At 40.3% G+C, this 72,089-nt stretch overlaps 1 protein-coding gene and 1 long non-coding RNA gene across 3 annotated transcripts in view; one reads left to right on the top strand and one right to left on the bottom strand.

The window, feature by feature from the left end:
* The window catches only part of LOC311044773, a 4,770-nt gene extending 4,465 nt beyond the window's left edge, over nt 1–305 (bottom strand). Inside the window, exon 1 of the long non-coding RNA XR_014600737.1 lies at nt 1–305. This exon is cut by the window's left edge and continues 15 nt beyond it. This is a non-coding gene — a long non-coding RNA (uncharacterized lncRNA).
* Nucleotides 306–45,149: 44,844 nt separating this feature from the next.
* LOC311044764 (uncharacterized protein) lies at nt 45,150–61,651 on the top strand. 2 transcript variants are annotated; one of them, XR_014600736.1, is made up of 8 exons: nt 45,150–45,326; nt 46,502–46,659; nt 47,631–47,702; nt 48,230–48,379; nt 49,286–49,357; nt 49,888–49,975; nt 56,108–56,229; nt 57,391–57,483. XR_014600736.1 is itself a non-coding variant. In XM_084056538.1 (8 exons), the coding sequence occupies exons 1-8, from the start codon at nt 45,268–45,270 to the stop codon at nt 61,336–61,338; spliced, it is 936 nt and encodes a 311-aa protein (XP_083912664.1). In that variant the 5' UTR covers nt 45,150–45,267; the 3' UTR covers nt 61,339–61,651. The 2 variants fall into 2 exon arrangements, 1 of the variants encoding a protein (XP_083912664.1); XM_084056538.1 differs by lacking the exons at nt 49,286–49,357; nt 49,888–49,975 and adding exons at nt 59,990–60,126; nt 61,201–61,651 and having other exon boundaries at nt 57,391–57,490.
* Nucleotides 61,652–72,089: the final 10,438 nt, after the last annotated feature.

Below are 72,089 nucleotides of genomic sequence, written 5' to 3'. Positions count from 1 at the left end.
TCAAACTGCTGCTGGAAAGGGTCGGAGCAAAACACTTGAACATCCCCTCGTCTGAGAGCTGCACCCTGGACAGCTTCAGTGAGATGTTTCCATCAGGAAGCTTCCCATGGAACAGGGACGTCCTCTTGTTGTACAGCGGGTTCAGAACAGAAAGCACAACTCCATTTTGGAGCATGTGCACATATTCTGGCTTCAGGTCAGGTCTGCTCCACTCCACTGTCCCCATGGCCATATTGATAGATGGTTCAATTTGACAAGGAAGGATCACATCATCTCCCACTATGGCCAGCACATGCAGAGAGGACCCGATCACCTGAGAGGCTCCTTAAAACAAAACAAAATGGTTTTAGCAGTGATAGTGTGATGTCTCCTTAAAACAAAACAAATACGGTTTTAGTGTAGTTAGTGCGAGGTCTCCTTAAAACAAAACACAATGGTTTTAGTATAGTGATAGGGGGAGGTGAGCTAAACTTGATTATAGTTGATATAAACTTGATATCTATCTATATCTATCTAAATCTATATCTATCTATCTATCTATCTATCTATCTATCTATCTAGATAGATAGATAGATAGATAGATAGATAGATAGATAGATAGATATCTATATCTATATATATCTATCTATCTATCTATCTATCTAGATAGATAGATAGATAGATATAGATATATATATATATATATATATATATATATATATATATATATATATATATATATATATATATATATATATATATATATATATATATATATATACACAAAGGGACAAATATACGTTCTTTCATCATTGCACCAGCCAAGCTGAAAGTGTTCAACACAGACGGAATAGCGACCATCTACAGCAGCCCAGAGGAGGCGCCGGAGGCGTTGGAATTACGTGGATCAACTGCAAGTGCAAATGGAATACAAGGGGACCCAGGAGACTCTACCGGGTCCCCACCGGCTGAATGGACCACTGTGAAATAACCATTACTGCGAGGATAACGGACACTGACATAAAAGACGAACAAACGGTTAAATGAGGTGCGCCGTAGTTTGGGAACGAAATGAAGACACGTGAGTGACATTCCCCAGAAATGACATTGCTTCAATCATAAGCGTAGGCCTACTATATTGTTTAAACTCAGTTGCGGTCAGGGCTTGTATTTTCTGTTCTACTTCTCCCCACTACTCCTCTCTCTCTCCTTCTTTCTCTCGCTCTCGCTCTCTCTCGCTCTCCCTCTCTCTCTCTCCCCCTCTCTGGCGCTCCCCCCCCCTGGCGCGCACTTGCGCGTCGGGGGAACGGAGAAAAGTTGGGTGGGGTGGGTGGGAGGGTGTTTTGGAGGAGGGGGGGGGTTAAAGTAGTAGATGTCCCCCCCACTCGTGTGTGTGTGTGTGTGTGTGTGTGTGTGTGTGTGTGTGTGTGTGTGTGTGTGTGTGTGTGTGTGTGTGTGTGTGTGTGTGTGTGTGTGTGTGTGTGTGTGTGTGTCCATAGCCGTGTAGGGCATAGCAGTGGCGGCCATTTTCTGGTTCCACTTCAAAATACTCAATGCATTTTTCAAATCCAAGTAATTTCAGCCTAGAATCAAGCCATCCAGGGTCCTGGTGAATCATGACCATAAAACATTTTTTCTGTGATTTTATTTTATTTTATATGTAATTATATGATATACTATATTTAATAAATACCCTTTGTTTTGCCGTTTTCAAAAACGTTTTTTCACAGAATCAAACGTTTTATGGTCATGATTCATCAGGACCCTGGATGGCTTGATTCTAGGCTTCAATGAATTGATATAAATATTTTTGGATATGTCAATGGGAAAAATGCATTGAGTATTTTGGAGTGGAACCAGAAAATGGCCGCCACTGCTATGCCCTATATGTCTAGACACTAAGCTATTTTATGGTGTGCGGTCATATATGTAATTGTGGGGATACGGATCTAAATAACCATGTAGAGGTGGACAGACAAGTGGATAGCCATATATGGCAAAGTGCATGACCCTAATTACGACCCTGGTCCCCCCGTGATACATTGAGTACCTTTCACTGTTTAGAGACAGAGAAGGTAGTGCTTAAAGGAGTAGTTCACCCAAAAAATTACTTATTTTCTATCAATTGCACAACCCATGAAGCCTTGAATCCATGGATTTATTTGTGTTTTTGTCGCATTCCTAAGCTAATAATTTGATTCCTGTCTCCTACCAGCTAATGTATCCGGTAGGAGACACAAAGTAGATTCTTTGTGTCTCCTACCGGAAATACACCCGGGAATCAAATTATTGGCTTAGGAATGCCACAAAAACAAAAATAAATCCATGTATTCAAGGCTTCATGGGGTGTGCAATTGATAGAAAATAAATCATTTTTTGGGTGAACTCCTCCTTTAAAAGACATAATGTTGGTTTCCGAAGATGATTATGAACATGAACGGATATTTTTTTTTTTTTTTTTTTACTGTATGATATTCTGTTACATGCTTTGCATGTTTAAATTAAATTTGAAAGTACACCATGAGATACTGTAAAGGGAATATTAATAATAATAATAATAATAATAATAATGGTAATATTATTACATTTGTTGATACTATTGATATTATTATTATTAGTTTATTTGTTTCTACATAATTAGACTTGATCCTTCTTATTTATGAATACCCTTAAGGGGAGAACTCTGTTCTTTTTTTCTCTCTCTTTTAATCCTTTAAATCGACTTTTTTAAGAAGTAGCATCTGGAAGAGTGAGTTCAGTTCTTAGTTAATTAATGGGCCGACTGATTATGTTTCTGTTTATTCATTTATGCTTGCTTTACCATTCATTACAAGCACAATTATTATTATTATTAGTATTACTATTATTGTCTCCGCCAGGAGACTTTGTTTTCACTTTCTAAATATGACACACAGATTGGTCAAGCCTCACGTGACACGTGACAATACGGTGAAATAGTGTGATCTGATTGGCTAGTGACGTATAACAGCCTATAAATACATGTGTCACTTTGAAAGAGTCTGTGCCTCTTTCAAAGTGAGGTAAGACAGGAACAATCACGAAATGGCTGAGAAATGGCGGATACTGTAACAATTGGATAGGACACTTACACAGACAGGACAGATAGGACACTTACATAGACAGGACGGATAGGACACTTATACAGACAGGACGGATAGGACACTTATACAGACAGGACGGATAGGACACTTATACAGACAGGACGGATAGGACACTTATACAGACAGGACGGATAGGACACTTATACAGACAGGACGGATAGGACACTTATACAGACAGGACGGATAGGACACTTATACAGACAGGACGGATAGGACACTTATACAGACAGGACGGATAGGACACTTATACAGACGGATAGGACACTTGTGTCATGTTACTATGACACAGTAACATGTTCTATTTTTTGTAAGAATTAGAACATAAGAAGTAGAACATTCCCAACATTCCCAAGTCTGCTGGCGGAGACTTGTGCTCCGAGGAGCACTTTTTCTAGTTCATATTATTACTATTAATTTATTTTTGTTTGTTTAAGGCCACACAGCTTATTTGAGACTGTAATTGAACGCAAGGTTGAAAAATATTACAAAACTAGGCACCATTTATGTCAGGGGTAAAAGGGAGATTGGGAAGAAATAGGGGGGAAGGACACATATTATAAGAAATAGCTAAAGGAAAGAAAGTGTTCATCTTCGTTGATACACATACTTAACCATGCAATGATGAACGCATGGACAGGTAGAGCAAGCTACTCAAGTAAAGGAGTAGAAAACCAGGAAGTCATTTTTAGGTTAGTAGGATTGTGTTTATCCCCCTCTATGTTGCCAATACCCATGTTGTCCTATATAAGCGTGCAGTACAATACCTCATTATAATTTGAATATCATTTCCTTAAATGTCAATGGCCTCAATAATTATGTCAAGAGAAAGAAAATCCTCCAACAACTGAAGAGAGAAAAGGGAGACATATTGTTTTTGCAAGAAACCCATTTAACACATGTAGAACATAAAAGTAAAATAACAAATGCACAAATATTCTCATCATCCTATAACTCAAAAAGAAGAGGAGTTGCCATAATTATTAATTCCCATATACCCTTTGAAAAAATAAAATGTATACAGGATAAAGAAGGAAGATTTGTTATGGTAGTAGGAAAAATAGAAAAAACTGAAGTATCTTTGATTAACGTCTATTATCCACCAGATGAAGGTTCTGACTTTATTACTAAGTTGATAGAGATAATAATAACACAGGGGAAGGGAATAATTATAACCGGTTTAATTTAACTCTTCATAACACGGATTCAACAGCGGGAACACATAGGACAGGAAAAACAGTTAAAACCTTAAAAAGATTATGTGCTGAGACAGGATTAGTAGATGTATGGAGAACACTACACCCAACTAAAGACTATTACTCTGGTAGATATTCCTCCTATAGTAGATTAGATTATTTCTTTATGTTTAAAAAAGATATTTCATTAGTTAAGCAATGCGTTATTGGAACAAGGACATTATCATATCATGCAACTGTGACCTTAAAAGTGGCGCTAAATTGAAAAAAGGGGGAAAATCTATGGAAAATGAACAACTCCCTCCTGCAGGACTTGACATTTATAGAAAAAAATTAAAAAATGTTTTCAAGAATATTTTGAATCAAATGACACAGGGGAAGTAAATGAGATTATGGTATGGGAAGGAGCAAAAGCGGTACTAAGGGGAGAAATAATAGCCTATTCATCAGCAAAGAAAAGAAACCAGGAACAACTTAAAAATTACCTTGAAAGACAAATAAAACTATTGGAAGATAAGCATAAATGTAACCCCAACACGGAGAATACTATACAACTAAAGAGGAAATGCTCAGAGTAAGATAGATTACTGACAGAGGAAATAGAGAGAGCACTTATATTTACAAAACAAAGAAACTATGATGGAGGACCAAATTCAATTAAAATCTTGGCATATAAACTGAAGAAGCAAACTAGCAGATCATATATTACTAAATTAAAAGATGAGACTAATACATTTGTAACTGAGAAAGAGGAGATAGCAGAAACATTCGCAACATTTTATGAAAACCTAAGGACGAATTAGGGAAAAGAGACGCAACAAAAATGGAAACATTTAGGAAAATTCAAACTCAAACAAGTTACGCCCCACCAGAACGTATCTTTAATAAAACCAATAACAACAGCAAGACAAATAAATAAACTTAAAAAAGGTAAGACTCCTGGGGATGATGGTTATACAAATTAATTTTATCAAGAGTTTCGAGAATTAGTGATACCAGTCTTACATAGAGTTTACAATGACCCACTCTCGTGTTCAATCTTCGCTATGTGTATGGAAAGCTTAGCCGAAGCGGTGAGACAGCAAAATCTCATTGAAGGAGTAAGAATAGGACACGAGGAGCACAAATTAGCAATGTGCGCTGATGACGTCATTATGTACATAACATCACCGGAAACATCACTACCGGCATTAAAGGAAACAATAAAAGAATATAGTGAATTTTCGGGATATAAAATAAATGAAACGAAATGTGAATCAATAACAATTGGCAATGAATTAACACAGACAGCGAAAAACTATTTTAAATTGAAATGGAACCAGGAGCAAATAAATTGCTTAAGCATTTTCATCCATAAATATCCATCTTTTGTAGAATAGACACAATCAAAATGATGATTCTCCCACAATTCCTGTTCCTGTTTCAGGCATTACCAATCAAAATCCCTACAACATCTTTTAAACTATGGAACGGCTTAATCTCAAATTTCATATGGAACTATAAAAGAAAACGAATACAATTTTGTAAACTAACTAAAGCAAAGGACTGTGGAGGCTTAGACGTACCTAATTTACAGAACTATTTTAATGCAACACAAATAAACACAATAATGGACCCCATTATAATTCAAGGACCCCAATGGAAACAAGCCCGCAAGGACTTTTTTGGCCGGACCTTTTAGACAAAAGTATTATAAATGTAACTGTGTTGTTTTACATTCTTTTTGCCTAATACACATTTCAATCAATCAATCAATCAATCAATCAATCAATCAATCAATCAATCAATCAATCAATCAATCAATAATGACATGGTCAGACGACAGAGCAGAAGCAAAGTCGGTAGGGATTGAGAAAGAAATGATACCAATATAAACATTACCCTATATTGAAACAAAGGATTTCCCACAAATCAAAAGGCTAAACACATGGGTATACAACACATTAAAATCATGGGGAAACGTAAGCAAACATCTGAAAATAAATAACGACCTAGTATATATTCGAGAAATGGCATGGGACCCCCAATTTGAACCAAATAAAAAAGACAATATATTGCAAGAATGGGCTTCAAAAGGATTAAAAATGCTGACAAACAATACAATAAACCCATGTCAATTATTAATATCCAAATACAGGATACCACAAAGGAACTTTTATAAATACTTGCAAGTAAGGACATATTTTTTCCAAGTTTTTAAGAACGCAAGGCACTAAAGAAATCCACCCTTTAATTGCTTTCCTGATTAAAAACCACCAGACAGTACCTAAAAATATATATATAAAATCCTCCAGAATAACACAAACACAAATGATAGTATACAATTAAAATGGAATGCCGAAATTGGAGACCAAATGAATGAAATGGAGTGGAAACAAATATGCAGAGAAATTCATAAAACAACTAACTCCAAATATTGGAAAGAATTTGCATTTCTTGTGTTAGAATTAACACAAGAAATGGATAAATACATATACAGAATCCTTCGAACCGCAGCCCTTAAACAGGTAACTAGGAACTGGCTAACGCTTTCAAGTCCACGGCCTAAAAAATGGAAAGAAACAGTACAGGAAATATGTGAAATGGAGAGAATAACGTTTCGAATTAGAAACAATGAGCCTGAGTTTAATAGAAGATGGAGTAAATGGACAAATTATGGAGCTACTTGACTAAGTTTGGAGAATGAGTGAGACCCAGTTCGGGCTGTGATTCTTTCATTTAAATTATATTTAAAAAAAAAAGACAAAAAAAATGAAAAAGGCAGTCAGCTCCTCGAGAACTGACATAAAAGCGAGACAGCAAAACGGGTTGGCAACATAGAGGACCCCCCCCCCCCCCCCCCCCCCCCCGTTTGTTTTATTTTTAATTAGTTAAGTTAGCATTATTAAACATCACCAGTATTATCATTATTATAATTTAACAGGTATTAGTATAGACCCCATAACAGACGACGTCACACTGATAATAACCAGTATGCGTGCAACCAGTATGCGCGCAATGAAACCCATTCTATCAGGTCTCGCTAGGACGCGCCTCACTAGCCAACACACAAGAGGGGATCGGGGTGTGCTGAAACCAGCGCACCCCGAAACAACAGGTTGGGAATTGATTGCGTGAAACAATCACCTGTGCGTCCAGTCTCAATGTTGGTAAACAAATAATTGGTCTATTAGGATAATTTGCATTGATTGATGTGTAATTACTTATTGATGTTTATTTATAGGTATTACTTTCTGATTATTGTATTTTATTTTTAACACTGGGTGTATAGATATAAAAAAAGAAAAAAAAGAAAAACGTGTGCAAAAAGATATATAAATGGAATGCAAATATAACATGTAAACATGAATATCTTGCAATAAAACTTTTAAAATATTTATATATAATATTATAAATGAAAGCTCAATATGCAGAGATGGCAAACACGCTGAGTAATGTAATTATAATTTTCAGGCCTGTTGAAAACTCTCAAGCAGTGGTTCTCAAACAGTTTCAAGGACCCCAAATTCATGTAGGCTATTTAGCCTTGGACTGAAAATATTTTGTGCCAGCGACCCCCACAAGAGAAGATTTGTTTTTAATTTTCCAAATTTCAATAATTTTGATTTTTAATTTTTATATTTGCATTTCATATCTTTTTGCACACGTTTTTTCTTTTTTCAGCGTGTTTGCCATCTCTGCATATTGAGCTTTCATTTATAATATTATATATAAATATTTTAAAAGTTTTATTGCAAGATATTCATGTTTACATGTTATATTTGCATTCCATTTATATATCTTTTTGCACACGTTTTTCTTTTTTTCTTTTTTTATATCTATACACCCAGTGTTAAAAATAAAATACAATAATCAGAAAGTAATACCTATAAATAAACATCAATAAGTAATTACACATCGATCAATGCAAATTATCCTAATAGTAATACCTGTTAAATTATAATAATGATAATACTGGTGATGTTTAATAATGCTAACTTAACTAATTAAAAATAAAAAAAACGGGGAGGGGGGGAGGTGTCCTCTATGTTGCCAACCCGTTTTGCTGTCTCTGCTTTTATGTCAGTTCTCGAGGAGCTGACTGCCTTTTTCATTTTTTTTGTCTTTTTAAAAAAATATAATTTAAATGAAAGAATCACAGCCCGAACTTCCGATGTGGAATCGGTGCTGGGTCTCACTCATTCTCCAAACTTAGTCAAGTGGCTCCATAATTTGTCCATTTACTCCATATTCTATTAAACTCAGGCTCATTGTTTCTAATTCAAAACGTTATTCTCTCCATTTCACATATTTCCTGTACTGTTTCTTTCCATTTTTTAGGCCGTGGACTTGAAGGCGTTAGCCAGTTCCTAGTTACCTGTTTAAGGGCTACGGTTCGAAGGATTCTGTATATGTATTTATCCATTTCTTGTGTTAATTCTAACGGTAATTTTCCCAAAATAATGTTTACAGGGTTGAGTGTTCTTTTGAAATTGAAAATCTTAGTGATATCTTCTGTAATTGACTTCCAGAACGGGTTTAGAATGGGGCAGAAGAAGAAAATGTGCCAGTGATTTGCCCTTATCTCGCCACATTTTCTCCAACATGCCGATGTAGCAGATTTATTAATTTTGGAAAGGACGTTTGGTGTAATAAAAATATCTAGTGTATAGTTTCCATGCAAATTCTTTCCAATATTTGGAGTTAGTTGTTTTATGAATTTCTCTGCATATTTGTTTCCACTCCATTTCATTCATTTGGTCTCCTATTTCGGCATTCCATTTTAATTGTATACTATCATTTGTGTTTGTGTTATTCTGGAGGATTTTATATATATTTTTTAGGTACTGTCTGGTGGTTTTTAATCAGGAAAGCAATTAAAGGGGGTACACCATGAATTATTATTATTATTATTATTATTATTATTATTATTATTATTATTATTATTATTATTATTATTATTATTATTATTATTATTATTTTTGGGCTCCCCAGTGTCTCTTGTACCCCAAAAAATATATATTTTTAACATTCAGTCATTCATTCTCATTTCAGAGATTTTCAGAATGGGTGTGTCTGAACAGGCCATCTCAGAATGGCATGGTTGCTTACATCACAAACCATTTCTGCCCATGTATTTTGACAGACAGAATTGCTCAGTAGCACCCCTCTGCCCAACAGGATGTTTTGGTATTGCAGCTGAAAGTGCTTTATAAGCCAGAGAGAAGTTAGTTGGAATGAGTATATCTGAGTGTTGATTTAGGCTCAAACCTTTTGAAAATGCTTTGAGGGACATACACCATATGATATTAAATATCAAATATTTTTTTTAAATTCATGGTGTGTTCCCTTTAAGGGGTGCATTTCTTTAGTGCCTTGCGTTCTTAAAAACTTGGAAAAATATGTCCTTACTTGCAAGTATTTATAAAAGTTCCTTTGTGGTATCCTGTATTTGGATATTAATAATTGACATGAGTTTATTGTATTGTTTGTCAGCATTTTTAATCCTTCTGAAGCCCATTCTTGCAATATATTGTCTGTTTTATTTGGTTCAAATTGGGGGTCCCATGCCATTTCTCGAATATATACTAGGGTGTTATTTATTTTCAGATGTTTGCTTACGTTTCCCCATGATTTTAATGTGTTGTATACCCATTTGTTTAGCCTTTTGATTTGTGGGAAATCCTTTTTATCAATATAGGGTAATGTTTTTATAGATATTGGTATCATTTCTTTCTCAATCCCTACCGACTTTGCTTCTGCTCTGTCGTCTGACCATGTCATTATTGTGTTTATTTGTGTTGCATTAAAATAGTTCTGTAAATTAGGTACGTCTAAGCGTCCACAGTCCTTTGCTTTAGAATAATTGCGAATACAATTTTGTAAACTAACTAAAGTTTAGTTAGTTTACAAAATTGTATTTGTTTTCTTTTATAGTTCCATATGAAATTTGAGATTAAGCCGTTCCATTGTTTAAAAGATGTTATAGGGATTTTGATTGGTAATGCCTGAAACAGGAACAGGAATTGTGGGAGAATTGTCATTTTGATTGTGTCTATTCTACAAAAGATGGATTCTGGTATCATTTCCCACGTGTTCAATTGACGCTTATCTTATCTTCTAACAGTTGATAATTAGCCTCGTACATTTTGTCCAAGTCTTTATGGATGAAAATGCCTAAGCATTTTATTTGCTCCTGGTTCCATTTCAGTTTAAAATTGTTTTTCGCTGTCTGTGTTAATTCATTGCCAATTGTTATTGATTCACAATAACAATTGGCTCCAAATATTTGGAAAATATACATTTGTATAAAATAGGTTTAAACTTTTCCTCATTTAGCTGGGAACCCAATGGTACCCCCTGAAGGACCCCCGAGGGTCTTCTAGACACCACTCTGAGGACCACTGCTCCAAAGATGACAATTACAAAAAATTATATAAATTATTATAAATGATACAAATAATCTTGTAATTTAAAACCCATATTACAACTGTTGAATTGAAGAAAACAGCAGAGCCATTTATTTTTGCGCAAACATATCAGCATTCAAATGTGCCTAAGAGTGCTCTTTAGTGCATACTGTAGATTCTGTTCTTAAATCGCAGGTAAGAAAACATCAGAATCTTCATGTAAACTGCATAGGTGGGTCTTAAGAAGACATTTCTTCTGGCTTGGTTGGTGAATGCGTTGTTGTTTTCTGTGTGTTGATTTTGAGTTCTCTATGTAACTTTGTTATAATTTAACATTTAGATGGAGGCTTCACAGGGTTCATGCCCTGTGTGTATTATTTGCAATTTTATATTATTTTTCCCGCGACGGAGGGCGTGTGTGTGCGTGCATGCATGTGTGTGCGATACTGTGTGTGCCTTTAAGCTGAAGTAGCCTATGTCTATTAACTTTAGACTGATACATTTAATTTGCTCACATTCTAAGCATCAGATACACATTCAGTTTCATTAAGAAAAATATGAAAACACTTAACACAGGACCACAGGATTTTTGTGTTATCCTTTTAGCACCATTTGTATAATCATGCACTGTACCTTTTTGCCAACGGTTAATAAAGTATTCAATCAATCAAAAACTATTCGTTAAATAAAATATTTAAACAGATATCTTCCGTTCACTCCCTGTAGGCCTGCACAACATGCTGCAGCCGCTCCCTTCCGGCCTAAACTCAGTTGTAAAAGTTGTAGGTTACTGTATAACTTACCTGTGACAGATGTGTTGTAACAGCTGGTCCAAAACAGCAAGAACATTTTGAGATAAATCCACATCCATGAGTTCACAGCACTGATACTGACTTGGAAGGAAAAAGACGTGATCGTCATGATGAACTGCTCGTTTGTCGTATTGAGGAACGCAAAGATTTGATCAAACTGGTAACGGTTAACTGTGTGATGGTTATCTGCGTCACACTTAACTGTGTGAATTTCAAATGTGCGTGTGTGGCTGAGCATCTTAACCAAGGAAGTGGATGCTCTAGCAGAGGGTCTATGTGTCAAACAGCCACACACACATACCTATAATTGTATCTCAGCACACATTTTCATAGCAAGTACACATACACTATCATATCATGGCAATTAGACCCTCCAGAAAAAATTGATTATGCGATCGCATAATTTACCGCATAATCAGCAAAGTTGCGCATAATTATGATGTTTTCGCAACTTTCCGTATATTTCAATGTTTCGCATATTGATGTCCAAGAAGCAAGCCCCATTAAGTAATTATTTTGGTGTTCCACCACCACCTCCAAAGAGACGCCAGATTGAACCGCCACCTGAACCGCCACCTGAACCGCCACCTGAACCGCCACCTGAACCGCACACAAAACGTGTGTTTGCGGAAAAGTGGCTGGACTATGTCGGCTGGCTCCAAACCGATGATGAACGCACCATGACGTGGTGCAAAATATGCCGTGAACATCCCAATCTGGCGGATAAAAGCAGCGCCTTTTATACAGGGACAAAGAATTTCAGTCAACCAGCTTTTGATAAGCATGAAAAAAGCAAAGAGCACATCAACATAGTGCAAACAATTGATAACAGGAGCAGCCAGGATCGGAGTCGCCCTCTTGACAGTTGGCAGGACAAAAAAAAATCTTCCTCAAGTTCCAGCAAGATAAGTTGAGTATTAGTGAATGCAAAGATGAGCTCATGGTAGCTATTGGGCAGTTGACACTTCTGTTTGACAGTGATGGCAAGTACAGGAAAGAGACTGTTTCAAATACTGATACTGACAGGGACAAGATTATTCTACTGAGAGGTTTAATTCAGGAGTTTGAAACTAGATATGACTTGGCCTCAGGAAATTAAAGACCTCCACTGTTTTGGCAACACAACACTTAGTAGCATCCTTCAGAATTATAAGGGCAGCATGTCTGTTGACAGAGACTCCACTCTAAGAGAATGGATGCGTTTAAAGCAATCAGCAAAACGTTTAGGCGATTGAGACTGTTTTGTCATTAATAATAATTAGCTTGAATTTATATACTCGAATAATGTCCTATATTGAAACCACAGTTCACACCCACATGTCTGATACTGTACATGTGTCCATTTCCTTCTGCTGCTGTGTGTTATTAAAAGTGTTGCATAGCGAGTGCTGACGGTGCCATGTCATTATTCAGACAGCCCGTAACCCCCAGGTTATGGGACACACCCCCAGGCACGCACGCACGCGCGCGCGCGCACGCACACACACACACACACACACACACACACACACACACACACACACACACACACACACACACACACACACACACACACACACACACACAACACACACACACACACACACACACACACACACACACACACACACACACACACACACACATTTGAAATATTTATTTATGTCCACATAAACAGAAGTACAAGATGTACAAAGGACATAAACACTGCCAGTGCAGTCAGATAAAGGGAAAAACAACCAGTCACAAAGTGCATGTAAAGCAGAGCATTGTTACATACAAAACAAAAGGTGGCATATTTGTCGAGATATGATCTACTGGTCGACAAATTTCAACATAAAGTTGATAATGCAATTGAACACTTCTGTAACTGCTCACTTCTCTCTTATTTTCTTTCTTTTATTTTTTGTAATCAGTTTCCTCCCACAACGTAAAAGGCAAGTAGTGTCAAAATATGAGATAGTTTCATAAGACATGTGCAGTACAATACTGGTTTGTAAAAATTACTATAGGGGTCTTGCCCTATATATAATCATGCCGGGGCCCTTTAATTTGTATTTATTTTATTGTATTTATTTGTGATTGACAGATGAGCTTTCACTACTTCATTATTATTATTTCTTTAATTACAAATATGAGGGCCAATGTAATTCATATTCCCAGGCTGACTTTTGTTTCCAGTCCACCCATGACAGGAAGTTGGTGATAAAATTGACCACTTCTGTAACTTTGTCATACTTCTCTTTTTTTAAATATTTTGTCTTCAGTTTTCTCCCATGAAGTGAAAAAAGCTGTTTCATAAGCCCGTGCAGTACCATACTGTATGGTTTGCAAAACAGACCTACAATTTATAATTTAAGCATTTAGCAGATGCTCTTAATCCAGAGCGATTTACAATAAACAAGGTAAACACGTACAGTACATCAAATGCATAGAGACAGTGTAGTGCCTCAGTAATAGGATCAGATTCATAGGGCAACCAAGAACCTAGCATCAGTCTACACAGTAAAATATAAAAAAATAAATGATTATGCATTGAAAATATACAAACTATAGAAAATATCATTTTTTTTGTTTAATATTTTTATTTGGGAAAATTGTAAGTACATAGTTACAGAGGTACATAGGTACATTTGTATTCGCTTTTTTTCGTTGCTTGGAGGAATGGAGAAAACAAATCTTTTCCAGCTTGAGAAAAGACATGACGTCCTTTAGCCAGATAGAGATGGATGGGGCCTTAGAAGATTTCCATTGCAGTAAAATACGTCGTCTTGCCAGGAGAGATGTACAGGTTATTATGTCTATTTGTGTAGAATTAGTCTGGAGGGGGACGCTTGAGACCCCGAATATTGCTATGAGAGGGTTTATCTGTATTCAAAGCCTAGAACCTTTGACAGGATGGCAAAATAATCACTCCAGAATTTATAAAGTATGGGACAAAGAAAAAACATGTGACTCAGATTGCATGGGGAAGCGTGACACCTTTCGCATTGATCAGTAATGGATGGGTATGGGTATATCTCAGATAGACGGGATCTAGAATAATGAACTCTGTGAAGTACTTTGAACTGTAGGAAATTACATTTTAACCTTTGCATTAGACTGCATGGTCGTCAAGGTTAGGTCAAGTGCTACAGGCTAAAGTGGAGTCTGAGGTGTCTTCAGATTACGCTGGAACATTGGGAGTGAGTCTGTAGTTCTAACTGCAAAGGGGAGTTTGTTCCACAGTTAGGAAGTCTGCGACGTACTATGGAGTGTTGTCCCGGATGTTTTAGGGAAGGTTCTGACAGTTTCCCTGTGTCCCCTACACACAGACATGCACACACATGATGTTGAGTTTACGTGTTTACAGTTTACATGTGTTTCAAATGTCATGCCTGTATCCACTTTGTAATGATTTTTCACATAATTCCCCCTACTATCAGTTATCTTTATGCATTTGGAATGACACGCCGGTTTGTTTATACAAGCCACCTGTCTGGCGCCTTGCCAATAAATGTTTCGCAGGGTCCAATAAAATCGGTGTTGTTAAATTGGTGGGTCGACGTCACAAACGTATTATTCGGACTGGCGAGGCGCATCATTGCACGCCCTTTCAGAGGACCCCAACAGGTGACTTCACCAACACATTATGGAAGAAAACAAAGTGGACACTGGATTTGAAAAGTGCACCTCAACCATCCCAAAGAACCACTGAAGATGTATAGGACTTCCGTAATTGTGCTGAGGTGCTATATAGCACCACAACTATCCCAAATAAGAACCCTGAGGTGCTATATAGCACCACAAGAATCCCAAAGAACCATGACCATGGCCTTCATGGCCTCCATGAAATTCCTTTCCCGCCTGTTTCTGTTCCGGTTCAGTTTCCCATTGCATTCATTTGATTGCCATTGAAAATGTTTGGAGCGGCGGAGTCTGGTGCAACGCTCAGGTCCTGGACCTGGTGAGACGAAGGAGGAGCCCGGCCAGGAGGCCATCCACAGAGCTTAGTCCCTCCACGTGCCAGAGCCTCTCCTCTCCCCCAGTCCCGGCAGAGTAGTTCCGGAGAAGCGGACTGAGTGGGTCTGTCTTACCCTAAGGACTGACCGTGGGTAGCTACTGGGACGTAAGTCGGGGCTTGATCAACCCCGGCTGGGTCACCTGGGCGAGGGTGTTGCGAGACCCGAAACACCCGTTGATCCCAGGCTACAACACATATGATATGTCCCAGGTGCATCCAGGTGCATCCATGTGATGTTTTTGCCAGACCCAAGGGGTCGGGCTTACATGAGGCTTTGTATCTGTTTTCTCCATACATGGGCATGGTCACTTTGTCCCCCGGCCCCAGCCAAAAAAAGTCTGTCCCCCTTTCGTCATAGAAGGGACATAGTCATGCGAAACCCGGCCATTCAGATTTCAACCACTAGGGGTCTGGCAGTACCAGGTTTCTTGGTTCCCTTGTTTCGTTATAGATTGGCTCAGCAGCAGACGTTTGTTCTGCTTTTAATTTGCATTTTGCAGATGCTGGGCACTTATTTTACAACACTTAATGGACCTCGACTCTCTGCTAATTATAGCAATTCTAGAAATAACTCAACAGATCGGTTTTCCATTCAGCCCTTCTCTACCTCCGTTGTTTTGGAAGCTCTGCTTAGAATTAATCATAAGACTAGAGAGGATAAATTTGACCCCTTCTTTTTATTGACAGCAGCACCTCTTATCGTACCACACATTACACATATCTTCAATCTCTCTATCATAACAAGTTGTTTCCCCCATGCCTGGAAACTTGCTCATATCCTGCCACACAAAGGTGGAGATAAACAAGATCTAAATAATAAAACATTTAGTGTTCTTTTTTGTGTTTTTTCTCTGGTATCTCTGCTCCATGGACCTCGTGTCACGTATCAACTAGCCTCGGAAACCCATGGCTTTTTTTTGGAGGATGTTTTTTATCACACTTCTGACTGACTAACATACAAACCACCTCTGAGTGAGAGGGATCGAAACCTAAAGCTAAAGGAAACAGAATGTGTGTGTGTGTGTGTGTGTGTGTGTGTGTGTGTGTGTGTGTGTGTGTGTGTGTGTGTGTGTGTGTGTGTGTGTGTGTGTGTGTGTGTGTGTGTGTGTGTGTGTGTGTGTGTGTTTTGATTGATTGATGTACTTTATTTAGTAAGACATGAGAACAGTACATGGCAGTACATAACAGTACATGGAAGTACAAATTCGCAATACAAGGTCTACTAAACTGGATAGCTCATTAAGCACGTAGCTTGTTTAAGATGAGATCCCCATGCACACAAATCATGTTGACATATAAGAGACAGACAGATATACACACTACTATACAGAATGTCATACAATCAGTGTGTGTGTGTGTGTGTGTGTGTGTGTGTGTGTGTGTGTGTGTGTGTGTGTGTGTGTGTGCGTGTGCGTGCGTGTGTGTGATTGTGTGTGTGTGTGTGCAAAGGGGCGGGCTGGGACTTTCTGTAAGAGTCGGTCCAACATGGCAGTGGCATTGCAGAGGCTGAAGGGCATAACTGAGAATTCACACTGAGAATACACTGGCAGACCCCCATCTGAAAAAGGCTTGTTTCAGGGAACAAGAGAAGACTATAAGCTCACAACATATCACATCGCGATGCGTTGTGAGCTTCTACTGTAGGTCGGCCATTTTCGAATCACCAAAATATAAAATAAGGTTAAAGTTGTTAAACTGATTGTGATGCTATATTAACTCATTTAGATGGAGACCCTCAGGAACCCCCTCATGGACCTCTGGGGGTCCCCAGACCCGACTTTGAGAACCACACTAGTCTAGGAGACCACTATCTGATCTGAGAGGCCTCTATGAGCAGTGAGCACACATCTATTTATATAGTCTTATATGTAAGAAGTATTTTGAAATCAAATCTGTATTGTATAGAGCACCGAAGTCTGCCGTAATTTTCACATCCTAGGTTTGTCTACCCATTCTGAATCCCCATGGACGTATTTAATATTGCGTCAAATAAGAACTGTGTTCCAAAAATAAACAAATGACCCTGGCAGTTTTACTCTTATGGATATGAAGCATCAACTGACGGTGAGAAAACGATAATGTTACTTCCGCCGAATTAGTTACATTTTCACCAGAAACAGACTGTATCAAATATAAGTGACTGACTATCATAAACGATACAGAACCTCCTCCCTGACAATATCGCCGAGACAGTTTCTTTATTTTTGGACCACAATTCTTATATGAGACGATTCTATGATGAGCCAATGTTATTCTCCATAGCGAAATTACTTTACAAACCTGGGGATGAACGAGTGACGTCAGGACCTCTGTATTGTATATGAACTAACATTAAAATAATAAGTGTGTTCATTTGGTTTTGTTTGGGTGAGAACTCTGGCTGCAGCATTTTGTCTTTTAAGTTAGTATTTAGTCTCTGTAGTCCAGTAAAGAGGACATTACAGTAATCTAACATGACAGTGATCTAGATAATGCTGACGTTGTGATTTAGACCCGGGCTGGGATCGAACCCTAGTCTCGCACTCGGCAAACCGTGCCAATGGCCGGGACTTGTCTTGGGCACTACACTCGGTTTGTGTGCTGTGCCTCTGCTTCTGCAGAGGGTAGTTATTTTTTCAGCTTTTTATCTCACTTCTGACTGACTGACGTAGACTAGGACTCTGGGTGAGCATGCATCGAAACCTAAAGCTAAGAGACACCGGATGTGGGGTTGGGGGCTTAGTTGTGTGGGTGGTAAGGAGGGTCAAGATTTTTATCACACTTCTGACTGACTAACGTACAAACCACTTCTGAGTGAGAGGAATTGAAACCCTAAAGTTAAAGGAAACAGAATGTGTGTGTGTGTGTGTGTGTGTGTGTGTGTGTGTGTGTGTGTGTGTGTGTGTGTGTGTGTGTGTGTGTGTGTGTGTGCGTGCGCGTGCGCGCGCGCGTGTGTGATTGTGTGATTGTGTGTATGTGTGTGCAAAGGGGACTTGTCTGGGGCACTACACTTGGTTTGTGTGTTGTACCTCTGCTTTGGCAGAGGGTAGTTTTTTTCTGTTTTTTATCTCACTTCTGACTGACTGACTGACTGACTGACGTAGACTAGAACTCTGGGTGAGCATGCATCGAAACCTAAAGCTAAGAGACATTGGATATGGGGGGGGGGGGGTGGGGGGTGGTTGTGTGGTTGGTAGGGAGGGTCAAGATTCTCGTAAACCAAAATGTTTCCTGGTCCACTCCTCTCTTTTCACTTTTATTTTAAAAATTGTTTTGGACAGATGAGGGTCAGATGTTCTGACAGAATGACAATCAGAATTGTCTCAAGCTTATCACATGTGGTGATTGAATTTAATGAATGTGAATCTGAAGGATCCAAACCTTTTAAGATCAATACATTTTATCATGGATAAGTAGAAATAAAGATTAAAGCTTATCCACAAGTTTCCTAGGCTGTGTGGGCATCACTTCCTGTTGATATCATCATTGGATATCATTGGATTTCATTGGATTTCATTGGATCAAATCGACAGGAAGTGATGCCCACACAGCCTAGGAAACTTGTGCATAGACTTGTGTTTAACACGTAGCACTGAGCTTGGATCCACAGAATGGTTGGATTTAACTGATTTATTTGTATTGATTTATAGCTTTATGCTGATGCCTCTCTCCTAGACATTGTAAACGTGTCATACTCATAGCTCTCTTTTCACAACTAGCTCAGCTGTCAGAGGCCTGAAACTAACGTAGATCACAAGTATATAGAGAGAGAGAATAATAATAATATAGAGAATATAACTTTGCTAGTCTAGATGATTAAGGTATAGAGTTTGCAACTACCTGAAATTCAAATAAGGGACACCCCATGTTTTGCATCGAAGGCCTAAGGCCAACTAGTCAACTGTGATTAATAATAAAGTTACTAAACTCATGAGCTGATCATGTTAACCCCCCTCCCCCTCTTATTTGCATTTGATCAGACTGGGTCAGAGGAGGACCAGTCACAGAATGTTGCACCAGAGAGTGAGAGAGGACTCCCAGGAGAAAAGGTAATTAATGGGTTGATATATGCCTTAGAGAAGGACCAGGCTGTAGCACAGGGGAGTGAGATGGACCTCACAAGAGAAGAGGTAATTCAACAAATGAAGGATCATATATAATATGCATTAAGAATGGCTCTGAACCGATGTTTAGAGATCTTTTCATATGCGTTGATGTCTTGACCTGTTCATGACTGGAGCTGGAGCACTGGACAGTGACACTGACACAGAACTCTTAGGAGAAGAGGTAATTCAACAAATTGAGGATCATAGAATATGCTTTATGAATTGCTCTGGACCTTTTGAGAGGTTCCATAATGCTTAAAAACAAGTAGAATCAAGTATCTTTTGTTTTGTGCTTTTTCTCTCCATTCTATTTTAGGGCACTCATTACATTACATTACATTACAGTCATTTAGCAGACGCTTTTATCCAAAGCGACTTACAATAAGTGTATTCAACATAGGTAGGGAACGAAAACTAGTAATCACCAGAAGTTTTAAGTACATTTCCTGCAAAAACAAGCAACCAAGAGTATACCTAGCGCTAAGGTAAAAGTGCAATATATCAGCTACCTACTTTCTACTTTCTTCACTGGCCTTCACTCCAGTGAAGGCCAGCAATTTGACCTTTCAAATGACAGTTAATCAGCCCCACCTACAATTCTCAAAAAAACAGAATGGGAACCAAGCAAAGAAGCTTCCGTTCTTCATGGTACATAGATTACCCTCGGCTGGAATATGATGTGGCATTAGATAAGGCATTCTACCACCCATGCAGGATGGCTTACCATCTAAAACTACTGACATTTTCAAAGTGCCAAGAAACTGCCTACATGACCCAGGGTGTAAACTGCTGGAATAAAGCCACAACTAAATTAGCTTCACATGAGAAAACATATGCTCACAAAGAAGCAGTGCAAAAACTGAAAAGCTACGCTGTCAATCAGTCTCACGTCAGTTAAAGTTGCACAGAGGGCAAAAGCCTCACAGAAAGCCTTGTTAACCATCATTGCATCTCTGCGTTTCTTAGCCAGACAAGGCCTTACAAGTAGAGGGCACACTGACCAGGAAAGTAACAGTTGCTCCATCTCCGTGCCACAGACTCTAAAGAGTTGTCAGAGTGGCTTAAAAAGAAGTATACTTTTTAGGCTGTGACATTGAAAATTAGATCCTAGGCATTATGAGCAATGTAGATGAAACTTCAGACATCTCCAACAAGAAACAAGTGTCCATTGTGCTACAACATGTAGATGAAAACTTTGATGTGTATGAAGATTTCTTGGGGTTGTTCACAACTGACAAAGGTGATGCCGGAACTCTTACCAGTATAATCAAGGATGTCCTTCTCAGACTTGGCTTGTCATTGGATGACTGCAGAGGCCAGTGCTATGATGGTGCCAGTGCAATGTCTGGGATGCACTTGGGATGCACGCTTTTTATGTGCACTGCACTGCACATTCCCTCAATTTAGTCCTACAAGAGGCCACAAGGTCAAGGTCAGTGCCCATTGATTTGGTCCATGAAATTTCTAAATTTGTCAGAGACTCCCCTAAACGTCTAGCAATGTTTACTAACATTCAGGATAAAGAACATAGAATTGCACTCAAACCACTGTGCCCAACAAGATGGACAATGCGAACTTCAGCAATTAGTTCCATTCTCGAAAACTACAGTGAGTTATGCCAAGCACTTCAGATGATGGCTGAGAATGAGACTGGACAAGCTGGAAGCAAGGCAGCAGGACTTGTCAAACAGCTTCATGAGTTCAAAACTGTTTTCGGACTGAAAGCAAGCCTGAAGGTCTTTGCACTTTCTGAAGAAATCAGTAGGTGTTTGCAGAGCTCCAAAGTAACAGTCCCAGAATCAAAAACAATGACCAACACATTGACAAGGGCATTCTCTAACCTGAGAACTGACAAAGAATTCCTTGCTCTCTGGAAAGAAAGCAATGCCATGGCCCAGAAACTGGATCTAGAAGAAGCACACTTGCCCCAACCCAGGATGGTGCCAAGGGCAAGAGGCTTAGAGGTTAGGGAAGAACATATCCAGCCTGAACCTTCAACAGTAGAGGAAATGTACAAAGTGAAGCATTGGAATCCTCTGATTGATGTGCTGACTGAAGCCATGGATTAGAGCCCTGCAGGCCCGCCAAAACAGGCCGGGCTAGGGCCGTTTCTGTATTTGAACATCGGGCCTAGGGCCAGGCTCGGGCTCACCGAACATTTTGCGCGGATAATTTCACTCTGGTAACATAATCCGCCTCTCGCGAAACTCTGGTATAGTTCATGGTTGTGCAGCAGCGCTAGCAGCCTGGAGGCACGCTGCTAGTAGTAGTTACGTGACAACAACACACACACACACATGTTGCACACACATCAGAAGCCTATACTTTTTCTTCACTGCGCTCGTGACTCAAAATGAGGAGTTTTTGTTTGTGTGTTACGCACTGGATTGGAACTATTTTTGCAATATTATTCTTCACAGTTTACCTCAAAGAAAGGTAGGCCATAATCTTTTTTTGTTGTTGTTTCTGGCTGGGTGAGGATCATGACGCTGCTGTCTTAACTTCTTGTGGGTTTGTTTTTATCATCATTATATTAGCGAGAGTGCCGCTGGCTGCGTGCGGCGCGCACCAGTTCATGCTCGAAAATAATGAATTAATAATAATAAATAAATAAAGAGGTCTCGGGCTTCGGACACGGGCTCGGGCTGTAAAATTGCGCCACCTACGGGCCACGGGCCGGGCTGAAACACCACGGGCCCGGGCCGGGCCAGGGCCCACATATTCGGCCCGTGCAGGGCTCTACCATGGATAGATGGTTTGCAAAACTTGGGACCTCAGTGGCAGCATCTTTGGAGCAGCTTCTGTTCAAAAGTGCAAAACGGGAGGAATACACTGAACAGTTGGCCATTGTGGAACAGCATTACAGCACAGATGTTAACATGGAGCGATTGAAAATCCAACTTTGCATGTTTCCAGACATAAAGACATAACTGGGAAGGTCGATGTCCAGACCATTGTTGAAGTAGTGAGGGGGGTAGGAGGTACTGCCTCAACTATACGATACGATACGATACGATACGATACGATACGATACGATACGATAATACTTTATTGTTTAGTTCACACTGAAATTTGTCTTGCGACACAGCAGCCACACAGCAGACATGTAGAGACAAGAGCAATATCCACCACTCAGCCTACTCCTGGCCTAAAACTCCGGATTAAGCCTCAAAGTCATCTGATGGACGAAGGACCTCTTCAAATTATGCTCAGTGAGATAAAGACCCTCCTGAAAATACTGATGGTCTTGCCAAGTTCCTCAGCAGGGGCAGAGAGGAGTTTCTCAGGCTTGAGAAGACTGAAGACGTACCTTCGAAGTACCATGTCACGACCAAGGCTAAATCACCTGCTTGTCCTGCACACACACCATCAGAGAACAGACAGCCTTGATGTTAAAATAATTGCCAAAGAGTTTGTCTCTCGAACAAGTCAAAGGAAAAATGCATTTGGACCATTCACTGAATAGAATGTAATGAAAAGAAATGACTGAAATCAAAATAGCATTTTTTTATTGAGCATAAATAATAAATTGGCAATTTGGGATATTTAATTTCTGTCTGTTTATTTTAACTCAGTAAAAAATGTGGTGTTATGAATCAAGATGATGCTATGAATAGTATTACAACATTAAGTAAGGTTGCTAAAAAGGTATAAAAAATATGAAAAAGTATGTATTATATATGTTTTTACAATTTGGCCTATACTTCATTCCTGTCTGTTTATTTTAACCCAGTTAAAAATTGTGGTGTTATAAATTAATATGATCATCATGCCCATGCATGTTATAAATAGTATTAAAAGGTTGTTAAAAGGGGATAAAACATTTAAAAAGTGTGATATATTTTGTTTAAAAACACAATGTGAAATTCATTGTAGCTTACAATTTAATTCACTGGGAGTTTATTTTTGTTTTGTAAAAAGCTAAACCAGCAGAATTTAATACGGGAAAAACATGATCTGCGGAAACCACTGCAGCGAGTGTGTGTTCCAGCCCGGTTAGTATAGGGAGACGGACAGTCCGGTCCGTCTCTCTCTATCGTCCGGGCTAGACTCTAGGGAAGCCAAAAAGTAAACAAAGTACAAGTCACTGAGTCTGTGTGTTAAGTAAAGTGACAGCTATGGATTTATATGCCTACTTAACGACGAATGAGGAATGGCTACCAAGTACCGACTGGACTGCTAAAATTACAGTTGTGTGTCTGGGATGATGTCGGCCTGTGACAAGAACAAAGGTGAGTTATGAATATTGAATAGAACTGACTGGCTGGAAACGTGGCCAAAGTGAAATCGTGCAAACACCCGACTTAATGTTTTGAGGGCAAAAATAATAATACATCACAAAAAACAAAGAAAAAAACGAACACAATGTTTCTCTATTATTTCTCTATTATTACCCACTTAAACCCTACATACTTCATTGACCGAGGTCCCCCAGGGGTCTATACTTGGAGTTGGTCCCCTCCTTTTATCCATCTACACCAAGCTGAAAATATCCAGAGAATGTTACAATGAGCTTGCAGATCAGCTATTTTCGTCAGATCTTAGATCTTCTGTGCATAACTGTAATCCCAGGTTTCCCAAAGGTGAAATACAGAACCTGTTTCCTGTTCCGGTTCAGTTTCCCATAGCATTTGATGCTCTGCCGCAAGCTTTATGTTGATTATTGAAATGTCTTTTGTTGCTTCTTGTTTTTTTGTTGCTGTGTACCTTGCATCATGTGTAAAGCACTTTGTGATACTGGTTTGAAAGGTGCTATATAAATAAAGTTATTACTATTATTATTATCTTTAAAAAATGGTTATAATAAGGCTTCAAAACTAATATCTGCAATAAATAGGATGTACCCAGATTTTTGAAAGAGGTGGCCCCCTCTAAACCGTTCAAAAACACTAACACATATTCAAAGAAGCATACAGTGAAGTGTTATGATCAGGACATTAATTTCATTAGGGCCATGGCCGCTGTAGCCCCTAAGTTTGTCCTTCTGCCCCTCAAACAAGTCCATGAGGCCACAGTGGCTTTAATGCCCCACCCACACTGCCCCAGCTGATTGTATCATTTCTCCTCTGCCTCTTTCCTCAGAGTTTTTAAAATACTAGTGTCTTTTGTTGAGAATCTGAATGTTTAACTTTAACCCATCATCAAATCTCAAGACTCTCACTAATTATTTTGTGAAATATAACAGTATATTTATTTATTTATTTCACTTAGTTAAAACATATGAAAATAATAATAATCTTTTGTGGACTTATTTTTATTTTATTTGATGGCCTTGACCCTGCCCTGGCATTTGGCTTCTGTGCCCTCAAAATAATTGACAACACCAAAGGCCACATGTCCTTGCTCCTAAAACCGACGGAATTCCAGCCCTGGTTATGTTATATGGCCCCATACAGGGGGGGGGCGCTTGAACTTGCTCATGCAATATGACTCGAGTCATCTTCAAAGTTAATGTTTTTAATGTTTCTCTTCCTTCAGCTTCTGTAGGACTTTTCTGTCGCTGTAATTGACATGAATATCCAAACCCTTTGACTATGCTACTATATAAGAAATGCCAAGTTGGAAACATAATATTGTGCTATTTAAAAAATAATAATCTTATGATTAATACAATATTTTTTCATATTGTGCTACATTAAACACCTTGATCATACCATTGTGACTCTGATATCTACATGAAGTACACAAGTACATGAGAGTAATGTCAACACTTTGCATTTGTGGTTGGAAAGTTATCTCTCTGTTCTAAACATGTAGGATGTGTGAAAGGCGTGTGCTCCCTGTAGCTACTTGAGCAGTGAGGTTTTAACACCTTTGTGTTCTCAGAAGAGACAAAGCAAAGGGACTCTGTGTACCCGCTACCCGGACATTGTGGTAGAACACGTGCACACAGGGGCAGCAGTGGTTCAGGAGGCAGAGTGGTCGCTTGGGGAACAGAAGGGTCCTGGTTCGACCCAGCTCTCCCTGGGTTAGTGTTGAAGTGTCCTTGAGCAATACACTGAACCCCAAACTGCTCCTGGTGAGCAGGTTGGTGCGGCTGGTGCCTGCATGGTTTCCTCTGCTGTTGATGTGTCACTGCAGGGACCACAACACAATGTGTTCTCTGCAATAACTTCTCTTAGGGTGTATTTTCACACCTTTTTTTCTTTTTCTTTTTGTTTCAGTGAAAACGATGCATGTTGCAGTCTCCACCTAACCACAAAGAGCTAAATAATGTTTTAAACCTTTATCTGCCTCATCTCCTATAAGTGCTTATCAGGGTGGGGGGTCGCCAGTTCATATATGATTATTTTGGGGGGGTTGCAGCATGAAAAGGTTGAGAACCACCGTGTTATTCTATAAGCCATAACTAGCTATTTTCTATAATAGGCTAATCCCATTGCAAATGATCAGTGTTTTATAAATCCTGGGCTGTTTATCTGTATATCTTCAGTCATATCTACTATGCAGTGTGTTGGTTTCCTTTAAATGCAAATAGACAGCTGTGTGTAGAGTGTGTGTTCATTCAAACTATGGGCACCATGTAGGTTGGCTCTGGCTGTGGCTGGTATGCATTAGTGTGTGACGGGGAGCTGAGGCAGACTCAGGCCCAAAGACTCCTACCCAGTGGTGTGTTCTACCATCAGATGCTGTGTACGGCGTACACCTTGAGATTATTTTTCGTCGCCATCGTATACCTTCAAAAACTGTTCAAAACAGCGTATCTGATACGCTGTGATACGCTGTGATACGCTAACTGCCCAAGGCAGGGGGGGGGCAGCAAGAATGTGGGCTAACTCTGAGTTGATGGCTTATCAAGTGTGAAGCTATTGTTCTTGAGGTGATAAGTAATGGCTGCGGAATTCACACATTAACAACGACGCAAATACTAATGAAGTACTTTAATCAGGCAGTGATTAGAGTGCTTCATTAGTATTCGCGTATGTGCGTCATAGCACAGCATAAAAGGCAATGAAATGTTGGTTTTAGTTCAGTCTGCTTCTGACTCCTGGAAACGAAGATGGCACCACGTCCACGACCACCGCCAAAAAAGAAGCAGTTCTTTCAAAGCGATCTGTTTAAGAGTTTCGCTGCAGCCCCGGCTTGTAAGCGTCCTCTTACCCCATCTGATGCGTCTCCAGAACAGCCTCCGTCTGCTGCACCAGAGGCAGAGACACGACCACTGTCCCGGACAGAATCGCTCTCTCTGCTCTCATCTGCTGACACTACACTCAATAAGGAAAACCAGCCTGTCGATTCCAGCGTTGCTCTTGTTTTCACATTCAATATTTTTGTGGGCCACACGCGCGCGAAGCGCGCAGAACATTTTCACATTCAATATTTTTGTGGGCGCGCGTGCACATTTTTTACATTTTGTGGGAGGCAGGGAATAATCATAGTATACCTTAAAAAAAAAGTAGAACACAACAATGCTCCTACCTGTTGTTTACTGTACATTGTGTACTATAAGGTCAGCCTTATGCAGTCTGTCATGTTTCTACCGAACTGGAAACTACAAAATAAGCGTTCATCGCCCTTTAACTACGTAAACAAACAACAACCCCTGACCTTTGACCCTCAATCGGGCAAAGAAAAAGTCCAGAGAAAAAAGCTTTGACAGGAAAAGAAAAGGAAGAAACCTTTAGAAGGATCACAAGAGGACAGACAGACAGACAGACAGACAGACAGACAGACAGACAGACAGACAGACAGACAGACAGACAGACAGACAGACAGACAGACAGACAGACAGAGTTAGTGTGGAAGTGTCCTTGAGCAGGACACTGAACCCCTAATTGCTCCCGCTGAGCAGGTTGGTGCCTTGCATGGTTTCTTATCCATCGTGTATGAATGTGTGTGTGAATGCACAATCTACTGTATGTAAAGCGCTTTGGAAAAAAGCGCTATATAAATGCACCATTTACCATTTACCATTTACAGACAGACAGACAGACAGACAGACAGACAGACAGACAGACAGACATGTAATAATAAAGTATACATAATGATATAAATAGTTATAAAACAAAGAGACAACAAAGGACGAGTGAAGTCAACAGGACGGAAATAGTTCATAACATGGTCTGATGCAGGTCACTTGAGGACACAGGCACGGTCGAACATGCACACACACACACACACACACACACACACACACACACACACACACACACACACACACACACACACACACACACACACACACACACACACACACACACATTCTGTTTCCTTTAACTGTAGGTTTCCTCTCACTGAGGTGGTTTGTGCGTTAGTCAGTCAGAAGTGTGATAAAAAACATCCTCCATTCTGTTGACACGTGACACGAGGTCCATGAAGCAGAGATACCAGAGAAAAACCACAAGAAAGAAAACTCTAAATGCAATGAACACACAAACGGCACACATACACAATTCCAGTAAGTCAGAGATATGTGTGTGTGTGTGTGTGTGTGTGTGTGTGTGTGTGTGTGTGTGTGTGTGTGTGTGTGTGTGTGTGTGTGTGTGTGTGTGTGCGTGCGTGCGTGAGTCAGACTACGCAGGCATGTGGGGATGTGGTTTTGCGTGCGTGCAGGCAATCGATACACACTGATAATGAAGTCATCATGCTGAGAATGTGTTTTAGGAGATCCTGTTTATGACACTGAGTGACAGTGCACGTGTGTGTGTGTGTGTGTGTGTGTGTGTGTGTGTGTGTGTGTGTGTGTGTGTGTGTGTGTGTGTGCGTGTGCGTGTGCGTGTGCGTGTGTGCGTGCGTGCGCGCGTGCAAGTGCGTACACTATGTGTCAACATTTTATTTAGCTTGCTAAATGACTGTAAAATTCATATTTTATTAATCACTCATAGCTCATATCACTCATATACCCTATAACCCTAACTAAAGCTGTGTCTTCTGACTAGAGATTAACCTATATTTATCATAGTAGGCCTACTGTTTAAAGATGTTGAAGATAACAGGTTTAGATATAAATGTTCCACCATCATCTCTTCATCAGGATGTGGTTTCTCTGCAACAGGAAACCAGGGCTGTGAACACTTTGGCTGCATTTTATTTATAAACACATGCAGGTGCAAACCCAATGCACTTCACATTAAAATACCATTATAGTAACAAACTACACCAAACTCAATGCACTTCACGTTGAAATACAACTATAGTAGAAAATACACCAAATTCTGACAAAACAGAGATTGTCCTTTTTGGCCCTCGTAAATCTAGTAAACTAGGGTGACCATGCGTCCTCTTTTACCCGGACATTTGGGGTCCTAAAGAAAATTGTGCTTCCCAAGCCCTCATCGCCCCTCCTCCCCCCTCCTCGAGGAGAGAGAGAGAGAGAGAGAGAGAGAGAGAGAGAGAGAGAGAGAGAGAGAGAGAGAAAACAAACATATTATCATTCAGACAGAATGCATGAGAAACTAGATAAGTGTTCCCGCCAGGCCAGAGCTGTGTTGCGACCTGTTATAGCGCCACCATGAGGACGATTTGTGGCATTTCGTGCAAAACGGGCCCCTCCTTAAAACTTTGAAAGCCAATTGTAGCCTTTCAGAATGTAATCTGAAAATGTGACAGTTACATATTATTGAATCACACCACAGAGGTGTACCAATTGGGGCATGTATGTCTACAGTATTGAGCCATGAGCTCTATCGATAATTAAAATCATCAGAACTCACTGAATTGTCAACCGATTTGCAAGCAGTTTGGTTTGTTACAAATGGCAGACATGTAGTTATGATACAGGATGCTTGGTTAAATCAGATTTTTTTAAAAGGCTGGTTTGCCTACCAAAATACAGAAGTAGATAGTAATAGTAATAGCACAGGGACTGACCACCTCATCTGCTCTCCCCTAACACCGGCTCACTCATCATCCTCATCCTCCTTGACCTCACATCAATCATCCCACACTCATCACACACCTCAAATCACAGACATCACTGACACTGGCCTCTCCTGGTTCATAACCTCCCTCTCTGAGTCTGACACCAACACAGGCTTGGAATGATCTCCACACTAAAGTCAAACTGCCCTCCCTCACTGAATTCACTTGGGGTCTTCAAAAGGCCAGTACTTGTAAAAGAGACTCTGCCTCAATGTATTCTTACTGGTGAAATAAAGGTTAAATAGCCTATATAATTAATTTCCATAATTAACTGCCAATAAGGCACAGACCCATGGTGTCCCCCAGGGCTCTGTGCTTGACCCCTCCTCTACGCACGACAGATCCTCCAAGAGACGCACAGTTCCACCTCCCCTCCAAAACCCTCGCTGCTACCTGCTCCACATTCACCACCTGTCTGACCCATATTGAAACACTGGATGCAAACAAACTTCCTAAAACTCAACTGCAATAAATCTGAAGTTCAACTCATCATTGGTCCAGATTCCCTCACCCACTCTGTACAAAGCTTTTCTCTCCATCGTCACCCCTCCACCCTAGTAGGTCGGTAACCTTGGAGGCATCCTTGACCCCACCCTCTCTTTCCTGTCCCATGTCAACAAGATCGCATAAAACTGCCTTTTGACTCAGTCCCAAAATGTCACTCACTGCTACCACCTCTGAGGTGGCAGGACAGAAAATGAAACTATGGAGTGGCAAAAAATAAAATAAATGAGACCACTCTTTTTTTTTTTGAAAAGTAGCAAAAATAATGGATAGCTTGTATATCCATTATTTTTGCCATTTTGCAAAAAAGAAAGAAAGAAAATGTTTGTTAACATATTTGTAAAGGAAATGTTTTTTAGCTTAGTTTCAGTCTTTTTAAACAAATACAAATTCAAAGAATGCCACGAATTATAGAGCTGAAACTAAAAGTTCACTTTGAACGAGTATCTTTCTCTTCTTCGACAGTGGCTTGCGTCGTGCAGATAGGATCCTGGCAGCAGCGGCTACTGCCAAGATGCTGTGTTGCTTACCGTAGTAGCCTATAGTACTTCTTCTAGTGTTTAATTGGTTTTAATTTTTATTCTATCAAACTATACTAAACACCTCGCCGCTCCTCTGTTCCACAGCCCGCTGTTGTTACACACACATTGGTGACCCATCCATCCAATCATGTGTCTCCACAAGTGCGTTTTTTCCCCCCTAGTTATTGACAGCTTATACAAAATGCTGTAAAGGCTTTCTATTTTTTATGGTCTTTGACGTGAAATTTTGACCTTTTTCTGAGCATTAAGTTGAAGCAAATAATGTTCAATAACTTCATAAATCCCAACAAATGTGACAGATTACTATCAAAGATTCATTTCAACATGGTGACAGCGGTTAAAGTTATGACTCATCTATAATTGCTGTTTAGAAAATGGTATTTCTCAAATAATAAAACCAAGGAGAAGCCACTGAGGGCAGAAACACACATAAGGAGTCACATAATTCTACAGATCACAGTCAGCTCTGCAGCACAACTTTGGTGTAACAGCTGGTGGTGATGTTGCTGATGTTGATGCAGAGCCGTCAACTTGATGGAGATACAGCGCCCCCCTGTGGCTCAACCTTTCAACTTTCACATGTATTAGAAAACATGAAATGACCATAACAGTAGGCCACACACACACACACACACACACACACACACACACACACACACACACACACACACACACACACACACACACACACACACACACACACACACACACACACACACACACACACACACACACACACACACACACACACAGACCAGACTATTACCAGACTTGTAACAGAGTATTTCTTCATTGTGGTATTGATACTTTTACTCAAGTAAAACATTTGAGTATACTTCTTCCACCACTGCAAACATGGTGAGTTGTTTGTAGGAAAAGGGGAGACAGAACAAGTTACAGTGGGTGTAAATGTATTGTGTACGTGTAATATTAATATTAGTCTATTTGGTGTTTGATAGAGATGAGCAGGTTGATTCATACTGTGACTCATGTCTTTTTCTAAGTAATATATAGAAATACAAGACATAATGTACAAATAATTGTAGGGAAGTAAAGTACAATTTGCCTCTGAGATGTAGTAGAAGTAAAAGTATAGACAATTGGAAATACTCCAGTAAAGTAAAAGTACTTCAAAATTGTTACTTAAGTACAGTACTTGAGTAAATGTACTTAGTTACTTTACACCACTGCCTGGCATACAGTGGGATGAGACACAAGTAAAACCACTGTTCGGGGTTAGGGTTAGACATGCTGATTAAACAGACATACATGCATTATGAATTATGATGATTTTAATAGAGACCTCCTGCTTCAACAGACACACTGTAGTACATGCATTATAAGTTATGATAATTACCTCCTGCTTCAATAGACATACATGCATTATGAGTTAGTAGATTTTAATAGTGGAGAGACTTCAATAGTCTACATGCATTTAGGACGCACAACTGTCCCTACAGAACACGCTATCCTCGATGAGCGGCAGCGGCAAATGAGGTAGATCTGCATTTATAGATGTATGGTTTTTCCATCCAAATCTGGCATCACCGCCTTCAGGGCCGCGCTCAGAGCGTCGGCCAGGTCTGCTCCGATGACCACGTAGCCCTGCAGGACACAACAAGCACTGCATCAATTGTGTGTGTGCGCGCGTGCGTGCGTGCGTGCGTGCGTGCGTGCGTGCGTGTGTGTGTGTGCGCGCGCGTGCGTGTCCCTGTTGAGGTCTAACTCTAGAGCCAGTTCTGTTCCTTCAATTATAGACCCAGACCCCCCAAACATTTTACCCGAAACGGACATACTGTAATGGGGAAAACTAGCCGAATGGAATGTGAAAAATCTGACTCACACATCTTGATCACATGACTCCAGAGATAATCTGTGATATTTGTGAGTTTCGGACAGTGGTGGAAAAAGTGTTTTACTTAAGTAAAAGTATCAACACTGCAATGTAGAAGTACTCCGTTACAAGTAAAAATCCGGAATTCAAAATGTAGGCCTACTTGAGTAATAGTGCAAAGGTTTTGGTATCGAAATGTACTTAAAGTACCAAAAGTAAAAGTACTAAAATGTTTGAAAATAGGAGATCTACAAGCTCACAACTTGTAGTTGTGAACTTGTTGTGAGCTTGTAGATCGGTTATTTTCAAATAGCCTAGGTATAAATTAGGGCTAAAGTGGTTAATGTATGTTTTATAATATAATGATTTATATCTGCAAAGTAACTAGTAACTAAAGTTTTCAAATAATTGTAGGCCTAGTGGAGTAAAAGTACAATATTTGCCTCTGAGATGTATTGGAGTAAAAGTAAAAGTATTGACAATTAGAAATACTCCAGTAAAGTACCTCACAATTGTACTTGAGTACAGTACTTGAGTAAATGTACTTAGTTACTTTACACCACTGGTTTCGGACAACATGTGTAAGCGTAATGGCAAAAAGTGTGTTTTGGAGAAAACGTAAAATGGAGGAAAATCTAGTCTGGCACAAATGACCAGTCTAAAAGTAAGGAAGGAAACACACAGAAAACAGCCAAAACCGCAGACATTTCAATCTATACGGTTTGTCCATATACAGTAGGTTGGATTGTGATTGTTTTCAGGTGTGACAGGCCTGCAAATTGTTGTGAAGGGATGCACCCATGCAGCCTACTGGGAGATGCTCTGAATCCCACCGGTTGAGAATGGCTGCTACAAAGTGCTATGATGAAGTGTGACTTACATCATGGTACACAATGTCAAGCGTTACTGCGTTGAGATTCATCCAAACAGGAACAGGGATCTGAAAACCTTCTTCTACACACACACACACACACACACACACACACACACACACACACACACACACACACACACACACACACACACACACACAGACGCACACACGCACAGTAGAGTGGCAGTTAGTAGTGTTATTACAAAGTGACAGTAGACATAGAAGTGAATTAAAGTACAGATGAAGTGCAGTTGTTGCTTACCGTTGATCTGAGAAAGCTTCTCTTTGATTTTTTTGGTTATCAAACCAAAAGCATACTCTCCAATCCAAGTCTAAAACACACACACACACACACACACACACACACACACACACACACACACACACACACACACACACACACACACACACACACACACACACACACACACACAGATATATATAAAGGCTAGATGACTCACCCGCGCTGCTGGCCAATGGAGTACGACGTTGCCACATGGCGGCCATCTTGCAACAGGCATTCATAACATTATGTCTATGGTGCATGTACATTGAAATAACCATAGCGTGACATAATGTAGACATAATGTTATGAATGACTGTTGCAAGATGGCCGTGGTTGAGCTACGCTTGCGATGCCCCCTTGAGCCATCTAGCCTTTATATATATATGCACACACACACTACTTTGAATGGAATGTTGTCTGCAACGTAACGTGACGTGACGGACGGACAGACGGACAGGCAATCGGCAGACAGACAGACAGACAGACAGACAGACAGGCAGACAGGCAGGCAGACAGACAGACAGACAGTTCTCTTACCCCAACGTTCAATAACTTGCTGGTGGATGTGACTTTGAATCCGAGGCTGTAGAGTGTAGACAGATGATAACAGTGTGTTCAGTATTGGCGAGCATACATTGTGCGATTTCAAGCCCAACCGATAGGCTCACCGCATGAATTCTGACATGTCAGGAAAACGTTGTTGGTCGTTGTCTTGCTCTCGCACACCAATCCACTGTTGTCATTAGGCACAACTCTCTGTCAATAAACTATGTGAAGGGATGATTCTCATCAGGTGAAGTTGTTTGAGGGTGCGCTCGTTTTAAATCACTCAATATCCAAACAGGTCGTACCCAGTAGTGGTACGTAGGATGGTGAGTGATTTTAAATGAGCACTCCTCAAACCGTCTTTGCTCCCATGCCCAACACGTGCATGGAAAACACAGCAAAAGAAGAAAATTGACAGAAAGTTGTTCATAATGACAACAGTGGTTATCTGGACGTCTTTACAGAGACAAAAAGCATAACCCAAATATTGAGTATCATTGTTTAATACATTTAGATTGGACTTTTCTGTCTCACGCTGTTAATGGAAGAGACCAGGGACGTGCACAGATAGACTCAAGGTGTTGCTAGAGCACCTGCCCTTTGCCCTCTTGACCAGAAGTGCCCTTTTGAAAAAAAGTTTTTTTTTTTTCAGTTTACAGCAGGGGTCTTCAACAGGGGGTCCGGGACCCCTAGGGGGTCCTCAGAGTTACTACAGGGGGGCCGCCAAATCTTTATGTGATATGATTTTTCTTTTTACCATAACCACTCGAAACCTAGCATCCCTTTTCTGAGGAGAACTTTAGCCAAAAATAGCCGATCTACAAGCTCACAACGCCTCGCAGCTATTTTTGGCAAAGAGGTGTAGGTGTAGAGGGAAAAAAGAGCAGACCAAGTAAACAAAAAAAAAGTATAATTAACTTGAGCACCTGCCCCTCAAAATGTCTGTGCACGCCACTGTGTGTGTGTGTGTGTGTGTGTGTGTGTGTGTGTGTGTGTGTGTGTGTGTGTGTGTGTGTGTGTGTGTGTGTGTGTGTGTGTGTGTGTGTGTGTGTGTGTGTGTACCTTGCCAGGTCAAACTGCAGAGACAGTTTTGTTCCTTCAATGTAAGGCTTGGCTGTCACCTGATGCAAAAAAAACACAAGAGACTGTTGCTTTAACCTCACGACACATCAGTTAGTGACAGCTGATCTACAAGCTCAAAACTAGTCGGGATACGACGCATTGTCAGCTTGTAGATCGGCTATAAAAAAAAAGGTGAACAGGGCTTAACCCTTGCATTGTGTTAGAAAACTGCATCCACCTGTGGTGTTAGCGGGTCAAATTTGACCAGTGATTTAAATCAGGCCAAAATACTAAAAAAATAAGTATTTTCATTCTCTTTTTTCTCCCACCTCATAGCTGACTTGTAAATAATGCATTCATATCCATGTAAACACTTTTTAAAATATTATGTTGGGTAAGGGCTAGGGTTTCATCTTTCAACATATCTCGTTTTCTATAATAAAAATGTAAAAATTCACTCATTAAATTTCCTATAATGAAGGCAATGGATAATGATGTTATCTAGCTATAATAGAATAATTAAGAATAACAATTAGAACACACTTCCAAAAAAATAAAAAAAATAAAAAAATACTTTTTTTTTTTTTTTTTTTTAATTTTATCCCTCGATTTTGTAACCCTTTTTTTCACCCGGTGCCAATTTGCTAAGTGATCCTGGGCACTACACTCCCCCCACCAGCCTAGGGAGGCCAGGGCCGAGCTCATGCCTCCTTCAATGCATGAGAGCCAACTGACCTTCTTGTCACCTGACAGGGGGGAGTTTCCCTGGTTGGACGTAGCGCGTGGAAGGAACACGTTATTCCAACCAGTTCCCTTCCCCTCCATCAGGCGCCCCGGCTGACCAGGGGGAGGCAGTATAGTGACCAGGATTACTACATGTTTTTGTGAGGGTATTAACTACCCATAACTTGTTTTTGTTTTTTAACTTTAAAAAATGTTAAAAATATTAAAAATAGTGACACTAGTGGTGTTAGGGTCCAAAATGACCCGTATACCATACATCCACACGGCGTAGTGTCATCAGTGGGCCGTACCTACGGAGGCGGAGTCGCCCGGGGGAAAACACAGATTTCCCCCAGCTGGTATAGACAGAGGGATGTGGGGGTTTCAAACTCACATGCTGTAAAAGTATACCAATTTAAAAAGCAGGCGTCATGGCTTGCCAGATCACAGGCACAGAACCTTGTTGCCACTCGACAAGGAATGCTACTGTACATTAACAAATTAAACAAGAGTCCGATTGGAATGTTGTCCTGACTGGACAGAGGATCCAACACAACACAATGGCCCGAGGTTATCGGATTTAATCGCCTGGTAAGAGACACTATTACATTTTCTATAGAAATGATCAACTAAACTTATCATAATATCAAAAAGCAAAAGCCATTCATTCATCAATGATGTTTACAGAACACGTTTTAGTGAATTCCAAGTAGGAGACATCGACGCCATTACAGTTTGGAAACGCAACATGCAGCGATTTACACACAAAACAAGCCAACCCCTAGCCTATCCTCGTTTAAAAACCTACAGAAAACACAATTGTTAATCTGGCAATGAATACTGAGCTAAAGCAGTGTGTAAATCCTGCATGATATTAAATGACGCACGTCGCCAAATGATAATGGCGTCGGTACGTGCCGTTCACAAAACAGTCTCTAAACTGTACTTCAAATTCACTATAAACATTATTGATGACTTAATGGCTGTTGGGTTTTGATATTATGGTAAGTTTAATTGATCATATCTTGTAATAGTGTCTCTACCAGGCGATTAAACACGGTGCATATGTACAAAAATTTGAGACAGGAGGTAACCAGAATACTCGCCCCAAAACAAGCTCGCCCCCATTTTTCTCACCGACCAGCGGTTCTTGTATTCTTGTATTTGTTTTACAGAGGATAAGGTTTGAAATAAGTTCAGGGTTAGGCATAGTTTTACTGAGGTTCAGTTTAGGAATAAGGTTATGTTTAGCAGTTTAGGCATAGTTTTACTGAGGTTACGTTTAGGAATACCAGGTGAATACCGGTGGGTTTGCCCCGGGGCAACTGTGTTTCGGGGCGAGTGTTTTGGATCAGGTTATTCCTGATTCAATTATGTTTTGTAGAAATCTGACGGAGTTGACAACAACTTGGACACAACTTTAAAGGGGAATTTTGGACCACGGTTTTCTTACCTTTTCTATGATGTTATGATATCTTAGGATGAATGGTACAGTAGAAAAATGTCATAACTCCATCCTGGGTCCGCCACAGCTTAAAACGTGTGCCAATAAGCCTTGCGCTATATTGCGTATTTTAATAGCTTTTTTTTTAATGAGATCTGATGTTCATATGTGACAGAACACTATGCAAAAAAATAAAAAAAACTGAAGTCTCGCTAGACTAGATTGAAATCTCGAGATTTCAATCTTGTCTAGCGAGACTTCCGTTTTTTTTGTTTGTTTTTTTAATCCTAAGATATCATAACATCATAGAAAAGGTAAGAAAACCTTGGTCCGAAATGGGCAGAAAAAATAGGCTACACATGGTTAGTTTTTTTCTATGCTTTTAAAAACATTATTAAAACAAGTTGTGAATCCTTGTCTGAGACAAGGGTGTTTTCTGGCAGAGCCTAAGTTTAGATGAAAAAAAAAAAAAGGAAACCAAACCAAAACATTGTATAAATCTATGTAATTCATTTATAAATCCTTTCAGAATATATTTTTACCCAACTTTTTTCACAACATATATACAATCTAAAATGACACGGATGCTTTCCCGGTTTTAATGGGTTAAAGAGATATTTGATTGCCCTATGTTGATGTTCAGGACTATAAACAGTGAGTTACCGTGCAGCCGTCAAGGAACATTTTAAATTGTTTATCGTTGGCATCGTTGGTGACGGTGACAATGACTGACGCATGAACAGTAATGCCAGAGACTGTGATTGCGACAGTGGGCTGAGCTCCAGCAGCCACATCGAATGAGAGCTCTCCTTTTGTCTGTAATGATCATGAAGAAATCAAAAATAAATAAACAGTGGTGGAATAAGTACTCTAAAATATTGAAATACAAGTACAGTAGCAATACCAGTAAATGTCCTGCATTCAAAGTTTTTACTTGAAGCCATAGTGTGGAACATTAATTTAAGTAGTCTTTTGGCAACACCTACCGTACTATGTGTCGTTGTACAGCGTACCGTACAGCGTGTTGGCCCCGACCATAGTATCAATAGTGTTTAGCGAAGTTGTCAAAAAACATTCTACACAATTATGTGGAATGGTTATTGTGAAAAAATATACCAATGAAAGATAATATTTAAAAAAAAAACTTTTGTTCCATTGAAAAAGTTACACACTATGAATTTACAAACAAAGTACAAACGTATTTGCATCAAACTAAATTTAAAGTACTCCCATTTAAGAATCATGTACTTTACATAATGTTATTGAACAGTTAATGAGCACTATTGATTAATTTATTGTGTCAACTCACATCCAGGTGGTTCTTAAGAAACTTAACAGAAGCACCAGACGCCTTTTTCACCTGGAAACAACATGATGAAAACAGGAAATTACATCATGAAAGAAGATCATAAAAAGAGGAAATTACATCTTGAAAGAAGATAGTGAAAAGAGGAAATTACATCATGAAAGAAGACAGCCCACAGACATGTAAAAAATGTACATAGATGACCAGATGTTATATTATTATATGTATGTAATAATAATAATAATAATAATAATAATAATTGTAATAATAATAATAATAATAATAATAATAATAATAATAACTTTATTTATATAGCACCTTTCAAACCTGTGTCACAAAGTGCTTTACACATGAGGCAAGGTACATCAGCAACAAAAAACAAGAAGCAAAGACATTTTCAATAATCAACATGACGCTTGTAGCCGAGCATCGAATGCTATGGGAAACTATAAATAAATACTTTGTATTCACTGTATTCTCTTCATGCACACTTTATCTCACTGATTTCATGTTCCTCAATGATTTGCAAAATGCAGGACAAAGGTCTTTGCCTGTGCGTATAAACACAGTATTTGTAGAAATGACTATCACACACATCACACCCTGCATCTGAGACTGTATTTTGTCTGGGTGCTCATGCCAGGGTGTAGCTCACTGTTGCATACACACTCTCCAGTGACCTGTCCTGTGGCTTTGCTTCTATCCTTATATCTGTCATCTCTGCAGACCGGCCCATAATTCTGATGTCTGTGTGAGTTACTTCTCTGTTGCTTAATTTGTACGTGTCACGTGCTGAGAATAGCAGATCCACAAGCTCACAACACATCACAGATTCAGCGTGTTGTGAGCTTGTAGATGTGCTATTTTTGGCGTGCAACACCGTTGTATGACAATGTATAGAAATCGGGCTTAAGCAGGCGAGGCCGCACCCTCTCATGACTCACCAAGCACCTCTCTTTCTCATAATGACTTCGTTCTGCATACAGGACGTATCCTTTTCCCTTCCCAGCAAGCACAGTCAGGACCCGGACCAATCAGTGACGTCTCGATTGGGGCTAGATCAAGTCAAACCAAGACAAGTCAGATCTGGCCCAGAATATCACCTGATTTCAACCAAAATGTATCCTGACCACAAAAACGTCACTTCCAGGACGTCATCTAAACACATTCTCATCACCCAAAATTGCTGTCCAAATGTCCATATGATGTCCTGGTGATGACGTCCTGTAAATGACGTAAAGATCATCCCCATATGGGCTGTGATCTGGCCTAGTCCTGAACGTCACCGGGGTGATGACCGGGCGTCATCATAACGTCATCATGACGTCATTGTGCTTGCTGGGTTGGTCTGGTTACAAATCATGAATGGATTATGTATGTCAGTGGGGCCAGTGCCCATGCAGGGGTCCTTGACTTGGGCTGCAAGGTCGATCGACAATTTAATCTTAATCTACAAATATAAAATGTGTGTGGGTTAAAGATCAATGTGGGCTCCTCAGCCTATACAGTACAAGGCCATTCCCATATGGCCATTCTGACTAACAGGACTAATGTCTGACTAATAGAGCTTAACAGAGTATTTTAAATCTTTACATTTTTAAGCAAATTACTATCATGTAAATACTGTCGGTTAAAGAATGCAAATCCTGTATGATAAAATGTCTACAGTAGCTTTCTTGAGCCACACATTTCTGACAGTTTTTCAACTTCCTCAATGTGTTTCCTGATCAGAGTCAGACCCTGCTGGCTGATGATGACATTCAGATTTAACTGCTCACTGTACTCTTGTGCCCTCTGCAGGTTGAAAGGGCACAAGAGTTGTACAGTTTCACCGTTGAAAACTGCACAACATGCACTGTGCAGTGCACTAAAAGGACTCTTCAGTCTAATGTAACAAAAACCCAATATTTTCAGGTCAGGACACCTATTCTAAATAACAGCGCTATATCAGCGCCGAAATATGGTCCCTGGGGAATGATGATGATGATGATGAGATGATGATGATGATTATGATTGGTTAAATAAGTGAATGGAAGTTGTAGAATTCTTCATTTTCTTCTTTATACCACAGGTTCTGTCCAAATTAAAGTTGAAGTTGAAGATGTTTTCATTCTTTGGATCAACAGTCGGTGACATAGTCCTACTGAAGGTTGATATAACTGTGATTGAGCTACGACATGGTGGAAGGGGTTATCATGTTGAAATATCATCTAGAGATGTAGACATTTTAAAAATAGCAATTATTTGTCTTGATTTTCTATTGTAGGCCTATATGCACTGATTTTAATGACTGTCATTGATGCCATTGATGTCCATCAACATGTAACACCATTTTATGACTTATTGATCATTAATATGTAACATTATTTTATGAAGTGCTGACTTTTTTACCAGCTAATAGAGTCGGCCTGCTTGCTCAGGGGATACATTGAATCTTGACCATCAGGTCAAAATTCGTGTCAGATCCTGTCTCTAAGTGAGACATGACCTTTGACACGATCTAACTGTCTCAATAGAAGAGCAGGGAGACAAAATACAACCACCCCAATTGTATAAGTTATATTGTATTAACATACTCTACCATACAGATTGGACAAAATTACATTTCATTCATAATGTTTTACATAGTGAGGCTTTAATGACTGATTGATGTCCATCAGGGACTGGTGCTATATAGCTACATGTACATTACATCACACATTGTTTCTGTAACTGTCAGTGTGTGTCTGCATTTGTCCTTTATGAATAAACTCATAAAGTACAACTAAACTACATAACAATGTTCCTGTCTCTGCACTGTGGTATTGGGAGAGTTTTCATTAGGAACAGCAGAGTGAAAACTGTCCCCTACTGGCCCACCAACGCCACTTCACCCAAAGCCAGGAGGAGGCATGAATTGAACCTAAAGTACCCAAATGGCCGCTCTACCTCTGGTCCGTTAGTAGTAAAACATTAAAAATGGTCAATGAATAATATTGCTCCAATGCAACACTGTTATATCCGGAATTACATTTTTGTTTGTGGTGATGATTTGGTCTATATGGTAAACATTAGTTATCGATTCTTAGAACTCATTGTGTGGCTTTATGTATGTATTTATGGGTGAAATGTACAGGACAACATTGCTAGAAGCTTCCAAAAAAACAAGTGCTGTAGTAGTCTTCCACTCCTTCATCAAATTCACCCATTTGAAGTATTTTATTGCTGTTGGGCTGGTATGGCGCACACATAAAATTGAATTTCAAAGATGTAAGGTTGCTGCACTCCTTGTTCACAAGCTTTATGCCTTCTTTAACTACAAGTCCACACATGCCAGGCACTGCCATGATATTTCTTGCGGACCTCAGCTCAATGAAATCTCTCTCCTGTCCCTGAGGCCTACAGTACATGAGTGTTGTTGTTTTGATGTAAAGCGTCCTTAGGTTCATGAAAGGCTCTGTATAAATTCAAGCTCATTATTATTAATGACAAAACGGTCTCAATCGGCCCTGTGCATAATAGCCAAGACAAAAAAATAAAGCCATCTCCGGTTTACTTCCTGTATCTGCGTGACATAGGTGGCCGCCTTTTTAGGTTGGAATCTATTAATTCTAATGGGAGAAGTGAACGTGCACACAGCTTCTGAACAAGTCTTTAGCTCCATGGTCACTGAACTAAATATTGGACCCAATCGTCACAAAACATAATTTAAACAGTGATTCACATCAACTGGATTTTACTGTGTGTGAATCAGTAAATGTATACCTAAACCTAACCTTATTCCTAACCTTAACCTCAGTAAAAGTATCATTTTATCAGAGAAAATAAAATGTCTGCAAAAAGTCTAACGATTAGAGACAAGTGGCCAAGTTGCTCAAATTAACGGTACTAGCGCTACTCGCTTCAGGATGAGCAGAGCGGAGCTCCTCAGTGGCATGGGAAGCTGAGACATAGACATGCTGGGTACTCCACGTCACATCCTGACCTGCAGCACCCACCATCCTAACCCATAGCTGCAGCTGTCTTAAAAGCGGTGGCGGGGTGGAGAGTACATTTGAGTGAGTGTAGATGTGCACAGCAGCAGTACATGTGATCAATGACGAAGTGCCTGCTCCTTAGTTTGGTTTCGTGTCACAGTGGTTTTCTGTGACAGGATGGAACCGACCACTGGAAATACTGTATGTGGATGATATGACTCTGGTCCAGACATGGAGGTCCCATGTAGCCTGTCACACATTGAATTGGTTAATGCATGGCAAGAAAAAAAAACATATTTGTATTGCTTTTACTCTTTTCCAAAAAGATATGATCCTTTTTCTCTTTTCTTTTTTTACCTACAAGATCCTGAATGGTCTTTGCATCTGGGTGAACCAGAGAGATAAACCAGACCTGCCCACACTCACCATTGACCAGAACATACTTGAAGTCAGTCCAGGTCCTGGGGATTACCATTCAAGGTGACGTGAAATGGGACAGTCAGGTGGACTACATCCAATAGCAAGCTTTTTGTCCCGTGTTGCCTGAAGAAATTTGGGATCCGAAACCCTGAATTGGTTTCGATCTACACAGGCTATGTGCGTCTGATGCTGGAGTGTGCAGTCCCAGTCTGGAACAGTTCCTTGAATGACGGCCAGAAGTGTTACAGGCTTGCGGCGCGAAGCGATGCATTGTGAGCTTGTACATCTGCTATTTTCACTCTTCTTAGACATTTTTTAAAATGTATTCATAGAAATTATTAGATTATTTTACATTGTATTTATGAAATACTTTTGAAAAATGTTTTTACATATTTATGTTTGAATGTAGGAAACGAAACAAAGGACATTTACTCCCATAAAAATTGGTCCGCGACCCAAACATGGGTCCCAACCCACTTTTTTATGTAGACCCTACTGGGTCTACAGAAAGTGTTTTTTGAGCTGCCAGTGATTTTCTTCCATGAATTCCTGTGGTAAAGACGTGCTAGGAGGAATGCCATGCAACTCATTTTAGTGCTCATCAACTCAACTCAACTGAAACCTTATTTATAAAGCACATATTACAACGACCAAAGTGCTGTACAGGTTAAAACAAAAAAACAAGACTGACAAAGACAAAGAAAACAGATTAAGACAAGAAAACAAAAAGAGGCAAAACAAATAATGCATTGCAAAGAGAAATAAAAAGGGCTAAAAACAGTATTATAAAGTTACACAATTTACACACTCAAGCAGTGTCAAAGGCCATGCACAGCGAAAAAACGATAGTCTTCAATAAAGACTTAAAGGCCTCTAGTGAAGGAGCAGAGTGAATATGGAGGGGCAGGTTGTTCCAGAGTCTAGGGCCAGCCGCTGCAAAGGCCCGCTCACCTCTGGTCTTATAACTAGTTTTGAGCTCAGTCGAGAGCAACTGGTCAGCTGACCTCAGCGCTCTGGCTGGGATGTACGGCTCTATGAGCTCTGAAAAAACGAGGGGGGCAGCCCATTTTGGGCTTTAAAAACTAAAAGTTAAGATCTTAAAATCAATTTTCAATGTAACTTTCCTATGCAGAGGGTCAGAGCAACACTCACAAGGAGCAAACATTGAGCAGAGGAGTGTGGCTCGGTACATGTGTAACATTCTGGACATGATGTCCAAAACTCTCCACCGCTCAAAACAACACTTTCTGTGGACACGCCCCCTTAATGCTGTTATTTATAGAGACAGATAGGAGCTCATATCTGATCACATCAGATAATGTCTTCAGATAGACATTTGTACTGTATCTCTCCCTCTCATCACTGTGTTCTTTCTTTCTTTCTTTCTGAGAGTCCTTCCTGACAAATATAAGTTCTTTAAATATGTGTCCATCTCACTGAGTTGTGAGTGCAAAACATTTTAAAACTCAATAAATATTTGAGAAAGAAAATAAAACTATAAAGGCTGATTGATGCTAGTTAAGTTAACTATTCCGCTGTGCATGACTCCTCTCTCCTGTCCAACTATCCAAGTGTGACCCAGTTAATTTCCCCTCTATGCAGTCATAGCATGTTGCTCACAGCAATAATTACAACATGGACAGGTACAGGACAAAATGTCAAATATCAAATATCATGACTGAAAAGTCAGTTTCAGAATTGTTCCTTCACTGAGTGAACGATGTGCAGTAGTCTTTCCAAATAAGAAAACTATAGACCAATTATTTGTTTACCAACATTGAGACTGGATGCACGGGTGAGCTGTTTGTGTGTGTGTGTGTGTGTGTGTGTGTGTGTGTGTGTGTGTGTGTGTGTCACCGGTGGAACGTGGTTACCGGAACGCTCGCCCCAAATCACAGTCGCCCCCATTTGTTTCACGGACGGACGCCGTCGGATTAGACCCGGGGCGAGCGTGTTTTGGGGTGAGCGTTCTTATATTCTATTTCGACCAAACAAACTGTCTAACGTGCAGCGGCACACGCACGCGCGCACACACACACACACACACACACACACACACACACACACACACACACACACACACACACACACACACACACACACACACACACACACAGAGAGAGAGAGAGAGAGAGTTACAGTATGCTGGCATGCTTCGCTGAGTTCGCTCCCAGCAGCTACAAAAGTTACAAAACTATGACGCAGTTTATCTGTCGCAGAGTTAGTCGTGGCTGAAGAGTTTGCAACCTGATCCAACGTTATCAAACTTACGTTCGTCAAGCGATATAACGGAACATTAATTTAACATAGGCTTATTGGACTAAAGAACAGGGACCTGGCTGATGTGATGGATATAATCCCGCTCCCCCAGGAATTGTGTGGAGAATGTGAGTGGAAATGGTCAATGTATGTTACAAATACAATGTCAGCTGTGTTCATAGCTGTGTTTAACTTAACTCCATCGTTAGCCAAACCGAACCCGAATGGTAACATTAGCCTAGCTTGTAGCTATACACACATGAACGCAGCGGGCTGTGTGTGTGTGTGTGTGTGTGTGTGTGTGTGTGTGTGTGTGTGTGTGTGTGTGTGTGTGTGTGTGTGTGTGTGTGTGTGTGTGTTCTAACTTCTATCCCGGCGGTGTTTAGTAATATTAGGCTGTACTGGGTTCAGTGTGGTTGAACTGGACTTTGGTTCTAACTTAAGCCGTAGAATACGACTCTCGTAGATGTATTTTATGATTCTGACATTTTCAATCTACCAGAGTCGTAGGGAACATCTCCCATGGACATTGACTCTCAGCTCCTAGCCCGTAGTCCCGTACGGGCTCCCAACATGTACAAATGCAAAAATAAAAAGGTGCTTACCCCCGCCCACGCCCCAAAATGTAAAAGAAATGGCTAATAAAATCAACACTGGTACAAAGCTAAACACAATGTTGAATAAATGTGACTAACAATAGTGTAATGCAGTTGTGTTTTCCATCATCACACCAACTCGTTAATATTTTGAGACACATGACACATAAGAATTAATTCATTAATTATATTAATTACAACATTTATTCAATTTGTATTACATTTGTATTCAATTTTGCGGGGGCGCGCATGACTCTCCCCGGCCCTAGCACCGGGCCTAACGTTTTCCCTGCAGGAAACCCTGCCTGGTATGATACCCAACCCTACTTATGTTACTTGGTCTTATGTATTCCTAAACAAAAAAAGGCATGGCTTTCCGAGGTTACTGCAAGAGTTATGTATGGTGTTTAGAGATTGTTATATGAATTTATGTTATGTTGTGTGTTCCCAGTTATTACAGGAGTTATGCATGGTGATATGTTATGTAATGGTATGTTTTATAGTTATTACAGGAGTTATGCATGGTGTTATGATAATAATAATAGTAATATTAATTATTATTATTTCAACAATACATGCAATTTATGTACCACTTTTCTAGGTACAGAACAGAATATTTAAAAACAACTTTATTAAGATAATAATTAGTTAAAAGGGTCAACAACTAAGCAAAACAAATTGTTACAATGTTATGTAATGAAATGTTATGTATTTTATTTATTACAGGAGTTATGCATGGTGTTCAACGTGGATCTACCTTGTCGAGTCAAGTCCTCTCAACTGGGGATCATCAGCAACAAACAACGGCTCTGCCATCGTTATCCCTCAAACCAGCTCCTGTTCCAACTTCCAACATCTGCCAACACTGTCTGGTGCATCTATAGGTAAGATCTACTAGTACTGTCTGGTGCACCTAGGAGACATAGGTAAGATCATATATCTGGTACATTTAGGACATTTCAATTTCAAGGACCCCCAGTTTGATATGCATTAGGCTACCAGAACCCCATTTGATACAGATGTTTTATCTCTGGGACCCAAATCTAAACTGTAAAATCCTGTGTTAATTTAACTCTGAGAGTGTACAAATGGAACAAAATGGTCCATTTGTACACTCTCAGAGTTACAGACCTGTAAGGGTCCATTTGGACCACTGGTGCTCCCCAGACCCCATCTTGAGAACCAGTGACCAAGGAGACATACATAGATAAGCAGGACAACACAACACTTAGTTGGGGACCGGAGCCCGGTCCCCAACTAAGTATATGTAGGCTGTTAACAGCCTGTTAACTCTCATTTCAATTAAGTAAATAAAGGTGGGAAGCCATTAAACCTGAAACCCACCACTTTTATCTGTGATTAAAACATTATTTTGATCAGTCAGTATGTTAATACAATATAATTACAGTGATTTGTATTTGGTTTCCCTGCTCTTCTATTGACATATTTACATCATGTGGTCCGGTAGGACACCTACTGGCTGAGCAGTAGTACTGCATGAACATCACAACACTGCACATCGAGCGTTCTGTCTCAACAGTATACATTTAGGTGCTTGTGTGGAGGACCTGGGGTTGACTCCAGGGTGGGACATTAAAGTTACAGATTGTGTATTTAAATGCAGATTGTAACTTTAAAAGATTCCAGCCTATTAGGTATGTGTTTTGGTTTTGACAGCCATTTTCTCACTGTATGTCAGTGGAACAAGATTTCAGTTCATGTTTGAAGTTTAGCTTGTCTTATTTTCTGTAAAGCTCAGCTTATAAAACATTACAAACTAATTATTCATTAATAGATACATTTTCTTAGAAATGGACTAGATACATAATTGTAATGTTTTTGTGTGTCTTTGCAGTTTGGTATCGTAACCAGACCAGCCAGGCAGAGTCCTACTACAGACATGCTGCTCAGCTGGTTCCATCAAACGGTCAGTCTGTCATCATCTTATAGATTCCTCATCAATTATCTCTCAGGATCAATGCTTCTATATTCCTCATCAGTCATCTTCATATTGTCATTATGTGTGATCACTAATATCAAAGTTATTCCTGTTGAAAGGGGTAGCTGGATAAAGATGGATATAATACTGGATTGACTAGTGATAATCTTATCTAAATCTTATGAAGTAAAAGAACGAATTGTTAGCATTTTGTGGGGATATCTGGCAGACCACATTTGAGGTTCTACACAATATAGTCATTTATCAGACACTCTTATTCAGAGTGACTTAAAGAAATATACAAGATCAGATTAAATGTGATGAACTCTAGTCAACAATAAACAACTATTTAATCACATAAATAGAGTGAAAATTAACTAATTAAACTACTAAGTCCTACTAAGAAACTATTATTAATGTGTGTGTGTGTGTGTGTGTGTGTGTGTGTGTGTGTGTGTGTGTGTGTGTGTGTGTGTGTGTGTGTGTGTGTGTTATCATTTAGTGTGTGTGAACAGGACAACCATACAACCAGCTGGCCATCCTGGCGTCATCTAAAGGAGATCACCTGACCACTATCTTCTATTACTGTCGCAGCATCGCTGTCAAGTTCCCTTCCCTGCTGCATCCACCAACCTGCAGAAAGCTCTATCTAAAGCTTTGGAGAGGTACACACACACACACACACACGCGCACGCACGCACACACACACGCACACACAGGTCTAAAGGCCTGATTGTACCGCATCCACGTAGCTGCTTTGGTCTGCTAGCGCCATATGATATAAATTCAGTCAGCAGCTCATGTCTGCTGGGACGTCTATTTGCATCCCAGATTTTAACACTGCACGTCCTTTATTCACAACAAGTACACTGACTGTACATGTGATACAACAGAAACATGGACGCTCTGTTTGAGGCTGTCTCTTAAGTACTGTAGGTGGGAGTGGCTTACTGTTGGATTCTGCCGAGAACGAGGGTGTCTCTCCCCTTTACAATACAATAGACCCCTGGGAGATGGATCGCTGAGGTGGAGCGCAACACCTACCATCAGCTCCCACTCCTCCCAGTTATTACTTAGTTACCCAAGTGATGATCAAGTGATGTATGGTGGCAGGTTTTTAAATGTTATACAAGGAGAACAGAATAAAACCTTTTGAAGCTTTGCACACAGCGCACACACAGAAAACATGCAGTACTCAAACATTCACAATGCTACTCCTCCCAGAGTCTGTTATTTCTTGTTTTGTTATAACTTTCATGTTGTGTACTTACTTTCTATGAATGTGTGTATTTGCGCTCAGTCGTGATGAGGTGAAGACTAAATGCAGTTTGAGATTTCATTGTATATTTAAATTCTTCCAGCCTATTATGTATGTGTTTTGGTCTTTTGAGAGCCATGTTCTCACTGTATGTCAGTGGAACAAGATTTCAGTTCATGTTTGAAGTTGAGCTTGTCTTATTTTCTGTAAAGCTCAGCTTATAAAACATTACAAACTAATTATTAATTAATAGATACATTTTCTTAGAAATGGACTAGATACATAATTGTAATGTTTTTGTGTGTCTTTGCAGCTCGGTATCGTAACCAGACCAGCCAGGCAGAGTCATACTACAGACATGCTGCTCAGCTGGTTCCATCAAATGGTGAACGTCATCATCTATACTTATAGATTCCTCATCAATAATCTCTCCGGTCAATGCTTCTATATTCCTCATCAGTCATCTTCATATTGTCATTATGTGTGATCACTAATATCAAAGTTATTCATGTTGAAAGGGGAAGGGGTAGCTGGATAAAGATGTATATAATACTGGATTGACTAGTGATAATCTTATCTAAATCTTATGAAGTACAAGACAAATTGTTAGCATTTCGTGGGGATGTCTGGCAGACCACATTTAAGGTTCTACACAATATAGTCATTTATCAGATGCTCTTATCCAGAGGGACTTAAAAAAGAAATACAAGATCAGAGTAATTGTGATGAACTCTAGTCAACAAACAGCAGGGTAAATGGTGACACAAATAGAGTGAAAATTAACGAATTAAACTACCAAGTGCTACTAAGAAACTAGGATACCAGATAAATATCAAGCCTTGTGTGTTATCATTATGTCTATGTATTTTTATTATTAATGTGTATGTTTGTTATACTTTTTTTGTGTTTGAACAGGACAACCATACAACCAGCTGGCCATCCTGGCGTCATCTAAAGGAGATCACCTGAACACTATCTTCTATTACTGGACGAACAGTTTCAGGTAAAAAAACACATGTTTATATCCTACCAGGACCTCTAATACTGCTGGTTTTATATCCTACCAGGATCTCTAGTACTGCTGGTTTTATATCCTACCAGGACCTCTAACTGCTGGTTTTATATCCTACCAGGACCTCTAGTACTGCTGGTTTTACATCCTACCAGGATCTCTAGTACTGCTGGTTTTATATCCTACCAGGACCTCTAAATGCTGGTTTTATATCCTACCAGGACCTCTAGTACTGCTGGTTTTATATCCTACCAGGATCTTTAGTACTGCTGGTTTTATATCCTACCAGGACCTCTAACTGCTGGTTTTATATCCTACCAGGACCTCTAGTACTGCTGGTTTTATATCCTACCAGGACCTTTAGTACTGCTGGTTTTATATCCTACCAGGACCTCTAGTACTGCTGGTTTTACATCCTACCAGGACTAGGGTTCTGCGGTTTCCAAATGTTTAAACCTTTTGAAATGCCCCCCCAAAAAACGTGGTACTCGGTTTAACCGTTTAATTAATTTTAACGTGGCCAGCGGCCGCATTACCTGGTCTGAGATGACAGCTGTTAAATTCATGCAATCAGAGACTCCTATTACAGTCTATCGCCACCAGATGGCTCCTTTCCCAATACCACACTCTAAAATGAACGCATACTCATCCATTTAATGAGCGTTAATGTCGACCCATTCAAGCAAAGCAACGTTACGTTTCCAGCCAACATTTGACAAAATGACCATTTAGACAGGCTGCTATTGCTAAAGGATAAAATTAAAGCAGTTAGTTTCCTTCCAGTGTGTTTAAAGAAAGGAACAGATCATTATAGCAATAGCACTTTATTGACTGACTCCAGGCGCTGGAAAAAGTATTCACATTTTTTTGCTTTAAGTAAAAGTATCATTACTGCAATGTAGACATACTTGTGTTACAAGTAAAAGTCCGGAACTCAAAATGTAATTCACTTGAGTAGAAGTACAAAAGTATTGATGCCTCGGCCTACGACAGAAAATTGTATACAAAACATTTTTATTGCCACTTAGGCTATGGTATAGGCATAATGTTTTACCTACAACAACAAACATTTCAACAATACCAAGAGAAAAGGTGGCTTATATATGTCTGCTGTCCAGTGCGAAACTGCTAACTCCAAAACGCTCATTGTTCAGGAAACAAAAAAACAAAATATACGTTTTTCAGAAAATGAAGAAAACCTTATATTTTTAAAACAAAGCAATACTGCCTCATCAAAGTTGGTATAGTGACTGTATATATTGTGAGATACTTGCATGTGTCATTATATTATCAACACTTTACCCAAATCGCGGGTAAATCAACACTTTACCCAGCGCGAGTGGAGTTAGTAGTTTCAGACGAGCAGAAATCAAGCTGAAGTGGAGTTAGGTGTCCAAACAACAGTACTGTAGCTCCACTCGCTGTTGAGGGAGAGGTTTCAAAAGGGTACAGATTCCCAAAAGCTAACAATGGATCTCCAAGCTCACAATGCATCACAACAACGTATGAATTAATGCCCTGATGCTTCATGACACTTATTATTAGGGATGTCCGATATTATCGGCCTCCCGATATTATCGGCCGATATTAGCATAAAAATTGATATCGGGAAAATATCGGTATCGGTTTTTGAAAAAAAAAAAAAAAAATTTTTTTTTTTTTTTTTTTGCTTTATAAATAAGTTACAGGAGTTCTTACTGTATATGGTGTGTGTGATATGAAATTTGAGTTTACCCTAATCACAATAATCCCCGCATATATCGGTATCGGTTGATATCGGTATCGGTAATTAAGAGTTGGACAATATCGGTATATCGGTTATCGGTAAAAAAGCCAATATCGGACAACCCTACTTATTATATAGGCCTACAATAATAAACAGGACTTTAAATATTACAATAACTTCTGCAAAGAGGTATAGTACTAGCGCGACAGAAATGCTATGAACGCCTTTCTTCTTATCACAATGCTCTCCTCATTAAACACTTCATAGATTTTAGAAATATAATTACTTGTTTTCATAACATTAGCGTCAGTGCTAAGTTTGATAAACAGGTACACTGCATAGTTTTAACAGACTACGGGGAGGACTGCTAATGCTGTGAAATAGCAGCGCTGTAGAGGAGAGGGGGGAGTTGTTTGTTTTTGACGGACAGTTTGAGGATCCAATGGAGTTGGGAGTTTTCGTCTGAGGCGCTTTTTAATACTTTTCATTGGTTCAAATGTTTAGATGTTTTACACAGATGTGCAGGGTGTTCAATAGCGTTGAATTATGAAAAAAAAAAAAGATGAAAATGGAGTTAGCTGGTTCGTCCTGGACACCGACGATATATATATATATATTTTTTTTTACACAAATGAACACGAATATTTTACACAATAAAGTGCAAGTTTGTAGCCTAACAGTAGGCTTAATACCAAAGGCAACTTCAAGTTCAGTGCAAATTTTGTAACAACTTTGAAGTTTGTAAACAATAACATTGTAGGCTATTGCCTATATGTGCAAGTCAAGTAGCAGCGCATAATTAACCCAACAGGCTTTATAACAAAGGTGACTTCAGTAGTCAAAATAGCTGCAGCAGCACAACATTCTTCAAATTAAAATAATAAAACCTACATTAAACTAAAGTAAATGGCAAGTCTGTGTCTTTCTAAATAAACGTGTATAAAAAAAATCAATTGCTATTCTTAGCCATTATTCAGACAAATAGCGGCAGCCTACTCTAGGTTTTTAGCCAAAAACACTAGCATGTCAACTCTTTCTGGTTTAAGGAGATTTGGTGTGGGGCATACTATGTTACCAGCTGTGCTGAAGACTCGCTCAGAGGCCGTACTTGTGTCACAAACACACAGGTATTTCTTGGCAACGATCGACAATAATTTGGTCTGCATTGCGTTTCCACCACACAAGGGGATCTTCATCCCCGCTTAGGACGGGTTCTCTCAAATAGTTAGCCAGCTCTTCTTTTGCCTTTTGCTCTGGGGTCCCAGCAGGTCGGTTGGTTGCAAGTGCAACATGTCTTTGTTGGAGCAGACTGCCCAGCGACAGGCAGTGGTGCATCATTGCCACTGGATGACGTTCCCTGACTTCCCTCCCTGCCAATGCGACCATCTCCGCCTGTAGATACGCTTTCGTATCATCTAAACCAACTGCCCCGCCCCCATACCGATCCCTGTAGCGAGGGTAAAGAATGGTGAACTTGCGCAGCAGTTTCTGAGCTTCGTCTGAGTCATATTTGTCATTTAGCCTGTCAACAATTCCCAACTTGATGTTCTTCGTTAGTGTGACATCATCTTCTGTGACACGCAGCACATCATCTCGGTACAGGTTTAACGGGTAGGATACAGGAGCTTGTGACATATCTTTCTGCAGACAGGATGTCTGTGAACTCAGCAACAGGGTTGAGAGCATTATTTATAGATTTCAGAACATCTGCGTCACTCCACGCGAATAGTACTGCTTGAATTGCTGGTCGGGAACCCCAGCGGGTCACACACTCCTGTCGATAAATAAAAAAATACACAAGAACATTATAAGTCACGGAAATAATAAAAGGAAAGCACACGTTTGTCGGCCTACGCTATGCATAATTTATTGGCCATATAAATAATGAGAAAATAGAATATATTTTATCATTACTATGCCAAATAAATAACCCATTTAGGGCTATGTTACCGTTATGAGACGGTGATCTGGTAGTCCTAGATCCTTTGTTTCTTGTGTAGTTCCTGCTGTCTACGCCAGCTGTGAGAGAACCTGCGTGTGTGAGCGCGCGTGTGTGCGTGCACGCGTGTGTGTGTGTGTGTGTGTGTGTGTGTTTTCATTGATTTAATACTTATATTGACATTTCTTTAAGTACAGCAGTATGAGTTAAATACGCCTAATGGATGAGACACAAAAAGCCAAAAGCTTGTTTCCATTGTGGTCCATTAAACATTCAACACTCAAACAACTGGACAAAACAACAGCGCAATAAGCAAGGGATAATGCATGGGGAGGTAGTCATTATTGAAATTTAAAGCCCGACAGGGCGATTAACCACCGAGGCGCAGCCGAGGTGGTTAATCGCCCTGAAGGGCTTTAAATTTCCCGCTTATTACACGCTTATTACACGGCTACTTAATAAATACATAAATACATTTACCCAAAAGTAACAACAAAACGAAGTATTTCCTTGCTTACGGCAATGAAAGTATTCCATAAGTATTGGGCTGGGCGGACAAGTTCGCCTCGCAAAAACAAATGACGAAATGGAAAAAAACTCGCCCCAAAACACACTCGCCCCCCATTCTATTTACTGCCGATTTGCCTGTAATACCGCCGGATTTGGCCCGGGGCGACTGTGTTTTGGGGCGAGCGTTTTGGTATTCCCCCGTTGTTGTGCCACGATAAACAAGGAAGCGCAGTGGATCAAATAGAATGACTTCTCGGTTATTGCATCGTCTATTTCTCACTTCAAATGTTTTCAAAAACATTCTTGAGAGCAACGTTTAGTTGTAAATGACATTGTTTGTTTGTTTACATGGCTGTCATGTTGGATAAAGCATATAACCAAGCAGCACAGGTTGACATGAGCAGGTGTTCTGAGTCTCTGATTACACAGCGGTCCGTTATAGAGCTCATCGGTCATTATCCAGAAATAATGACCGATGACTGACCAATCAGAATCGAGCATTCAACCAAGCCGTGTAATAAACAACTATACAGAATGTAAAATACAAAGATATACAGTTTAAAACTATTCATGATAATAACACAAGGAGAAGGGAGGCGGGGTGCCACTCACAAGAGACATAGCAGAGCTCACGAAGGAGTGACATGTTTGCAACATTGTGTGTGTGTGTGTGTGTGTGTGTGTGTGTGTGTGTGTGTGTGTGTGTGTGTGTGTGTGTGTGTGTGTGTGTGTGTGTTTGTGTGTGTGCACATGTACATGCAGAGGCCTGTTTCAAGCAGCGTGTTCTAACAGGTCCTCAGTCACAGATCACACCTCTTAGATTTGATATCCTGGCCAATCAGCAGGCTGGGTGGGTGTTGGCAAGCGCTCATGGGCGGGTGTGTGTGTGTCTGTGCCCACACACGTGTGTGTGTATTTATTTGTACATAGGGTTTGTATGTTCAATGACAACAGTTGCATAAGGTGAGGTTGTGAAAATACATTATGGTGCGGTCGGTCCATCCATCCATCCATCTACTTTCATTATATTCGTATTTTATTCTTATCCACACTGATGAAGAATCCCACTGTCTATGTTGGTAGGGTTAGCTTTATGTTTATTTTATGATAAACACCTTGAAACAACAGTATTGTTTTCTCTCTAGGACGGACGGACAGACAGACAGACAGACAGACAGACAGACATAATTTTATCAGCTTGTGTTCCAGTTTTTGTCTGCTCATTGTTTTGTTTCATCACTTCCAATTTCACTTGTTTACGCTGTAGCCTGTATGAGTTCTCTGTTTGTTTTGAGACGCCGTTTCAGACTGATACAGTACATCAAAATAAAATGACCAAAAAACACCATAATGCTATATGATAATGTTTGAGAGTAAGACACGCACACATACTCATCACAGTGTTTGGATGAAAAGCACCTTGTGTTTTCTGCTGGGGAAAAAAACAACACTTTGACGGACACACAGCCTTAGACTACTTGCACACGGTCGTGTGACACCGTAGTTCCTCATATTGAATGGAGTGGAGGAGAGATTTTTGGTTTTCTAGTCTGTTTATCAGTTACCATTTTAGAGCAAAACCTTGTAAAAGACAAGCCGTAAAAAAGAAAAGTGAAACCTATTCTAGCTGGTTGCTATACAGAATGAAAGCCATGTTGTGCACTTCTCCTTGCTGCTTCCTCTCCTGTCATTGCTGTGATATTAACCCCTTGAACCCTAGCATCCCTATGCTGGTCGCAATGCGACACGTTGTGAGCTTGTAGATCGTCTGTTTTTTGAGATTTTGTGTAGAAATTAGAATTTCACAAACAATAACAGCTGTCGTTCACTGATTTGATCTAAGTAGACAGGGTTTAAGTGTTTAATGTACTCCTGAAAAGAATATCCTAATGGATGTAATATGTTTTATTAAATCTTCATTATAAATGTTTTGTTGTTTCCTCCTCAGATGCCCAGCCCACTGATGCAGAGAGGGAGGTGTGGGAGATGGTGAACAAGGTGCTAATGGAGGCCATGGTTATACTGGAAGAACTGCAGTCCTATACTGGAGCAGGAGAGGAGATACGACAGGTACACTATACTGGTTATAATGGTTATTCTGGTTATGAAGTGTGGGAGGGTGGGTTTTAAGACTTTTAATCCAGCCCTCCACTCGCCTATCCAGAGTCTGTTCCAACTGAGTGCTCCAGACTTCCCTTTCCTGGGCAACATTAGCCACTTCATCCTGAGGGATCCCGAGGCGTTCCAAGGCCAGGGTGGAGATATAATCCCCCCTGTCCTTGGTCTGCTCCGGGGTCTCCTCCCAGTGGGACGTACCCAGAGGATCTCCCTAGGGAGACGCTCAGGAGACATCCGTACTAGATGCCACTACAGCCTTAGGTGGCTCCTTCCCATGTGAAGGAGCAGCGTTTCTGCTCCCAGTCTCTCCCAGGTGACTGAAATTCTCACCCTATATCTTAGAGAGACGGCAGCCATATGTGATCTTAGTCTATCAGTCTTGACCCATTTCATGACCATAAGAGAAGAAATTAAGAGCTTTGCCTTCTACCTAGCTTTTGGTCACAACAGTGAGGTACAGCGACTGCAATACCGCTCCTGCTGTTCCGGTTCTCTGGCTGATCTGCTCCGTCCTCTAATCAGTTGTGAAGAAGACCACAAGATACTTGAACTCCTTCACTTGGGGCAAGAACTCATTCCCTACCCGGAGTGAACAATCCACCGCTTTCCTGCAGAGAACCATGGCCTCAGATTAGGAGATGGTAATCTCCATCCCAGCCGCTTCACACTCAACTGTGAACCGATCTAGTGAAAGCTGGAGGTCAAAGGCCAATGATGCCATCAGGACTACATCATTCACAAACAGCAGTGATGCAACCCTTAGCCCATCTAACTGTATACCCTCTCCTCTCCTGTCCATGAATATCACAAACAAGATAGATCCCAATAAGCTGCCCTGGTGGAGGACAACCTCCCATGGAAAAGCACTGTAGAGATGTGTTTACCCTGCCTGTAAGAAGCCCAGGGCCTTCCTCTGGAGCCAGGCTATCTCTCCCCTTCATAACTATTCAGTGTATGATTATTTGTGTGTGTGTGTGTGTGTGTGTGTGTGTGTGTGTGTGTGTGTGTGTGTGTGTGTGTGTGTGTGTGTGTGTGTGTGTGTGTGTGTGTGTGTGTGTGTGTGTGTGTGTGTGTGTGTGTGTGTGCGTGCGTGCGTGCGTGCGTGTGTATCAGGCCATTCAGAATCCCAGTCAGCAGTGTGACAGAGCCTGGGCGGCTGTGGTTCCTCTGGTTGGAAAACTCAAGAGATTCTACGAGTTCAGTCAGAACCTCGGTAAGAACAATAACAACAACACAAACTATTATGAATAGTAACATGAATACAATACAACATATTATTAATAATAATAATACAACATAAACTAGTATTATTATTATTATTATGAACCATTTCAACCCCAGTGTCCCCATTTCAGGCAGGTCATAATTGATGAGCATTTGGCAAAAACAGGCAAACATTTGCGATGCATTGTGAGCGTGTAGATCAGCTATTTTCACAGAATGTTATCCCCAGAATAGGGATGCTAAGGTTCAAGTGGTTAATATTATAATTAAAAAAATGTTATCGAGATGTTATTTAGCATGTTATTAAAGGGATATTTCACGTTCAAACATGCTTGGGGTCATTTTAACGTCTACTCAGGCTTTTGTGTTTCACCCCAGACAGTTTTTAAGTTAGTGGTTTCATTATTTAGACATTTGATATTCATTTTATCTGACACGCCCCCTTCCTATACAAACCCATTGTAACTTCAAACTCCATTTAATATTTCTTTAAGTACAGCAGTATGAGTTAAATACGCCTAATGGATGAGACAGAAAAAGCCAGAAGCTTGTTTCCATTGTGGGCCATTAAACATTCAACACTCAAACAACTGGACAAAACAACAGCGTAACAAAACAACTATACAGAATATAAAATACAAAGATATACAGTTTAAAACTATTCATGATAATAACACAAGGAGAAGGGAGGCGGGGTGCCACTCACAAGAGACATAGCAGAGCTCACGAAGGAGTGAGATGTTTGCAACACTGTGTGTGTGTGTGTGTGTGTGTGTGTGTGTGTGTGTGTGTGTGTGTGTGTGTGTGTGTCTGTGTGTCTGTGTCTGTGTGTGTGTGTGTACATGTACATGCAGAGGCCTGTTTCAAGCAGCGTGTTCTAACAGGTCCTCAGTCACAGATCACACCTCTTAATGCCTCCTTGGTCTGCCCCAGGGTTTCTTCCCAGTGGGACGTGCCCAGAGGATCTCCCGAGGGAGACGCTCAGGAGACACCCGTACTAGATGCCACTAGAGCCTTAGCTGGCTCCTTCCCATGTGAAGGAGCAGCGCTTCTGCTCCCAGTCTCTCCTGGGTGACTGAAATTCTCACCCTATCTCTTAGAGAGACGGAGAGTGACCATGAGAGAAGAAATGAAGAGCTTTGCCTTCTGCCTATCTTTTGGTCACAACAGTGAGGTACAGCGACTGCAATACCGGTCCTGCTGCTCTGGTTCTCTGGCTGATCTGCTCCGTCCTCTAATCACTCGTGAACAAGACCACAAGATACTAGAACTCCTTCACTTGGGGCAAGAACTCTTTCCCTACCCGGAGTGAACAATCCACCGCTTTCCTGCAGAGAACCATGGCCTCAGATTTAGAGATGCTAATCTCCATCCCAGCCGCTTCACACTCAACTGTGAACTGATCTAGTGAAAGCTGGAGGTCAAAGGCCAATGATGCCATCAGGACTAAGTCATTCATAAACAGCAGTGATGCAACTCTTAGCCCACCTTAGTGTCTCAACATCCTCTCAATGAATATCACAAACAAGATAGATCCCAATAAGCTGCCCTGGTGGAGAACAACCTCCCATGGAAAAGCATTGTAGAGATGTGTTTACCCTGGAGCCACGCTATCTATCCTCTCCTCTTCATAACTATTCAGTGTATGTGTATTATTAGTGTATTATTAATGTTTTAAGTCTGTGTTTCTTTTTGTGTGTGTGTGTGTGTGTGTGTGTGTGTGTGTGTGTGTGTGTGTGTGTGTGTGTGTGTGTGTGTGTGTGTGTGTGTGTGTGTGTGTGTGTGTGTGTGTGTGTGTGTGTATCAGGCCATTCAGAATCCCAGTCAGCAGTGTGACAGAGGCTGGGCGGCTGTGGTTCCTCTGGTTGGAAAACTCAAGAGATTCTACGAGTTCAGTCAGAACCTCGGTAAGAACAATAAACAAGAACAAAAACACAAACTATTATGAATAGTAACATGAATATAATACAACATATTATTAATAATAATAATACAACAGAACCTATTATTATTATTATTATTATTATTATTATTATGAACCATTTCAACCCCAGTGTCCCCATTTCAGGCAGGTCATAATTGATGAGCATTTGGCAAAAACAGGCAAACATTTGCGATGCATTGTGAGCGTGTAGATCAGCTATTTTCACAGAATGTTATCCCCAGTATAGGGAAGCTAAGGTTCAAGTGGTTAATATTATAATTTAATTAGTTATTTAGCATGTTGTTAAAGGGATATTTCGCTTTCAAACATGTTTGGGGTCATTTTAACGTCTACTCAGGCTTTTGTGTTTCACCCCAGACAGTTTTTAAGTTAGTGGTTTCATTATTTAGACATTTGATATTAATTTTATCTGACACGCCCCCTTCCTATACAAACCCATTGCAACTTCAAACTCTATTTTCATCATGATAGATTCATTGAAAACACTGTCCTTGGTTCTGGTGACTGATATTATCCTTATAATATGTGATATATTGTTTCCAGAGTGTAGTCTTCGTGGTCTGCTGGCCGCTCTCACCAGTTCTCGCAGTTCTCCCACTCAGCATCTGGAGCAGGAACAAGCTCTGGCCAGACAGTTTGCTGAGATCCTCCATTTCACCCTGAGATTTGATGAGCTGAAGGTACCTCCTCTCCTCTCCTCTCCTCTCCTCTCCTCTCCTCTCCTCTCCTCTCCTCTCCTCTCCTCTCCTCTCCCCTCCTCTTCTTAGTTTTCCAGGAAAAGATCAACTCTAAAATAGAACTATCTAAAAATATTTGGCAATTTTTGGGACAGATATAACACAGTACAAGTTTAGTACAAGACGAGTTGATAACCAAACTTCAATTCAAACTTCAAACTTCAAGAAGAAATATTTATATTTCATGGAGTCTTCAGTTTCACTTTCAAAATGTTAAAAACAATAGCAAGATTAGCGTATAACAATGCATCACGATGCAAGGTGTTGTGAGCTTGCAGATCGTCATCGTTTCAGCGACAAAGCAGGTCATTATTTTATATAAAGCATTAGGCCTGTCAAAAAAAATCGATTCATGAATAAATCGCGATTCTTAATGCCACGATTTTAAAAATCGAATCAAAATATTAAAATCGTTTTTTTTTTTTTTTTTTTTAATAAGTTAGTACCTTTTTCACTGGCAATTTGTCTGAAATCAATGTCAGAAAGACTGCCTGACATGATCTGGCTGCATTGAAGTGTATGATTCAACTTTTCATGGTTTATATTATATTAAAATGTTCTAGTATAATTAAAGCAAAGTGATTTGGGGTAGAAAATCGCAATAAATCGCAGAATGGAATATCAATTAATCGCAGAATCGCAATTTTAATCGAATCGGCACCCTAGAAAATCGCAATAAATCGCAGAATCGAATCGAATATCAATTAATCGCAGAATCGCAATTTTAATCGAATCGGCACCCTAGGAATCGATTTTGAATCGAATCGTGAGGTAAGTGAATCGTGACACCCCTATAAAGCATAGGTTTAAATGTGGAGACAGCAGTGATATGTAATATGTGGTTATGGCATTAAAAATAATTGTATACGTGTGTGTGTGTGTGTGTGTGTGTGTGTGTGTGTGTGTGTGTGTGTGTGTGTGTGTGTGTGTGTGTGTGTGTGTGTGTGTGTGTGTGTGTGTGTGTGTGTGTGTGTGTGTGTGTGTGTGTGTGTGTGTGTGTGTGTGTGTGTCTCTCAGATGACTAATCCAGACATCCAGAATGACTTCAGTTACTATAGACGAGCCATCCGCCGCATGAGGATCAATAATATCAATATAAGAATGAACACACCCAAAGTTTGTAGCGGTTGGGACAGTTCTTTATTGAACTTGTAAAGCCTGGTTCCTGTGTAGGTAAAAAATAAATAAAAGAAGCCTGCTTTTAAAATCAGGACTTCCTTGTTGTGACTGGTGTCAACAAAAAAAACATCATGTAGGAATGCTAGCAACGACCTCACAAGTATAATCAGACCATTCTGGTAACACTGGATGGTATACATTTTATATTGCATCAGACACTATGTCAACAATGCGGTCATGACAAGCAATGTACACGTTTTTACTATACATCTTTTTGTGCAATGGATTCTAGATGTTGCTCAGACTCAATGGTTTAAACAGAGTGGACTATGGACGTTAGGAGAGCAGATTGACACATTGTACTTTGTTGGTAATACTTGCAGTCTTGCTTTGATGGTGAATTTGAAAACATCCTCACCAATAGCAGAATGTTTGTACATGGAATGTGCAAAATCAACACAGGCCAACTTTCCCTGCAATGGAAGTCCTCACCAATGGTGTTTGGCCTCAGTCTGTGTCATATTGAGCAAGAACCCTTCTAGCTGTGTCTTTCTGTAGTCTAATGCCCCCCCCCCCCCCTGCTGGATGAGAGAAGCCTCTACAGACTCCTGTCTAGTGGCAGAGGTCATTGAGATGTGGCCAATCAACAACACATGCACGCGTACACACACACGCGCGCACGCACGCACACACACACTGAAGATACAGAGAGAGACACACAGACACAGAGAGAAACAGTAGATAGAGACAGACAGACAGACAGACAGACAGACAGACAGTGTGACATAACAAGCTCACAACACGTTGCTACTGTATATCATGCAGCATGTTGTGAGCTTGTAGATTTACCAATAGCTGAAATAAGTGGTCAGATGGGTGGGCCGCGAAGGCTTTTTGAGATTTTCAAGTGGGCCCTGATCCAGAAAAGGTTGGGAACAGCTGATCCTGTACATGTATTCACATGAGAGGAAGGGAATCAATATGAGTGTGTTGGAGACATTGGTGTTGCAGAGCGTAACAGTGGCCACTGTCCTGTATGGTATTGGCTCGTGTTGCTACACGGACATGTTTGTATGTTGCAGACTTACTTCCTGCCTAACCTTCTAGTAAACAGTCAACGTAAACACACGCTCTCCGTCTCTTATTATATGTGAACTAAAGAGTACAAGGTTTACACAACATGGTGTCAGAAGCTCGGATAACTTAGTAAGAACTTAAGAAGAAAAAAAAAAAGAAGAAAGACGACAGAATGGGAGACGAAGCAGCCCCGTTGCCGTCGCTGCCACAGCTGGCTCCGCCAGGCAGGTTCGACTTCAATAACATTAATGACTGGCCGAGATGGATGAAGCGATTTGAACGCTATAGAATAGCGTCGGGATTGGATAAACAGTCAGAAGAATTCCAAGTAAATGCCTTCATGTATGCGGCGGGAGACGACGCCGAAGACATATTGTGTTTTGCCACTCACAGAGGAACAGAAAAAGAAATACAAGGACATCACGGATGCTTTCAACGCACATTGTGTCAGTAATAGGAACGTCTGAAAGCAGAGTTAATTTCCCCGCGGGTGTTAGCCCCGTACTCACCTACAGCAGAGACGTGCGTATCGGCCGATGCCTCGTCCTACAGTATCGGAGGCATTCTGACGCAGCAACAGACAGATGGATTATGGAAGCCGGTCGTGTTCATCTCTAGGAGCCTCTCAAGCCCAGAGAAGAATTATGCCCAAATAGAGAAGGAGGCGTTGGCAGCCACATGGGCATGTGAGCGGTTGTCATCCTACCTTCTAGGGGTCAGATTCAGGCTAGAAACTGATCATAAGCCACTATTGCCATTGCTGAGTAACAAAGCACTAGATGAGCTCCCATCCAGAGTTCTGAGGTTTCGGCTGAGACTGATGAGATTCACATACGGTATTGTACATGTGCCCGGTAAGCGCTTGATCACAGCAGACAAATTGTCGAGAGCTCCTGTCAAACACACATTCACACAAGAAGAAATGGACAGGGAAACAGAAGTCAAAGTGTTCGTGGATGCAGTTGTACAAAGCCTCCCAGCCACAGAAGCTAGGAAGAGGAGCATACAGGAGAAACAGAGTGTTGACCCTGTCTGTGCAAAGCTCATCAGATACTGCAAGACAGGTTGGCCTGAGAAGCATGACCTCCCACCGGAGTTGGGGGCATACTGGCCAGAAAGAGAGAACCTCACACTGGCTGGTGAGCTACTGCTGCGTGGTCAGAGGATCGTGATTCCCCAATGCAGCAGACAGGAGGTGCTTAATGACCTGCATGCTGGACATCAAGGAGTTTAAGTGCAGAGCAAGAGCACGCCAGTCAGTCTGGTGGCCCGGACTGTCGGTACACATCAATCAGCTGGTGGAAAAGTGTGACACATGTTCACAACACAGGGCAGAACGCAGAGAGCCCGTGGTCCCGACACCAGTGCAAGAAAGGCCCTGGCAGCGGGTCGCTACAGACTTGTTCTTCTGGGAGAAAAATACTTATATTGTGATTGTGGACTTTTTCTCACGCTACAGAGGTTGCCCATCTTAAAGTAGCTTCAGCTGAGACAGTCGTGGCTGCACTGAAGGACGTATTCAGCCGTAACGGGACCCTACAGACCCTGGTTTCGGACAATGGGCCCCAATACAGTGGGTTACCCTTCCAGAATTTTGCTATTGAGTATGGTTTCACCCATGTGACCAGCAGTCCACGGTATCCGCAGGCCAGAGAGGCTGAGCGGGCCGTGGCTACAGTGAAAGGACTGTGGAAAGGAGGAGGCGACAAGGCAAAGGCGCTGTTGGCGTACCACGCCACGCCCCTGGAGAGCGGTTATTCCCCTGCACAACTCCTCATGGGGAGACAGATTCGCTCCAACATACCACAACTCCCAAAGACTCTACTCCCTCGCTGGCCGAACATCAGAGACTTCAGGAAGTCGGAGATGCAGGCAAAAGAGGCTCAACAACGTCGCTACAATCTGCGTCACGGAGCCCGTCGCTTACCTACGCTGCAGTGTGGCCAAAATGTGTGGCTCCCCAAAGAGAATAGAGGAGGGACTGTCATACAGCAGGCAACAACGCCCAGGTCATACATCGTACAGACGGACGAAGGACAGTTGAGGAGAAATCGTGCTCACCTGCGCACTCTTCCGCAACCTGCTCCACAGACAACAACACCTGAGGTACCTGAGCCAACCGTGGAACAAGGTAACTCAGAGACACACACATACCAACAACCAGCTCAAAGTGCCAGTGACATTAGAAATGACAGACATTCTGATAACACTAAAGTGCCCTATGTGACCTCCTCTGGCAGAGTGTCACGTCCTCCAGTTAGACTGGATATGTGAGAGACTGGGGGGGGGGGGGGGTGAATGACTGTTCATGAAGAAAAAAGAAAAAACAAGAATGACCAAAGTCATAATAAAGCCGCATACGGCAGGGTTTTTTGGGCCCAATCTTTTCATAGACCTGATTACTTGTTTTTTGGATTGCTTGTTTCTCTCGCAAACCTGATTACCAGATTAACGCTGTAATGTTTTTTATATAAGTGGTGGCAACATTTTGTGACACCACACGGGTCTTCCCAACAATAGCTAAGATTGAAGTCAGTGTGAACATGGCCAAATAATAACGTAATAGCCAATAGGTCTAATGAAGCACGCTAGCATTTGCAGGGGTAGACATTAAGGGAAATTTGCCACTGGCAGGCAAAACCATTGCCACCACTGGCCCAGGGCATTCGTCAAGTATCGATCCCATAATAAGGAAAATTAATGAATTTGATCCTTAAAGCCCTAAAGCATGTTCATTATACAAATAATTGTATGATAATCATTCTGAAAGTAACAGTGGTTCTCAACCTTTTCAGGCCGTGACCCCCCAAAATGATCATAATTGAACTGGGGACCCCGCACCCTCTTGGAATTATATATTTTTTTTACTCTGTTCCACAGATAAATATTGTGAAAATAGCTGATCTACAAGCTTGTAGATCAGCTATTTGTTTTAAATAGTATAGTTTGTTTATTACTTGTGATGCAGTAATGGTCTTTTTTCTTTTCCTTCTTTTGTTTTTAAGGTTTTAAAAGTCCTTAAACTGTCACTTTACTGTCATCTGGGTGTCAAGTTCACCCACAGGTTCAGTTCAGGTTCAAATGATTGGACAACTCAGTTTATGAAAACTCAAACTTTTTATTCCAACTTTAGTTTTGTTGGCTTCTTTTGTTGTTTGAGCTTCAAATCATCAGGTCGTAAACCTTCGAGATAAAAGAAACAGAAGAAAAATTACTAACATTGCCATTTCAAAACAGAAAAATAAACATCTTTCAAACTTTTAAACCATGTTTACAATTTCAAAGTGTTGTAATAAGTTCGTTACTAAGTAGTAAACTACCAAACATTTACTTTTAAATCATTTCTAAGTAATGTTTCTAATTTCAAACATTCGTTGGAATTAGTGTGTTATTAAATAGTAATTGACAAAACATTTACTCGAACATCGTTACTTTTACTTATTTAAATTAATTATTAACTGTTTTAAACTTCAATGCAAAATTAAACCTGTTTAAATGAATTAAACATTCAATTGTTCTTAAACTCAGTAAATTATTTCTTTAACATAAAGTCCATTTTAGACTTTTAAATGTTTAGGCATTTTAAGTTTTTAAAATTAAATCAAGTCTTTGAATCCACTTTTTAAACATTAAATTATACTTTTAAACATGAATTAAAGTTAACTTTTAAACAAACATTTTAAACTCTTTAGAGAGACCATTTAAGTTCTAAAGAGATAATTGAAGCTCGTTAAATAATGAACACAGCTGATCTGAGCTTGTGAATCAGCATTTTCCTACTCCTCCTTATAAACTTTGAAATAAAGTCCTTTTAACATTAGCTTTTGACATTAAACTTCAGCTCTTAACTTCAAGCTTTTAACATTAGCTTCATTTGTAGTTTTAAACAATTATTTTAACTTTAACTTAATATTTCAAAACATTTGCCAATCATCCCTTTAAACTTTACTTTTCAGCAAATAAGAGTAAATAAATTCTTCAAACATTTGAAAACAATGCTGTGCTGCTGTACTACAATAAGGCTCTGAAGCCAAACAAACTTTAGCAGTTGCACCAAACATTTAAGCAGCACTTAAAAACAGCAAAAGGAGATTGAAACATTACAGACCATTGGCATGTCGAACCCAAACACAGTGTGTGGAACTTGAAGTGGTTTGGAGCTTCTTTGGAGTTGGTTTGAGCTCTTCTCCCTCCAATGTTGTTTCCTCAACTGAGCACCTCCAGCTTCTTTTCTGCTGCTTGCCATGAGCCGACACCCAATCTCTAATGAGCCGACACCCAAAGGCCTGTGTAGGGGCAGCCATCTTGGATGTCCCAAAGGCCATTGGCAGCCATCTTGGATGTCCCTTTTTCCCAGATATGGTTTCAGAGCTTTCTCTCAGTTTTGGCTCGACACTGGGGACCCCCCCAAAAAGCATGTTGGGAGCCCCCTGGGGATCCCGACCCACAGGTTGAGAAGCACTGATTTAGAGCCTGAAGTGTATCATCAGTGTTGCCAGATTTTGTGAGAGAAATAAGCAACCAGGTCTATGAAAACGGGTCTATGAAAGCGACTTTACGCCACATGAGCACTTTAAACCTATATGCATCGCCTATTTGAGAAAATAGCCGATGCATCTTTGAGGTCCATTATCTCTGGTCCATAGCGTTATAAGGAGTTGGAGAACTCCTAACACTAGTATGGACCAGAGCTAAGGGGTCCATGACATGAAAATATTTGAGAACCACTGTTGGTTTAAATGAGAATTAAAACATGTGGAAGCAAGCCCAAATACGCAACTACACTTTAGAAACAGGCCCAAAAAAGCCCAATATTTACAAGCACTAAACAAAAAAGGAAGCCCAAAGTAGCTTATAATAATCCGACATGGCAACGCTAATGATTTGCTGCGGTACAGCGGTGAAAAGTCGACCTACAAGCTCACAGTATGTCACAAATGCGACGTGTTGTGAGCTTTTAGATCGGCGATTTGTAGCAACATCCACAGGCAATCAAAAACATCAGAACGACTTATGGGATGCACTGCAGTCTGGTCGCACTCACCCTCAGAAAGTTGTGTTAGCGTATTAATGTAAATGAGGAGACGATGGATTTTGAAAAGCTAACGCTAGCTTTTAGGCTAGCTGGCATTACTGTCGGAAGGCTCACCTCCTTACAATTAATAATCAGTGGGATTATTATCCATATTATCCTGTTTCAGAACCAAGGAGTTGGAGATCTCTCTCCCCCTCTCTCCCATAATGTAGGTTTGACACAGCTGGACTGCACAGTGCGTGTTTGATGCACTGTTTACATTTAACATGATCGACGCACATAATAGTTATCGTGCTCGCTTTTAACTTATCTTATGCAAGCCAATTCTAGCGGTCTCGCCATTGTGGTTGAAACTTTATCTCCCTCTTTTTCGTCTCATACTGCTTTTCACTCTGGCAACTTATTTTTTTACGGGGCCAGGCTTCCAGCATGGACCCGTTTTGTTATTGGCATTATTACGGGGCCAGGCTTCCAGCATGGACCCGTTTTGTTATTGAGATTATTACGGGGCCAGGCTTCCAGCATGGACCCGTATTGTTATTGGCATTATTCCATTTCTTCTTCTTCTTCTGCCGTTTTTGCCAGTTCTGGCTGAACCGTGCAGTCGCTTTTTATGAAACTCGGCCATATCGTAGATGGTCATGAAAAACGATCAAAAAATAAATCTCACAATCTTTCGTCAAAAGGTGGCGCTATAGCACTCAGTTGAAAATGCCAACTTTGAACAGGTACAACTCATGCCCTGTTTGACCTACAGCCATGAAACTTCGATGCACACATGCGTCTCCTCATGCTGAACAACTTTCACACTCTGACTTTTGACCTCTGACCTTTAGATCTCCCACCATTTTGAATTATATGAAAAACAGTTAAAACCTATCTCCTCCTGGGATTTTTGAGTAATATGCACAAAACTTTTTACACATGAACTTTGGACCTATGCCAAAAAACGTTTGCAAAATATTTTCCATAAGTGAAAAAATGAAGCTTTAATGAGCCAATGAATATTGCAGTTTTATGACAATTATTCATCTGCCCCTAACACATACATGCAGACTTACCATTCTTTGAAACTTTGCAGAAATGTAAAGGGCCATTCCAAGTATCACTGAAACCAATCTTACTCCAATTGGTCAAACGGGGGCGCTATAGCAATTTTTTGAAAATGCAAACTTTAAACAGGCAAAAGTCATGCCTCGTTTGGCCGACAGCCATTAGACCAGCTTACACATGTGCCTTGACTAATGAGGAACACATCTATCACGTTGACCAGTAAGCACCGCCCTTAGATTGTCCGCAATCTTGAGCAGTTTGAAAAACACTTAAACCCAGGATTTTTCAGCTATTTGCGTGAAACTGTATGATCAGTGTGATCTCTTTTTTCAGAGGTTTGTCTGTTGGTCCAATAGCGTCCCGCTTAAGTGTATGTCTCACAACCTCAAGGTCACAGGTTCAAGCCTCACTTGGTGCAGACTTCATCTAAGTTGCATTTCACACAACATGACTATCAATGAATACATTTGCAATTGTTAAAGATAACATGAAATACTTAATTGAGTGTTTTTACATACTTCATTGTGAAAATAGCTGATCTACAATCTCACAACTTTTCAGATAGCAATGAGAGTATGTTTTTTCAATGTATAACATACTTCATTGTGAAAATAGCCGATTTACAATCTGACAACTTTTAATGGTTTGTGAGCTTGTAGATCGGCTACTTTCACTAGTTTTGCTTCTGAGGAGATGTACAATTTCTTCATTGGTAAATGGTTTGTGAACGAGTGATCTTAGTGTTAGTGAAACAGGGGCTTGGGTCATGACAGAAGGCAAGAGTTTGTGATCCTCAACAGACAATATCAGCCTGGACAAAGCTATAGCACTATAGGTAGTGTTGCAGCTACCCAATAGTGCCTCATGACCGCAAGGTTGCCGGTTCAAGCCTCACTTGATGCAGACTCATTTAAGTTGAATTGCAAAAAACATGACTCAATCTATTCCGTTTCCATGGCTCTCTCTCTCTCTCTCTTCAATCTATTCCGTTTCCATGTCTGTCTCTTCAATCTATTCCGTTTCCATGCCTCTGTCTCTTCAATCTATTCCGTTTCCATCTCCACCTCCACCTAAGGTGACTGTAAAGTTTTTGTATTTTTGTCTTCCTACATGTCTCTAGTTTATATTTTGGTATGATAACCCTTCCAATCTTGTAGCTTAATGGCAGTTATCACTACCTACCGGCTAATGTATCCGGTAGGAGACACAAAGTAGAATCTTTGTGTCTCCTACCGGAAATACACCCGGGCATCAAATTATTGTGACAAAAAACAAAATATATACATGTATTCAAGGCTTCATGGCGTGTGCAATTGATAACTTCTCAGATTTTTGGTGTTTGCAAAAAGACTGCTTTCCATAAGCTTGTAAAAGTTGACCCTCCTTCGGTCTAGGGTGGTCATAGCTGAATGGGTAGAGAGTCCCCCTGGGAAACGTAAAGGAGGAGTTCACCCAAAAAATGATTTATTTTCTATCAATTGCACACCCCATGAAGCCTTGAATACATGTATATATTTTGTTTTTTGTCGCAATAATTTGATGCCCGGGTGTATTTCCGGTAGGAGACACAAAGATTCTACTTTGTGTCTCCTACCGGATACATTAGCCGGTAGGTAGTGATAACTGCCATTAAGCTACAAGATTGGAAGGGTTATCATACCAAAATATAAACTAGAGACATGTAGGAAGACAAAAATACAAAAACTTTACGGTCACCTTAGGTGGTACCAAAATATGGCTTGGCCCCTGGACTATCTCTCTCTCTCTCTCTCTCTCTCTCTCTCTCTCTCTCTCTCTCTCTCTCTCTCTGAGGGGCGGCCATAGCTGAGTGGTTAGGGAGCCAGAGGCTCTGGTTGCCCCAGGTACGATTCCAGGCCAGGTCAGCAAATGTGTCGATGAAATGAAATGTGTCCCTGAGCAAGACTCTTAACCCCTAATTGCTCACAGGCCCTCATTGGAAACAAGACCGCAAGGACTTTCATGAACTGACCTGTTAAAGGAATTATCATTTCTCTTTCTCTCTCCTGGCCCCGTATTATCGCTGCTTGCAGCTATATTTCTGATTGGATCTCTTCTCCATTCGTCCCGCCCTAACAATTTCGTCTCGTCTAATTCGTTGACTAACGTGTCCATTACATTTTCGTCTCCCCATTGGCTTAAAAGGGGAGCTTAAAACGGGGGGGGTGTGATGGACAGCCAGGACAGCCAATGAGACTTAGGTGTCGACACTTTTGACTCAGGTGTCGACTAAGACTAGTGCTGTTTATAGAGCCGCGCTAGCGCCTGCGGCTAAAAATGGAAGAAGAAAAAGTATTGTGATGTTCTAAGAATGTAAATTGTTTCCTGAGAGAGGAAAAAAATAAATAAAAAAGAGAGAATAAAGATGATGTGATTTGCATGTGTTCATAATTTCAGTAAGAAATGCAAGACAAGAGTTTGGTTGAGATTTATTATTTGAAAATGTTATGCAAATAGTGGATGCCTGTTGTGGTGTAATACTAATACTTGAAAAAAAAATGATGTTTTGTTATTAACGGACTGGGAGATGTTGCTTACTAAAAGGGGAAGATGTCCTGTAAGGTATTTGCTCGTGTTCCTACACGGACATGTTTGTATGTTGCACACTTACTTCCTGCCTAACCTTCTAGTAAACAGTCAACTTAAACACACACTCTCCGTCTCTTATTAGATGTGAACTAAAGAGTACAAGGTTTACACAACAGCCACCATGTTTTTCACCAGAGCTCTGTGAAGTTGACATCCCATATGGCACAAATTAGAGCAGAAGAAGCACAAAAGAATGAGACCACTTTGGTTCGATTTGGAGTAACTAAATGTGGGGTTCAAGGCTCAGCAGCGCTCATACACATATAACTTAAAATATCTCAAAAATGATACTAGCACAAATTATAAAATTTACGGCACAATGTAGCACAAATCCATCACTAAAGAATGACACCATTTTTATTCATGTTTTTATCATATTTGGTGCCAACTTCACAGAGGTTTTCACCAGCGCTGATGTAAGAAGTAAAAATCCAATTTATTTATCCATAGATGTTTCAGAAAATCCTTTTGTAAAGAGTTTTAAGCTTGGAATGAAGCCAACCAGAGATGTGATGATTCATGGCCATAAAACATGTCATTCCGTTTTTTAAAAAACTTAAAAAAGACTGTGTACATGCTGTATTTTAAGACTGAAGGAACTACTTCTCCCACAAACCATTGCGCATGTGTTTCCATTTCTTCAACCAAAAATGATCATTTATGATTGATTGATTGATGTACTTTATTTAGTAAGACATGAGAACAACAGTACATGGAAGTACAAATTCACAATACAAGGTCTACTAAACTGGAAGAGTCAGACTCATTAAAGCACTGAGCTTGTTTCAAATGAGTTCCCCACGCACACAAATCATTATCTTGGGGGAAGCTTTGTATGACATCAGTCTAGAGAGTCACAAGGTGAAACACTGCACTGCCACATCTTGAGATGACCTACCTGTTGTTTTACAGTAAGGTTAATTTAAAAGTAAGTAACACTGAACCCATCTATCAGTTTTCCTCATACTTTAAACTCTGAAAACAAAACATAAAGCGTAGAAGATTAGATCATTTT

This window comes from Gymnoscopelus microlampas, assembly GCF_963454915.1.
Source record: "Gymnoscopelus microlampas genome assembly, chromosome: 5".
Taxonomy (NCBI): domain Eukaryota; kingdom Metazoa; phylum Chordata; class Actinopteri; order Myctophiformes; family Myctophidae; genus Gymnoscopelus; species Gymnoscopelus microlampas.
Note: the sequence above shows the minus strand (reverse complement) of the source record. Positions and strands in the feature narration are given on the sequence as shown.

Coding starts and splice junctions, on each gene's coding strand:
- LOC311044764 (XM_084056538.1), top strand. CDS start 45,268: ATGGATATAATCCCGCTCCCCCAGGAATTGTGTGGAGAATGTGAGTGG. Junction 47,703..48,229: donor TCAGCTGGTTCCATCAAACG/GTCAGTCTGTCA, acceptor GTGTGTGAACAG/GACAACCATACAACCAGCTG. Junction 56,230..57,390: donor CAGGAGAGGAGATACGACAG/GTACACTATACT, acceptor CGTGTGTATCAG/GCCATTCAGAATCCCAGTCA.